Source organism: Muntiacus reevesi, chromosome 9 (genome assembly GCF_963930625.1).
Source record: "Muntiacus reevesi chromosome 9, mMunRee1.1, whole genome shotgun sequence".
Taxonomy (NCBI): domain Eukaryota; kingdom Metazoa; phylum Chordata; class Mammalia; order Artiodactyla; family Cervidae; genus Muntiacus; species Muntiacus reevesi.
In genome coordinates this window covers 90132668-90204756 of record NC_089257.1, presented here as the reverse complement: position 1 = coordinate 90204756, position 72089 = coordinate 90132668, and positions in this window count along the sequence as shown.

The following is a 72089-nucleotide window of genomic DNA, read 5'->3' as shown; positions in this document are numbered from 1 at the left end:
TTGACAGGTGATTCCCACGTGATTCCCATGTGATTCCCACGTGATTCCCACGTGAATGACACGTGATTCCCACGTGATTCCCAAGTGATTCCCACGTGATTCCCACATGATTCCCTCGTGATTGACACGTGATTCCCACATGATTCCCACGTTATTGACAGGTGATTCCCACGTGATTCACAAGTGATTTCCACGTGATTGTCATATGATTCCCATGTGATTCCCACGTGATACCCACGTAATTGACACGTGATTCCCACGTGATTCCGACGTGATTGACACGTGATTCCCACATGATTCCCAGGTGACTTCCAAGTGATTGACACGTGATTGACACGTGATTGACGCGTGAATCTCACGTGATTCCCACGTGATTACCACGTGATTCCCACGTGATTGACACGTGATTCTCACGTGATTCCCAAATGATTCCCACATGATGCCCACGTGATGCCCACGTGATTCACACGTGATTACCACGTGATTTCCACGTGAATGTCACGCGATTCCCACGTGATTAACACGTGATTTTCATGTGATTCCCACGTGATTCCCACGTGATTCCCACGTGAATGACACATTATTCCCACGTGATTTCCTCATGATTGACACGTGATTCCACATGATTCCCACGTGATTGATATGTGATTCCCACGTGATTCCCACTTGATTCCCACGTGATTCCCACGTGATTGTCACGTGATTCCCATGTGATTCCCACATGATTCCCACGTGATTCCCACGTGATTCCCAAGTGATTGACACGTGATTCCCACATGATTCCAACGTGATGCCCACGTGATGCCCACGTGATTCCCACGTGATTCCCACGAGATTGACACGTGATTCCCACGTGATACACACGTGACTCCCACGTGATTCCCACGTGATTGACACGTGATTCCCACGTGATTCCCACGTGATTCTCACGTGACTGACAGGTGATTCCCACGTGATTCCCGCGTGATACCCAAGTGATGGACACATGATTCCCACATGTTTCACACGTGATTGACACGTGATTCCCACGTGATTCCCACGTGATACCCTCGTAATTGACACGTGCTACCCACGTGATTCACAGCTGATTGACATGTGATTACCAAGTTCTTCCCACGTGATTCCCACGTGATTGACAAGTGATTCCCACGTAATTGTCACGTGATTCCCACGTGATTCCCACATGACTCCCCCGGGCTCCGCCGTGATTGACAAGTGATTCGCACGTGATTCCCACGTGATTCCCAAGTGATTCCCATGTGATTCCCACGTGATACCCGCATGATTGACACGTGATTACCACGTGTTTCCCACGTGATTTCCACGTGATTACCACGTGATTCCCACGTGATTACCTCGTGATTCCCAAGTGATTGACACGTGATTTCCACATGATTGCCATGTGATGCCCACGTGATACCCACGTGATTCCCATGTGATTCCCACTTGATTGACACGTGATTCACACGTGATTCCCACGTGTTTCCCACGTGATACCCACGTGATTGACTCGTGATTCTCACGTGAGGGCTACGTGATGCCCACTTGATGCCCACGTGATTGACAGGTGATTCCCACGTGATTCCAAAGTGACTCCCACGTGATTCCCACATGATTGACACGTGATTCCCACGTGATTCCCACATGATTCCCACGTGATTCCCTCCTGATTCCCACGTTATTGACACGTGATTCCCAGGTGATACCTGGGAATCACAGACTCCCACGTGATTCCCAAGTGATTTCCACGTGATTGACAGGTGATTCCCACGTGATTCCCATGTGATTTCCACGTGATTCCCACGTGAATGACACGTGATTCCCACGTGATTCCCAATTGATTCCCACGTGATTCGCACGTGAATGACACGTGATTCCCACGTGATTCCCAAGTGATTCCCACGTGATTCCCAAGTGATTGACACGTGATTCCCACATGATTGCCACGTGATGCCCACGTGATGCCCACGTGATTCCCACGTGATTCCCACGTGATTTACACATGATTCCAACGTGATGTCTCCGTGATGCCCACGTGATTGACAGGTGATTCCCACGTGATTCCCACGTGATTGAAATCACAGACTCCCACGTGATTCCCAAGTGATTTCCACGTGATTGACAGGTGATTCCCACGTGATTCCCACATGATTGACAGGTGATTCCCACGTGATTCCCATGTGATTTCCACGTGATTCCCACGTGAATGACACGTGATTCACACGTGATTCCCAATTGATTCCCACGTGATTCGCACGTGAATGACACGTGATTCCCACGTGATTCCCAAGTGATTCCCACGTGATTCCCAAGTGATTGACACGTGATTCCCACATGATTGCCACGTGATGCCCACGTGATGCCCACGTGATTCCCACGTGATTCCCACGTGATTTACACATGATTCCAACGTGATGTCTCCGTGATGCCCACGTGATTGACAGGTGATTCCCACGTGATTCCCACGTGATTGACACGTGATTCCCACGTGATTCCCACGTGATTCCCACGTGTTTTCCACGTGACGACTACGTTATGCCCACGTGATTGATACATGATTCCCACGTGATTCCCACGTGATACCCACGTGATTGACACGTGATTCCCACCTGATGGCTCCGTGATGCCCACGTGATTGAAAGGTGATTCCCACGTGATTCCCACGTGATTGCCACGTGATTCCCACGTGTTTCCCACCTGATTCCCACGTTATTGACACATGATTCCCACATGATACCCACGTGACTCCCAAGTGATTCCCAAGTGATTCCCATGTGATTGACAGGTGATTCCAACGTGATTCCCACGTGATTCCCACATGATTGCCACGTGATTCCCACGTGATTCCCAAGTGATTGACACGTGATTCCCACATGATTGCCACGTGATGCCCACGTGATACCCACGTGATTCCCATGTGATTCCCACTTGATTGACACGTGATTCACACGTGATTCCCACGTGATTCCCACGTGATTGACACATGATTCCCACGTGATTCCCACGTGATACCCACGTGATTGACTCGTGATTCTCACGTGAGGGCTACGTGATGCCCACGTGATGCCCACGTGATTGACAGGTGATTCCCACGTGATTCCCACGTGACTCCCACGTGATTCCCACGTGATTGACACGTGATTCCCACGTGATTCCCACGTGATTCACACGTGACTCCCACGTGATTCCCACGTGATTGACACGTGATTCCCACGTGATTCCCACGTGATTCCCACGTGATTCCCTCCTGATTCCCACGTTATTGACACGTGATTCCCAGGTGATACCCACGTGACTCCCACGTGATTCCCAAGTGATTTCCACGTGATTGACAGGTGATTCCCACGTGATTCCCACGTGATTGACAGGTGATTCCCACCTGATTCCCATGTGATTCCCACGTGATTCCCACGTGAATGACACGTGATTCCCACGTGATTCCCAAGTGACTCCGACGTGATTCCCACGTGAATGACACGTGATTCCCACGTGATTCCCAAGTGATTCCCACGTGATTCCCAAGTGATTGACACGTGATTCCCACATGATTGCCACGTGATGCCCACGTGATGCCCACGTGATTCCCAAGTGATTCCCACTTGATTGACACATGTTTCACACGTAATTCCCACGTGATTCCCACATGACTCCCACGGGATTCCACGTGATTGACAAGTGATTCCCACGTGATTCCCATGTGATTCTCACGTGACTGACACGTGATTCCCACGTGATTCCCACGTGATTCCCACGTGATTGTCACGTGATTCCCTTGTGATTCCCACATGATTCCCACGTGATTCCCACGTTTTTCCCAAGTGATTGACACGTGATTCCCACATGATTCCCACGTGATGCCCACGTGATGCCCATGTGATTCCCACGTGATTCCCACGAGATTGACACTTGATTCTCACGTAATACACACGTGACTCCCACGTGATTCCCACGTGATTGACACGTGATTCCCACGTGATTCCCACGTGATTCCCACGTGATAGATACATGATTTCCACCTGATTCCCACGTTATTGACACGTGATTCCCACGTGATTCCCATGTGATTCTCACGTGACTGACACGTGATTCCCATGTGATACTCACTTGATTGACTCGTGATTCCCACGTGATTCCCACGTGATTCCCACGTGATAGATACATGATTTCCACCTGATTCCCATGTTATTGACACGTGATTCCCACGTGATTCCCATGTGATTCTCACGTGACTGACACGTGATTCCCATGTGATTCCGACGTGATACCCACGTTATTGACACGTGATTCCCACGTGATTCCCACGTGATTGACATTGGATTACCACGTTCTTCCCAAGTGATTCCCACGTGATTGACAAGTGATTCCCACGTGATTGACACGTGATTCCCACGTGATTCCCACGTGACTCCAAAGTGATTCCTACGTGATTCCCACGTGATTCCCACGTGATTGACATTTGATTACCACGTTCTTCCCACGTGATTCTCACGTGATTGACAAGTGATTCCCACGTGATTGACACGTGATTCCCACGTGATTCCCATGTGATTCTCACGTGACTGACACGTGATTTCCACGTGATTGACACGTGATTCCCACGTGATTCCCACGTGTTTCCCACCTGATGACTACGTGATGCCCACGTGATTGACAGGTGATTCCCACGTGATTCCCACGTGACTCCCACGTGATTCCCACGTGATTGACACGTGATTCCCACGTGATTCCCACCTGATTCACACGTGACTCCCACGTGATTCCCACGTGATTGACACGTGACTCCCACGTGATTCCCACGTGATTGACACGTGATTCTCACGTGATTCCCAAATGATTCCCACATGATGCCCACGTGATGCCCACGTGATTCACACGTGATTACCACGTGATTTCCACGTGAATGTCACGCGATTCCCACGTGATTAACACGTGATTGTCATGTGATTCCCACGTGATTCCCACGTGAATGACACGTTATTCCCACGTGATTTCCTCATGATTGACACGTGATTCCACATGATTCCCATGTGATTGATATGTGATTCCCACGTGATTCCCACTTGATTCCCACGTGATTCCCACGTGATTGTCACGTGATTCCCATGTGATTCCCACATGATTCCCACGTGATTCCCACGTGATTCCCAAGTGATTGACACGTGATTCCCACATGATTCCAACGTGATGCCCACGTGATGCCCACGTGATTCCCACGTGATTCCCACGAGATTGACACGTGATTCCCACGTGATACACACGTGACTCCCACGTGATTCCCACGTGATTGACACGTGATTCCCACGTGATTCCCAGCTGATTGACATGTGATTACCAAGTTCTTCCCACGTGATTCCCACGTGATTGACAAGTTATTCCCACGTAATTGTCACGTGATTCCCACATGACTCCCCTGGGCTCCGCCGTGAATGACAAGTGATTCGCACGTGATTCCCACGTGATTCCCAAGTGATTCCCACGTGATTCCCACGTGATACCCGCATGATTGACACGTGATTACCACGTGTTTCCCACGTGATTTCCACGTGATTACCACGTGATTCCCACGTGATTACCTCGTGATTCCCAAGTGATTGACACGTGATTCCCACATGATTGCCACGTGATGCCCACGTGATACCCACGTGATTCCCATGTGATTCCCACTTGATTGACACGTGATTCACACGTGATTCCCACGTGATTCCCAAGTGATTTCCACGTGATTGACAGGTGATTCCCACGTGATTCCCACGTGATTGACAGGTGATTCCCACCTGATTCCCATGTGATTCCCACGTGATTCCCACGTGAATGACACGTGATTCCCACGTGATTCCCAAGTGACTCCGACGTGATTCCCACGTGAATGACACGTGATTCCCACGTGATTCCCAAGTGATTCCCACGTGATTCCCAAGTGATTGACACGTGATTCCCACATGATTGCCACGTGATGCCCACGTGATGCCCACGTGATTCCCAAGTGATTCCCACTTGATTGACACATGTTTCACACGTAATTCCCACGTGATTCCCACATGACTCCCACGGGATTCCACGTGATTGACAAGTGATTCCCACGTGATTCCCATGTGATTCTCACGTGACTGACACGTGATTCCCACGTGATTCCCACGTGATTCCCACGTGATTGTCACGTGATTCCCACGTGATTCCCACGTTTTTCCCAAGTGATTGACACGTGATTCCCACATGATTCCCACGTGATGCCCACGTGATGCCCATGTGATTCCCACGTGATTCCCACGAGATTGACACTTGATTCTCACGTAATACACACGTGACTCCCACGTGATTCCCACGTGATTGACACGTGATTCCCACGTGATTCCCACGTGATTCCCACGTGATAGATACATGATTTCCACCTGATTCCCACGTTATTGACACGTGATTCCCACGTGATTCCCATGTGATTCTCACGTGACTGACACGTGATTCCCATGTGATACTCACTTGATTGACTCGTGATTCCCACGTGATTCCCACGTGATTCCCACGTGATAGATACATGATTTCCACCTGATTCCCATGTTATTGACACGTGATTCCCACGTGATTCCCATGTGATTCTCACGTGACTGACACGTGATTCCCATGTGATTCCGACGTGATACCCACGTTATTGACACGTGATTCCCACGTGATTCCCACGTGATTGACATTGGATTACCACGTTCTTCCCACGTGATTCCCACGTGATTGACAAGTGATTCCCACGTGATTGACACGTGATTCCCACGTGATTCCCACGTGACTCCAAAGTGATTCCTACGTGATTCCCACGTGATTCCCACGTGATTGACATTTGATTACCACGTTCTTCCCACGTGATTCTCACGTGATTGACAAGTGATTCCCACGTGATTGACACGTGATTCCCACGTGATTCCCATGTGATTCTCACTTGACTGACACGTGATTTCCACGTGATTGACACGTGATTCCCACGTGATTCCCACGTGTTTCCCACCTGATGACTACGTGATGCCCACGTGATTGACAGGTGATTCCCACGTGATTCCCACGTGACTCCCACGTGATTCCCACGTGATTGACACGTGATTCCCACGTGATTCCCACCTGATTTACACGTGACTCCCACGTGATTCCCACGTGATTGACACGTGACTCCCACGTGATTCCCACGTGATTGACACGTGATTCTCACGTGATTCCCAAATGATTCCCACATGATGCCCACGTGATGCCCACGTGATTCACACGTGATTACCACGTGATTTCCACGTGAATGTCACGCGATTCCCACGTGATTAACACGTGATTGTCATGTGATTCCCACGTGATTCCCACGTGAATGACACGTTATTCCCACGTGATTTCCTCATGATTGACACGTGATTCCACATGATTCCCATGTGATTGATATGTGATTCCCACGTGATTCCCACTTGATTCCCACGTGATTCCCACGTGATTGTCACGTGATTCCCATGTGATTCCCACATGATTCCCACGTGATTCCCACGTGATTCCCAAGTGATTGACACGTGATTCCCACATGATTCCAACGTGATGCCCACGTGATGCCCACGTGATTCCCACGTGATTCCCACGAGATTGACACGTGATTCCCACGTGATACACACGTGACTCCCACGTGATTCCCACGTGATTGACACGTGATTCCCACGTGATTCCCAGCTGATTGACATGTGATTACCAAGTTCTTCCCACGTGATTCCCACGTGATTGACAAATTATTCCCACGTAATTGTCACGTGATTCCCACATGACTCCCCTGGGCTCCGCCGTGAATGACAAGTGATTCGCACGTGATTCCCACGTGATTCCCAAGTGATTCCCACGTGATTCCCACGTGATACCCGCATGATTGACACGTGATTACCACGTGTTTCCCACGTGATTTCCACGTGATTACCACGTGATTCCCACGTGATTACCTCGTGATTCCCAAGTGATTGACACGTGATTCCCACATGATTGCCACGTGATGCCCACGTGATACCCACGTGATTCCCATGTGATTCCCACTTGATTGACACGTGATTCACACGTGATTCCCACGTGATTCCCACGTGATACCCACGTGATTGACTCGTGATTCTCACGTGAGGGCTACGTGATGCCCACTTGATGCCCACGTGATTGACAGGTGATTCCCACGTGATTCCAACGTGACTCCCACGTGATTCCCACATGATTGACACGTGATTCCCACGTGATTCCCACATGATTCCCACGTGATTCCCTCCTGATTCCCACGTTATTGACACGTGATTCCCAGGTGATACCCACAGACTCCCACGTGATTCCCAAGTGATTTCCACGTGATTGACAGGTGATTCCCACGTGATTCCCACGTGATTGACAGGTGATTCCCACGTGATTCCCATGTGATTCCCACGTGATTCCCATGTGAAGGACACGTGATTCCCACGTGATTCCCAAGTGATTCCCACGTGATTCCCAAGTGATTGACACGTTATTCCCACATGATTGCCACGTGATGCCCACGTGATGCCCACGTGATTCCCACGTGATTCCCACGTGATTTACACATGATTCCCACGTGATGTCTCCGTGATGCCCACGTGATTGACAGGTGATTCCCACGTGATTCCCACGTGATTGACACGTGATTCCCACGTGATTCCCACGTGATTCCCACGTGTTTTCCACGTGACGACTACGTTATGCCCACGTGATTGATACATGATTCCCACGTGATTCCCACTTGATACCCACGTGATTGACACGTGATTCCCACCTGATGGCTCCGTGATGCCCACGTGATTGAAAGGTGATTCCCACGTGATTCCCACGTGATTGACACGTGATTCCCAAGTGAATCCCACGTGATTCCCACGTGTTTTCCACGTGACGACTACGTTATGCCCACGTGATTGATACATGATTCCCACGTGATTGCCACGTGATTCCCACGTGTTTCCCACCTGATTCCGACGTTATTGACACGTGATTCCCACATGATACCCACGTGACTCCCAAGTGATTCCCAAGTGATTCCCACGTGATTGACAGGTGATTCCAACGTGATTCCCACATGATTCCCACATGATTGGCAGGTGACTCCCACGTCGTGATTCCCACGGGATTGACACGGGATTCCCACGTGATGCCCACGCGATTGACACGTGATTCCCACGTGATTCCCACGTGACTCCCAAGTGATTCCCACGTGATTCCCACCTGATGGCTATGTGATGCCCACGTGATTGTCACGGGATTCCCACGTGATTCCCACATGATTCCCACGTGATTCCCACGTGATTCCCACGTGATTCCCACGTGAATGACACGTGATTCCCACGTGATTCCCAAGTGATTCCCACGTGATTCCCAAGAGATTCCCTGGTGATTGACACGTGATTCCCACATGATTCCCACTTGATTGAGATGTGATTCCCACATGATTCCCACGTGATTCCCACGTGATTCCCATGTGATTCCCACGTGATTCCAACTTGAATGACACGTGATTCCCACGTGATTCCCAAGTGATTCCCACGTGATTCCCACGAGATTCCCTCGTGATGGACACGTGATTCCCACGTGATTCCCACGTTTTTCAGATGTGATTCGCACGTGATTCTCACGTGATTCCCACGTGATTCACACGTGATTCCCATGTGATTCCCACGTGATTTCCACGTGAATGACACGTGATTCCCACGTGATTCCCAAGTGATTCCAACGTGATTCCCACGAGATTCCCTCGTGATTGACACGTGATTCCCACATGATTCCCACGTGATTGACACGTGATTCCCACGTGATTCCCATGTGATTCCCACGTGACTCCCACGGGACTGACACGTGACTCCCACGTGATTCCCTGGTGATTGACACGTGATTCCAACATGATTCCCACGTGATTGAATCGTGATTCCCACGTGATTCCCACATGATTACCACGTGATTCCCATGTGATTCTCACGTAACTCCCACGTGATTCCCACATGATTGACGAATGATTCCCACGTGATTGACACGTGATTCCCAAGTGATTCACACAAGATTCTCACATGATTTCCATGTGAGTCACACGTGATTCCCACGTAATTCCTACCTAATTGACATGTGATTACCACGTGATTCCCATGAGATTCCCACGTGATTCACACTTGATTCCTACGTGATTCCATGTGATTCCCACGTGATTGACATGTGATTCCCACGTGATTCCCAAGTTATTCCCTCGTGATTCCCACGTGATGGACAGGTGATTACCACGTGCTTGACACATGATTCCCTCGTGATTCCAACGTGATTGACATGTGATTCCCACGTGATTCCCACGTGATTCCCACGTGAATCCCACGCGATGGACACGTGATTCCCACGTGATTCCCACGTGAATGACACGTGATTCCCACGTGATTCCCCCACATAATTCCCATGGGAATCCCACGTGATTCCCACATGATTCCCACATGATTTACGCATGATTCCCACGTGATTCCCACATGATTGACACGTGATTCCCATGTGATTCCCACGTGATTCCCACGTGATTGACACGTGATTGACACATGATTTCCACGTGATTCCCACGTGATTGACACTTGATTCCCACGTGATTCCCACGTGAATCTCACGTGACTGACACGTGATTCCTACGTGATTACCATGTGATACCCACGTGATTGACAAGTGATTCCCACGTGTTTCACACGTGATTGACACGTGATTCCCACGTGATTCCCACGTGATACCCACGTGATTCACACATGATTCCCACGTGATTGACAAGTGATTCCCACGTGATTCCAACATGATTCCCACGTGATTGACACGTGATTCCCACGGGATTCTCAAGTGATTCTCACGTGACTGACACGTGATTCCTACGTGATTCCCATGTGATTCCGAAGTGATTCCCACGTTATTGACACGTGATTCCCTCGGGATTCTCAAGTGATTCTCACGTGACTGACACGTGATTCCTACGTGATTCCCATGTGATTCCGACGTGATTCCCACGTGATTGACACGCGATTCCCACGTGATTAACACGTGATTCCCACGTGTTTCCCACGTGATCCCGACGTGATTCCCACGTGATTGATATTTGATTACCACGTTCTTCCCACGTGATTCTCACGTGATTAACAAGTGATTCCCACGTGATTGACACGTGATTCCCACGTGATTCCCATGTGATTCTCACGTGACTGACACGTGATTCCCACGTGATTGACACGTGATTCCCACGTGATTGACAGGTGATTCCCACGTGATTCCCACGTGACTCCCACGTGATTCCCACGTGATTGACACGTGATTCCCACCTGATTCCCACGTGTTTCCCACGTGATGGCTACGTGATGCCCACGTGATTGACAGGTGATTCCCACGTGATTCCCACGTGACTCCCATGTGATTCCCACGTGATTGACACGTGATTCCCACGTGATTCCCACGTGATTTCCACGTGTTTCCCACGTGATGACTACGTGATGCCCACATGATTGACGCATGATTCCCACGTGATTCGCACGTGATTCCCACGTGATTCCCACGTTATTCCCTCCTGATTCCCACGTTATTGACGCCTGATTCCCAGGTGATACCCACGTGACTCCCACGTGATTCCCAAGTGATTCCACGTGATTGACAGGTGATTCCCACGTGATTCCCACGAGATTCCCACGTGATTGACAGGTGATTCCCACGTGACTCCCATGTGATTCCCACGTGATTCCCACGTGAATGACACGTGATTCCCACGTGATTCCCAAGTGATTCCCACGTGATTCCCACGTGATTCCCTCGTGATTGATATGTGATTCCCACATGATTCCCACGTGATTGACAGGTGATTCCCACGTGATTCCCAAGTGATTTCCATGTGATTGTCATATGATTCCCACGTGATTCCCACCTTATACCCACGTAATTGACACGTGATTCCCACGTGATTCCGACGTGATTGACATGTGATTACGACGTGATTCTCACGTGATTGACAATTGATTCCCACGTGATTCCCACGTGATTGACCCGTGATTCCCACGTGATTCCCACATGACTCCCCCGGGCTCCGCCGTGATGGACAAGAGATTCCCACGTGATTCCCACGAGATTCACACGTGATTGACAGGTGATTCCCACATGATTCCCACGTGATTATCAAGTGATTCCCACGTGATTCCCACGTGATTCCCAAGTGATTGACACGTGATTCCCACATGATTGCCACGTGATGCCAACTTGATGCCCACGTGATTCCCAAGTGATTTCCACGTGATTGTCATATGATTCCCACGTGATTCCCACATGATACCCACGTGATTGACACGGGATTGACACGTGATGGCTCCGTGATGCCCACGTGATTGACAGGTGATTCCCACGTGATTCCGACGTGACTCCCACGGGATTCCCACGTGATTGACACGTGATTCCCACGTGATTCCCACGTGATTCCCACGTGTTTCCCACGTGATGACTACGTGATGCCCACGTGATTGATACATGATTCCCACGTGATTCCCACGTGATTCCCAAATGATTCTCACATGATGCCCACGTGATGCCCACGTGATTCACACGTGATTACCACGTGATTTCCACGCGAATCTCACGCGATTCCCACGTGATTAACACATGATTGTTATGTGATTCCCACGTGATTCCCACGTGATTCCCACGTGAATGACACGTTATTCCCACGTGATTTCCTCATGATTGACACGTGATTCCACATGATTCCCACGTGATTGATACGTGATTCCCACGTGATTCCCACTTGATTCCCACGTGATTCCCACGTGATTGTCACGTGATTCCCATGTGATTCCCACATGATTCCCACGTGATTCCCACGTGATTCCCAAGTGATTGACACGTGATTCCCACATGATTCCAACGTGATGCCCACGTGATGCCCACGTGATTCCCACGTGATTCCCACGAGATTGACACGTGATTCCCATGTGATTGACACGTGATTCACACGTGATTCCCACGTGATTGACACGTGATTCACACGTGATTCCCACGTGATTCTCACGTGACTGACACGTGATTCCCACGTGATACTCACTTGATTGACACGTGATTCCCACGTGTTTCACACGTGAATAACACGTGATTCCCACGTGATTCCCACATGATTGACACGTGATTCCCACGTGATTCCCACATGACTCCCCCGGGCTCCGCTCTGATTGACAAGAGATTCCCACGTGATTCCCACGTGATTGTCACATGACTGACACGTGATTATCAAGTGATTCCCACGTGATTCCCACGTGATACCCACGTGATTGACACGTGATTACCACGTATTTCCCACGTGATTCCCACATGATTCCCAAGTGATTGACATGTGATTCCCACATGATTGCCACGTGATGCCAACTTGATGCCCAGGTGATTCCCAAGTGATTCCCACGTGATTGACACATGATTCCCACGTGATTCCCACATGATACCCACGTGATTGACACGTGATTGACACGTGATGGCTCCGTGATGCCCACGTGATTGACAGGTGATTCCCACGTGATTCCCACGTGACTCCCACGTGATTCCCACGTGATTGACACGTGATTCCCACGTGATTCCCACGTGATTCCCACGTGTTTCCCACGTGATGACTACGTGATGCCCACGTGATTGATACATGATTCCCACGTGATTCCCACGTGATTCCCACGTGATTCCCACCTGATTCCCACGTTATTGACACGTGATTCCCACGTGATACCCACGTGACTCCCACGTGATTCCAAAGTGTTTCCCACAAGATTGACAGGTGATTCCCACGTGATTCCCACGTGATTCCCACATGATTGACAGGTGATTCTCACGTGATTCCCATGTGATTCCCACGTGATTCCCACGTGAATGACACGTGATTCCCACGTGATTCCCACGTCACTCCCACGTGGTTCCCACGTGATTGACACGTGATTCCCACATGATTGACAGGTGATTCCCACGTGATTCCCAAGTGTTTCCCACAAGATTGACAGGTGATTCCCACGTGATTCCCACGTGATTCCCACATGATTGACAGGTGATTCTCACGTGATTCCCATGTGATTCCCACGTGATTCCCACGTGAATGTCACGTGATTCCCACGTGATTCCCAAGTGATTCCCACGTGATTCGCACGTGATTCCCTCTTGATTGACACGTGATTCCCACATGATTCCCACGTGATTGACAGGTGATTCCCACGTGATTCCCAAGTGATTCCCATGTGATTCCCACTTGATTCCCTCGTGATTGACACGTGATTCCCACATGATTCCCACGTGATCGACACGTGATTCCCACGTGATTCCCCCACATGATTCCCATGTGATTCCCACGTGATTCCCACATGATTTACGCATGATTCCCACGTGATTCCCACATGATTGACACGTGATTCCCATGTGATTCCCACGTGATTCCCACGTGATTGACACGTGATTGACACATGATTTCCACGTGATTCCCACGTGATTGACACTTGATTCCCACGTGATTCCCACGTGAATCTCACGTGACTGACACGTGATTCCTACGTGATTACCACGTGATACCCACGTGATTGACACGTGATTCCCACGTGTTTCACACATGATTGACACGTGATTCTCACGTTATTCCCAAATGATTCCCACATGATGCCCACGTGATGCCCACGTGATTCACACGTGATTACCACTTGATTTCCACGTGAATCTCATGCGATTCCCACGTGATTTACACGTGATTGTTATGTGATTCCCACGTGATTCCCACGTGATTCCCACGTGAATGACATGTTATTCCCACGTGATTTCCTCATGATTGACACGTGATTCCACATGATTCCCACGTGATTGACACGTGATTCCCACGTGATTCCCACGTGATTCTCACGTGACTGACACGTGATTCCCACGTGATTCCCACGTGATACTCACTTCATTGACACGTGATTCCCACGTGTTTCACACGTGAATAACACGTGATTCCCACGTGATTCCCACGTGATTGACATTTTATTACCACGTTCTTCCCACGTGATTCCCACGTGATTGACAAGTGATTCCCACGTGATTGACAAGTGATTCCCACGTGATTGACACGTGATTCCCACGTGATTCACACATGACTGACACGTGATTCCCAAGTGATTCCCAACTGATTCCCACGTGATACCCACGTGATTGACACGTGATTACTACGTGTTTCCCACGTGATTTCCACGTGATTACCACGTGATTCCCATGTGATTCCCACGTGATTCCCAAGTTATTGACACTTGATTCCCACATGATTGCCACGTGATTCCCACGTGATTCCCACGTGATTCCCAAGTGATTCCCAAGTGATTCCCACGTGATTCCCAAGTTATTGACACTTGATTCCCAAGTTATTGACACTTGATTCCCACATGATTGCCACGTGATTCCCACGTGATTCCCACGTGATTCCCAAGTGATTGACACGTGATTCCCACATGATTGCCACGTGATGCCAACTTGATGCCCACGTGATTCCTAAGTGATTCCCTGGTGATTGACACATGATTCCCACGTGATTCCCACATGATACCCACGTGATTGACACGTGATTGACACGTGATGTCTCCGTGATGCCCACGTGATTGACAGGTGATTCCCACGTGATTCCCACGTGACTCCCACGTGATTCCCACGTGATTGACACGTGATTCCCACGTGATTCCCACGTGATTCCCACGTGTTTCCCACGTGATGACTACGTGATGCCCACGTGATTGATACATGATTCCCACGTGATTCCCACCTGATTCCCACGTTATTGACACGTGATTCCCACGTGATTCCCACGTGATACTCACTTGATTGACACGTGATTCCCACGTGTTTCACACGTGAATAACACGTGATTCCCACGTGATTCCCACGTGATACCCACGTTATTGACACGTGATTCCCACGTGATTCCCACGTGATTGACATTTGATTACCACGTTCTTCCCACGTGATTCCCTCGTGATTGACAAGTGATTCCCACGTGTTTGCCAAGTGATTCCCACGTGATTGACACGTGATTCCCACGTGATTGCCACGTGATTCCCACGTGTTTCCCACCTGATGACTACGTGTTGCCCACGTGATTGACAGGTGATTCCCACGTGATTCCCACGTGACACCCACGTGATTCCCACGTGATTGACACGTGATTCCCACCTGATTCCCACGTGTTTCCCACGTGATGGCTACGTGATGCCCACGTGATTGACAGGTGATTCCCACGTGATTCCCACGTCACTCCCACGTGATTCCCACGTGATTGACACGTGATTCCCACATGATTGACAGGTGATTCCCACGTGATTCCCAAGTGTTTCCCACAAGATTGACAGGTGATTCCCACGTGATTCCCACGTGATTCCCACATGATTGACAGGTGATTCTCACGTGATTCCCATGTGATTCCCACGTGATTCCCACGTGAATGTCACGTGATTCCCACGTGATTCCCAAGTGATTCCCACGTGATTCCCACGTGATTCCCTCTTGATTGACACGTGATTCCCACATGATTCCCACGTGATTGACAGGTGATTCCCACGTGATTCCCAAGTGATTCCCATGTGATTCCCACTTGATTCCCTCGTGATTGACACGTGATTCCCACATGATTCCCACGTGATCGACACGTGATTCCCACGTGATTCCCCCACATGATTCCCATGTGATTCCCACGTGATTCCCACATGATTCCCACATGATTTACGCATGATTCCCACGTGATTCCCACATGATTGACACGTGATTCCCATGTGATTCCCACGTGATTCCCACGTGATTGACACGTGATTGACACATGATTTCCACGTTTTTCCCACGTGATTGACACTTGATTCCCACGTGATTCCCACGTGAATCTCACGTGACTGACACGTGATTCCTACGTGATTACCACGTGATACCCACGTGATTGACACGTGATTCCCACGTGTTTCACACATGATTGACACGTGATTCCCACGTGATTCCCACGTGATACCCACGTGATTCAAGCATGATTCCCACGTGATTGACAAGTGATTCCCACGTGATTCCAACGTGATTCCCACGTGATTGACACGTGATTCCCACGGGATTCTCAAGTGACTCTCACGTGACTGACACGTGATTCCAACGTGATTCCCATGTGATTCCGACGTGATTCCCACGTGATTGACACGCGATTCTCACGAGATTAACACGTGATTCCCACGTGTTTCCCACGTGATGCCGACGTGATTCCCACGTGTTTGACACGTGATTCCCAGGTGATTCCCACGTGATTCCTACGTGATACCAATGTGATTCCCACATGATTCCCACGTTATTGACACGTGATTCCCACGTGATTCCCAGGTGACTTCCAAGTGATTGACACGTGATTGACACGTGATTGACACGTGAATCTCACGTGATTCCCACGTGATTTCCACGTGATTCCCACATGATTGACACGTGATTCGCACGTTATTCCCAAATGATTCCCACATGATGCCCACGTGATGCCCACGTGATTCACACGTGATTACCACGTGATTTCCACGTGAATCTCATGCGATTCCCACGTGATTAACACGTGATTGTTATGTGATTCCCACGTGATTCCCACGTGATTCCCACGTGAATGACATGTTATTCCCACGTGATTTCCTCATGATTGACACGTGATTCCACATGATTCCCACGTGATTGACACGTGATTCCCACGTGATTCTCACGTGACTGACACGTGATTCCCACGTGATTCCCACGTGATACTCACTTCATTGACACGTGATTCCCACGTGTTTCACACGTGAATAACACGTGATTCCCACGTGATTCCCACGTGATTGACATTTGATTACCACGTTCTTCCCACGTGATTCCCACGTGATTGACAAGTGATTCCCACGTGATTGACACGTGATTCCCACGTGATTGACACGTGATTCCCACGTGATTCACACGTGACTGACACGTGATTCCCAAGTGATTCCCAACTGATTCCCACGTGATACCCAAGAGATTCCCTGGTGATTGACACGTGATTACTACGTGTTTCCCACGTGATTTCCACGTGATTACCACGTGATTCCCGGTGATTCCCACGTGATTCCCAAGTTATTGACACTTGATTCCCACATGATTGCCACGTGATTCCCACGTGATTCCCACATGATTCCCAAGTGATTGACACGTGATTCCCACATGATTGCCACGTGATGCCAACTTGATGCCCACGTGATTCCCAAGTGATTCCCTGGTGATTGACACATGATTCCCACGTGATTCCCACATGATACCCACGTGATTGACACGTGATTGACACGTGATGTCTCCGTGATGCCCACGTGATTGACAGGTGATTCCCACGTGATTCCCACGTGACTCCCACGTGATTCCCACGTGATTGACACGTGATTCCCACGTGATTCCCACGTGATTCCCACGTGTTTCCCACGTGATGACTACGTGATGCACACGTGATTGATACATGATTCCCACGTGATTCCCACCTGATTCCCACGTTATTGACACGTGATTCCCACGTGATTCCCACGTGATACTCACTTGATTGACACGTGATTCCCACGTGTTTCACACGTGAATAACACGTGATTCCCACGTGATTCCCACGTGATACCCACGTTATTGACACGTGATTCCCACGTGATTCTCACGTGATTGACATTTGATTACCACGTTCTTCCCACGTGATTCCCTCGTGATTGACAAGTGATTCCCACGTGATTGCCAAGTGATTCCCACGTGATTGACACGTGATTCCCACGTGTTTCCCACCTGATGACTACGTGTTGCCCACGTGATTGACAGGTGATTCCCACGTGATTCCCACGTGACACCCACGTGATTCCCACGTGATTGACACGTGATTCCCACCTGATTCCAACGTGTTTCCAACGTGATGGCTACGTGATGCCCACGTGATTGACAGGTGATTCCCACGTGATTCCCACGTGACTCCCACGTGATTCCCACGTGATTGACACGTTATTCCCACGTGATTCCCACGTGATTCCCACGTGTTTCCCACGTGATGACTACGTGATGCCCACGTGATTGATACATGATTCCCACGTGATTCGCACGTGATTCCCACGTGATTCCCACGTGATTCCCTCCTGATTCCCACGTTATTGACACGTGATTCCCAGGTGATACCCACGTGACTCCCACGTGATTCCCAAGTGATTCCCACGTGATTGACAGGTGATTCCCACGTGATTCCCACGAGATTCCCACGTGATTGACAGGTGATTCCCATGTGATTCCCATGTGATTCCCACGTGATTCCCACGTGAATGACACGTGATTCCCACGTGATTCCCAAGTGATTCCCACGTGATACCCACGTGATTCCCTCGTGATTGACACGTGATTCCCACATGATTCCCACGTGATTGACAGGTGATTCTCACGTGATTCCCAAGTGATTTCCACGTGATTGTCATATGATTCCCACGTGATTCCCACGTGATACCCACGTAATTGACACGTGATTCCCACGTGATTCCGACGTGATTGACATGTGATTACCACTTGATTCTCACGTGATTGACAATTGATTCCCACGAGATTCCCACGTGATTGACACGTGATTCCCACGTGATTCCCACATGACTCCCCCGGGCTCCAGCGTGATTGACAAGAGATTCCCACGTGATTCCCACGTGACTCTCACATGACTGACTCGTGATTATCAAGTGATTCCCACGTGATTCCCACGTGATACCCACGTGATTGACACGTGATTACCACGGGTTTCCCACGTGATTCCCAGGTGATTCCCAAGTGATTCCACGTGATTCCCAATTGATTCCCACGTGATTCCCACGTGATTCCCCACGAGATTCCCTCGTGATTGACACATGATTCCCACATGATTCCCACGTGATTGAGATGTGACTCTCACGTGATTCCCACATAATTCCCACGTGATTCCACGTGATTCCCAAGTGATTCCCACGTGATTCCCCCGTGAATGACACGTGATTCCCACGTGATTCCCAAGTGATTCCCACGTGATTCCCACGAGATTCCCTCGTGATTGACACGTGATTCCCACATGATTCCCACGTGATTTACATGTGATTCCCACTTGATTGCCACGTGATTCCCACGTGATTCCCACGTGACTCCCAGGTGACTGACATGTGATTCCCACATGATTCTCACGTGAATTCCACGTGATTCCCACGTGATTGACACGTGATTCCCACGTGATTCCCACGTGATTGACAGGTGATTCACACGTGAATCCCCCGTGATTGACTTGAGATTCCCAGGTGATTCCCACGTGATTGACACTTGATTTCCACGTGTTTACCACTTCATTCCCACGTGATTGACATGTGATTCCCACGTGATTGACACGTGATTCCCATGTGATTCCCTCGTGAATGACACGTGATTCCCACGTGATTCCCACATGATTCCCACCTGATTGACATGTGATTCCCACGTGATTCCCACGTGATTCCCACGTGATTCCCAGGTGATTCCCACGTGATTCCCACGTGATTGACACGTGATTCTCACGTGATTCTCACGTGATTCCCACGTGATTCTCATGTGATTCCACGTGATTGACACGTGATTACCACGTGATTCCCACGTGATTAACACGTGACTCCCACGTGATTGACACGTGGTTCCCACATGATTCCCACGTGACTGACACATGATTCCCAAGTGATTCCCACGTGTTTCCCACGTGATTCCCACGTGATTGACACCTGATTCCCACGTGATTCACACGTAGTTGACAAGTGATTCCCACGTGATTCCCCCTTGATTCCCACGTGATTGACCCGTGATTCCGACGTGATTCCCACATGATTCCCACTTGATTCCCACGTGATTCCCAAATAAGACCCACGTGATGCCCACGTGATGCCCACGTGATTGACACGTGATTCCACGTGATTTCCACGTGGTTCCCACGTGATGCCCACGTGATTCCCACGTGATTTACACGTGATTCCGACCTGATTTCCACATGATTCACACGTGATTGACTCGTGATTCCCACGTGATTCCTATGTGATTGACACGTGATTCCCACGTGACTCCCACGTGATTCCCTCGTGATTGACACGTGATTCCAACATGATTCCCACGTGATTGAATCGTGATTCCCACGTGATTCCCACATGATTACCACGTGATTCCCATGTGATTCCCTCGTAACTCCCACGTGATTCCCACGTGATTGACGAATGATTCCCACGTGATTGACACGTGATTCCCAAGTGATTCACACAAGATTCTCACATGATTTCCATGTGAGTCACACGTGATTCCCACGTAATTCCTACCTATTTGACATGTGATTACCACGTGATTCCCATGAGATTCCCACGTGATTCACACTTGATTCGCACGTGATTCCATGTGATTCCCACGTGATTGACATGTGATTCCCACGTGATTCCCAAGTTATTCCCTCGTGATTCCCACGTGATGGACAGGTGATGACCACGTGCTTGACACGTGATTCCCTCGTGATTCCAACGTGATTGACATGTGATTCCCACGTGATTCCCAGGTTATTCCCACGTGAATCCCACGCGATGGACACGTGATTCCCACGTGATTACCACGTGATTCACTGTGATTCCCACGTGATTGACACGTGATTCCCACGTGATTCCCACGTGATTCCCATGTGATTGACATGTGATTCCCACGTGATTCAAACGTGATTCCCACGGGATTGACACGGGATTCCCACGTGATGCCCACGCGATTGACACGTGATTCCCACGTGATTCCCACGTGACTCCCAAGTGATTCCCACGTGATTCCCACCTGATGGCTATGTGATGCCCACGTGATTGTCACGGGATTCCCACGTGATTCCCACATGATTCCCACGTGATTCCCACGTGATTCCCACGTGATTCCCACGTGAATGACACGTGATTCCCACGTGATTCCCAAGTGATTCCCACGTGATTCCCAAGAGATTCCCTGGTGATTGACACGTGATTCCCACATGATTCCCACTTGATTGAGATGTGATTCCCACATGATTCCCACGTGATTCCCACGTGATTCCCATGTGATTCCCACGTGATTCCAACTTGAATGACACGTGATTCCCACGTGATTCCCAAGTGATTCCCACGTGATTCCCACGAGATTCCCTCGTGATGGACACGTGATTCCCACGTGATTCCCACGTTTTTCAGATGTGATTCGCACGTGATTCTCACGTGATTCCCACGTGATTCACACGTGATTCCCATGTGATTCCCACGTGATTTCCACGTGAATGACACGTGATTCCCACGTGATTCCCAAGTGATTCCAACGTGATTCCCACGAGATTCCCTCGTGATTGACACGTGATTCCCACATGATTCCCACGTGATTGACACGTGATTCCCACGTGATTCCCATGTGATTCCCACGTGACTCCCACGGGACTGACACGTGATTCCCACGTGATTCCCATGTGATTCCCTCGTGATTGGCACGTGATTCCCACGTGATTGACACGTGATTTCCACATTATTCCCACGTGACTCCCACGTGATTGACACGTGATTCCGACGTGATTCCCGCGTGATTTACACGTGATTCCCAGGTGATTCCCACGTCATTCCCATGTGATTCAAACGTGATTGACACGTCATTCCCACGTGATTCCCACGTGATTGACTCGTGATTCCCACCTGATACGCATGTGATTCCCACGTTATTGACACGTGATTCTCATGTGATTCCCACGTGAATGACACGTGATTCCAACGTGATTCCCAAATGATTCCCACGTAATTCCCACGAGATTCCCTCGTGATTGACACGTGATTCCCACATGATTCCCACGTGATTTACATGTGATTCCCACTTGATTGCCACGTGATTCCCACGTGATTCCCACGTGACTCCCAGGTGACTGACACGTGATTCCCACGTGATTCCCACGTGAATCCCACGTGATTCCCACGTGATTGACACGTGATTCCGACGTGACTCTCACGTGATTGACAGGTGATTCCCACGTGAATCCCCCGTGATTGACTTGAGATTCCCAGGTGATTCCCACGTGATTGACACGTGATTTCCAGGTGTTTACCACTTGATTCCCACGTGATTGACATGTGATTCCCACGTGATTGACACGTGGTTCCCACATGATTCCCCCGTGACTGACACATGATTCCCAAGTGATTCCCACGTGTTTCCCACGTGATTCCCACGTGATTGACACCTGATTCCCACGTGATTCACACGTAGTTGACAAGTGATTCCCACGTGATTCCCCCTTGATTCCCACGTGATTGACCCGTGATTCCGACGTGATTCCCACATGATTCCCACGTGATTCCCACGTGATTCCCAAATGAGACCCACGTGATGCCCACGTGATGCCCACGTGATTGACACGTGATTCCACGTGATTTCCAAATGATTCCCACCTGATGCCCACGTGATTCCCACGTGATTTACACGTGATTCCGACCTGATTTCCACATGATTCCCACGTGATTGACTCGTGATTCCCACGTGATTCCCATGTGATTGACACGTGATTCCCACGTGACTCCCACGTGATTCCCTCGTGATTGACACGTAATTCCAACATGATTCCCACGTGATTGAATCGTGATTCCCACGTGATTCCCACATGATTACCACGTGATTCCCATGTGATTCCCACGTAACTCCCACGTGATTCCCACGTGATTGACGAATGATTCCCACGTGATTGACACGTGATTCCCACGTGATTCTCACGTGATTGACAGGTGATTCCCACGTGAATCCCCCGTGATTGACTTGAGATTCCCAGGTGATTCCCACGTGATTGACACGTGATTTCCACGTGTTTAACACTTGATTCCCACGTGATTGACATGTGATTCCCACGTGATTCCCACGTGATTGACACGAGATTTCCAGGTGATTCCCACGTGATTGACATGTGATTCCCATGTGATTCCCTCGTGAATGACACGTGATTCCCACGTGATTCCCACATGATTCCCACCTGATTGACACGTGATTTCCACGTGATTCCCACGTGATTCCCAGGTGATTCCCAGGTGATTCCCACGTGATTGACACGTGATTCTCACGTGATTCTCACGTGATTCCCACGTGATTCTCATGTGATTCCACGTGATTGACATGTGAATACCACGTGATTCCCACGTGATTACCACGTGATTCCCACGTGATTGACACGTGGTTCCCACATGATTCCCACGTGATTGACACCTGATTCCCACGTGATTCACACGTAGTTGACAAGTGATTCCCACGTGATTCCCCCTTGATTCCCTCGTGATTGACACGTGATTCCGACGTGATTCCCACATGATTCCCACGTGATAGACACGTGATTTCCACGTGATACCCACGTGATTCCCACGTGATGAAACGTGATTCCCACGTGATACCCACGTGATTCCCACGTGATTCCCAAATGATGCCCACGTGAATCACACGTGATTGACATGTGATTCCACGTGATTTCCAAATGATTCCCACGTGATGCCCACGTGATTCCCACGTGATATACACGTGATTACGACCTGATTTCCACATGATTCCCACGTGATTGACTTGTGATTCCCACGTGATTCCCATGTGATTGACACGTGATTCCCACGTTACTCCCACGTGACTCCCTCGTGATTGACACGAGATTCCAAAATGATTCCCACGTGATTGAATCGTGATTCCCACATGATTACCACGTGATTCCCATGTGATTCCCAAGTGACTCCCACGTGATTCCCACGTGATTGATGAATGATTCCCACGTGATTGACACGTGATTCCCACGTGATAGACACGTGATTCCCAAGTGATTCACACATGATTCTCATATGATTTCCATGTGAGTCACACGTGATTCCCACGTGATTCTTACATGATTGACATGTGATTACCACGTGAGTCCCATGAGATTCCCACGTGATTGAGACGTGATTCGCACGTGACTCCCACGTGATTCCCACATGATTGACACGTGATTCCCTTGTGATTCCCACATGATTCACACGTGATGCCCACGTGTTTCCTACGTGATTGACACTTGATTCCCACGTGATTCCATGTGCTTCCCACGTGATTGACATGTGATTCCCACGTGATTCCCACGTCATTCCCACGTTATTCCCACGTGATGGACAAGTGATTACCACTTGATTACCACGTGATTGACACGTGATTCCCACGTGATTCCAACGTGATTGACATGTTATTCCCACGTGATTCCCACGTTATTCCCACATGATTCCCACGCGATGGACACGTGATTCCCATGTGATTACCACGTGATTCCCACGTGATTCCCACATGATTGACACGTGATTCCCAAGTGATTCCCACTTGATTCCCACGTGATTGACACGTGATTCCCACTTGATTCCCACTTGATTCCCACGTGAATCCCACGTGAATCCCACGTGATTGACACGTGATTCCCACGTGATTACCACGTGATTGACAGCTGATTACCACGTGATTGACACGTGATTCCCACATTTTTCGCAAATACTTGTCACGTGATTCCCACGTGATTCCCACGTGATTCCCACGTGATTGACATGTGATTCCCACTTGATTGCCACGTGATTCCCACGTGATTCCCACGTGACTCCCAGGTGACTGACACGTGATTCCCACGTGATTTCCAAGTGATTCCCACGTGATTCCCAAGAGATTCCCTCGTGATTGACGCGTGATTCCCACATGATTCCCACGTGATTTACATGTGATTCCCACTTGATTGCCACGTGATGCCCACGTGATTCCCACGTGACTCCCAGGTGACTGACATGTGATTCCCACGTGATTCCCACGTGAATTCCACGTGATTCCCACGTGATTGACACGTGATTCCCACGTGATTCCCACGTGATTGACAGGTGATTCCCACGTGAATGACACGTGATTCCCACGTGATTCCCACATGATTCCCACTTGATTGACACATGATTCCCACGTGATTCCCACGTGATTCCCAAGTGATTCCCACGTGATTCCCACATGATTGACACGTGATTGTCACATGATTCTTACGTGAATACACGTGATTGACACGTGATTACCACGTGATTCCCATGTGATTACCACGTGATTCCCACGTGATTGACACGTGGTTCCCACATGATTCCCACGTGACTGACACGTGATTCCCAAGTGATTCCCACGTGTTTCCCACGTGATTCCCACGTGATTGACACCTGATTCCCACTTGATTCACACGTAGTTGACAAGTGATTCCCACGTGATTCACCCTTGATTCCCACGTGATTGACACGTGATTCCGACGTGATTCCCACATGATTCCCACGTGATTGACACGTGATACCCACATGATTCCCACGTGAAACCCACGATATTCCCACGTGATTGACAAGTGATTCCCACGTGAATCCCACGTGATACCCACGTGATTCCCACGTGATACCCAAATGATACCCACGTGATGCCCACGTGATGCCCACGTGATTGACACGTGATTCCACGTGATTTCCAAATGATTGCCACGTGATGCCCAAGTGATTCCCACGTGATTTACACGTGATTCCGACCTAATTTCCACATGATTCCCACGTGATTGACTCGTGATTCCCACGTGATTCCCATGTGATTGACACGTGATTCCCACGTGACTCACACGTGATTCCCTCGTGATTGACACGCGATTCCAACATGATTCCCACGTGATTGAATCGTGATTCCCACGTGATTCCCAAATGATTACCACGTGATTCCCATGTGATTCCCACGTGACTCCCACGTGATTCCCACGTGATTGACGAATGATTCCCACGTGATTGACACGTGATTCCCACGTGATTGACACGTGATTCCCAAGTGATTCACACATGATTCTCAAATGATTTCCATGTGAGTCACACGTGATTCCCACGTGATTCCTACCTGATTGACATGTGTTTACCACGTGATTCCCATGAGATTCCCACGTGATTCTCACTTGATTCCCACGTGATTCCATGTGATTCCCACGTGATTGACATGTGATTCCCACGTGATTCCCACGTTATTCCCTCTTGATTCCCACGTGATGGACAAGTGATTACCACGTGATTGACACGTGTTTCCCACGTGATTCCAATGTGATTGACATGTGATTCCCACGTGATTCCCACGTTATTCCCACGTGATTCACACGCGATGGACACGTGATTCCCACGTGATTACCACGTGATTCCCTGTGATTCCCACGTGATTGACACGTGATTCCCACGTGATTCAAACGTGATTCCCCGCGGGATTGACACGTGATTCCCACGTGATTCAAACGTGATTCCCACGGGATTGACACGTGATTCCCACGTGATGCACACGCGATTGACACTTGATTCCCACGTGATTCCCACGTGACTCCCAAGTGATTCCCACGTGATTCCCACCTGATGGCTATGTGATGCCCACCTGATTGTCACGTGATTCCCACATGATTCCCACGTGATTCCCACGTGAATGACACGTGATTCCCACGTGATTCCAAAGTGATTCCCACGTGATTCCCACGCTTTTCAGATGTGATTCCCACGTGCTTCCCACGTGATTCCCACGTGATTCTTTTGTGATTCCCATGTGATTCCCACGTGAATGACACGTGATTCCCACGTGATTCCCAAGTGATTCCCACATGATTCCCACGAGATTCCCTAGTGATTGACACGTGATTCCCACATGATTCCCATGTGATTGACACGTGATTCCCACGTGATTCCCATGTGATTCCCACGTGACTCCCACGGGACTGACAAGTGATTCCCACGTGATTCCCACGTGATTCCCTCGTGATTGGCACGTGATTCCCATGTGATTCCCACGTGATTGACACGTGATTTCCACATGATTTCCACGTGATTCCCACGTGATTGACACGTGATTCCGACGTGATTCCCACGTGATTTACACGAGATTCCCAGGTGATTCCAACGACATTCCCATGTGATTCAAATGTGATTGACACGTCATTCCCACGTGATTCCCACGTGATTGACTCGTGATTCCCACCTGATTCCCAGTGATTCCCACGTGATTGACACGTGATTCCCATGTGATTCCCACGTGAATGACACGTGATTCCGACGTGATTCCCAAGTGATTCCCACGTAATTCCCACGAGATTCCCTCGTGATTGACACGTGATACCCACATGATTCCCACGTGATTTACATGTGATTCCCAGTTGATTGCCACGTGATTCCCACGTGATTCCCACGTGACTCCCAATTGACTGACACGTGATTCCCACGTGATTCCCACATGAATCCCACGTGATTCCCACGTGATTGACACGTGATTCCCACGTGATTCCCACGTGATTGACAGGTGATTTCCACGTGAATCCCCCGTGATTGACTTGAGATTCCCAGGTGATTCCCACGTGATTGACACGTGATTTCCACGTGTTTAACACTTGATTCCTACGTGATTGACATGTGATTCCCACGTGATTCCCACGTGATTGACACGAGATTTCCAGGTGATTCCCACGTGATTGACACGTGATTCCCATGTGATTCCCTCGTGAATGACACGTGATTCCCATGTGATTCCCACATGATTCCCACCTGATTGACACGTGATTCCCACGTGATTCCCACGTTATTCCCTCGTGATTCCCAGGTGATTCACACGTGATTCCCATGTGATTGACACGTGATTCTCACGTGATTCTCACGTGATTCCCACGTGATTCTCACGTGATTCCACGTAATTGACACGTGATTACCACGTGATTCCCACGTGATTACCATGTGATTCCCACGTGATTGACACGTGGTTCCCACATGATTCCCACGTGACTGACACGTGATTCCCAAGTGATTCCCACGTGTTTCCCACGTGATTCCCACGTGATTGACACGTGATTCCCACGTGATTCACACGTAGTAGACAAGTGATTCCCACGTGATTCCCCTTGATTCCCACGTGATTGACACGTGATTCCGACGTGATTCCCACATGATTCCCATGTGATTGACACGTGATTCCCACGTGATTCCCACGTGATACCCACGTGATTCCGACGTGATTGACACGTGATTCCCACGTGATTCCCACGTGATACCCACGTGATTCCCATGTGATTCCCAAATGATGCCCACGTGATGCCCATGTGATTGACACGTGATTCCACGTGATTTCCAAATGATTCCCACGTGATGCCCACGTGATTCTCACGTGATTTACACGTGATTCCGACCTGATTTCCACATAATTCCCACGTGATTGACTCGTGATTCCCTCATGATTCCCATGTGATTGACACGTGATTCCCACATGACTCCCACGTGATTGCCTCGTGATTGACACGTGATTCCCACGTGACTCCCACGTGATTCCCACGTGAATGACACGTGATTCCCACGTGATTCCAAAGGGATTCCCACGTGATTCCCACGATATTCCCTCATGATTGACACGTGATTCCCACATGATTCCCACTTGATTGAGATGTGATTTCCACGTGATTCCAACATGATTCCCACGTGATTCCCACGTGATTCCCATGTGATTCCCACGTGATTCCAACTTGAATTACACGTGATTCCCACGTGATTCCCAAGTGATTCCCACGTGATTCCCACGAGATTCCCTCGTGATGGACACGTGATTCCCACGTGATTCCCACGTTTTTCAGATGTGATTCCCACGTGCTTCCCACGTGATTCCCACGTGATTCACACGTGATTCCCATGTGATTCCCATGTGATTCCCATGTGAATGACACGTGATTCCCACGTGATTCCCAAGTGATTCCCACGTGATTCCCACGAGATTCCCTAGTGATTGACACGTGATTCCCACATGATTCCCACGTGATTGACACGTGATTCCCACGTGATTCCCATGTGATTCCCACGTGACTCCCACGGGACTGACACGTGATTCCCACGTGATTCCCACGTGATTCCCTCGTGATTGGCACGTGATTCCCATGTGAATCCCACATGATTGACACGTGATTTCCACATGATTCCCATGTGATTCCCACGTGATTGACACGTGATTCTGACGTGATTCCCACGTGATTTACACGAGATTCCCAGGTGATTCCAACGTCATTCCCATGTGATTCAAACGTGATTGACACGTCATTCCCGCGTGATTCCCACGTGATTGACTCGTGATTCCCACCTGATTCCCATGTGATTCCCACGTGATTGACACGTGATTCCCATGTGATTCCCACGTGAATGACACGTGATTCCGACATGATTCCCAAGTGATTCCCACGTAAATCCCACGAGATTTCCTCGTGATTGACACGTGATTCCCACATGATTCCCACGTGATTTACATGTGATTCCCAGTTGATTGCCACGTGATTCCCACGTGATTCCCACGTGACTCCCAATTGACTGACACGTGATTCCCACGTGATTCCCAAGTGAATCCCACGTGATTCACACGTGATTGACACGTGATTCCCACGTGATTCCCACGTGATTGACAGGTGATTTCCACGTGAATCCCCCGTGATTGACTTGAGATTCCCACCTGAATCCCACGTGATTGACACGTGATTTCCACGTGTTTACCACTTGATTCCCACGTGATTGACATGTGATTCCCACGTGATTCCCACGTGATTGACACGAGATTTCCAGGTGATTCCCACGTGATTGACACGTGATTCCCATGTGATTCCCTCGTGAATGACACGTGATTCCCATGTGATTCCCACATGATTCCCACCTGATTGACACGTGATTCCCACGTGATTCCCACGTTATTCCTACGTGATTCCCAGGTGATTCACACGTGATTCCCACGTGATTGACACGTGATTCTCACGTGATTCTCACGTGATTCCCACGTGATTCTTACGTGATTCCACGTGATTGACACGTGATTACCACGTGATTCCCACGTGATTACCATGTGATTCCCACGTGATTGACACGTGGTTCCCACATGATTCCCACGTGACTGACACGTGAATCCCAAGTGATTCCCACGTGTTTCCCACGTGATTCCCACGTGATTGACACGTGATTCCCACGTGATTCACACGTAGTAGACAAGTGATTCCCACATGATTCCCCTTGATTCCCACGTGATTGACACTTGATTCCGACGTGATTCCCACATGATTCCCATGTGATTGACACGTGATTCCCACGTGATTCCCACGTGATACCCACGTGATTCCGACGTGATTGACACGTGATTCCCACGTGATACCCACGTGATTCCCACGTGATTCCCAAATGATGCCCACGTGATGCCCACGTGATTGACACGTGATTCCACGTGATTTCCAAATGATTCCCACGTGATGCCCACGTGATTCCCACGTGATTTACACGTGATTCCGACCTGATTTCCACATGATTGCCACGTGATTGACTCGTGATTCCCACGTGATTCCCCTGTGATTGACACGTGATTCCCACGTGACTCCCACGTGATTCCCTCGTGATTGACACGCGATTCCAACATGATTCCCATGTGATTGAATCGTGATTCCCACGGTATTCCCACATGATTACCACGTGATTCCCAAGTGATTCCCACGTGACTCCCACGTGATTCCCACGTGATTGACGAATGATTCCCTCGTGATTGACACGTGATTCCCACGTGATTGACACGTGATTCCCAAGTGATTCACACATGATTCTCACATGATGTCCATTTGAGTCACACGTGATTCCCACGTGATTCCTAGTTGATTGACATGTGATTACCACGTGATTCCCATGAGATTCCCACGTGATTGAGACGAGATTCGCACGTGACTCCCACGTGATTCCCACGTGATTCACACGTGATTCTTTTGTGATTCCCATGTGATTCCCACGTGAATGACACGTGATTCCCACGTGATTCCCAAGTGATTCCCACGTGATTCCCACGAGATTCCCTAGTGATTGACACGTGATTCCCACATGATTCCCACGTGACTGACACGTGATTCCCACGTGATTCCCATGTGATTCCCACGTGACTCCCACGTGACTGACAAGTGATTCCCACGTGATTCCCACGTGATTCCCTCGTGATTGGCACGTGATTCCCATGTGATTCCCACGTGATTGACACGTGATTTCCACATGATTTCCACGTGATTCCCACGTGATTGACACGTGATTCCGACGTGATTCCCACGTGATTTACACGAGATTCCCAGGTGATTCCAACGACATTCCCATGTGATTCAAATGTGATTGACACGTCATTCCCACGTGATTCCCACGTGATTGACTCGTGATTCCCACCTGATTCCCAGTGATTCCCACGTGATTGACACGTGATTCCCATGTGATTCTCACATGAATGACACGTGATTCCGACGTGATTCCCAAGTGATTCCCACGTAATTCCAACGAGATTCCCTCGTGATTGACACGTGATACCCACATGATTCCCACGTGATTTACATGTGATTCCCAGTTGATTGCCACGTGATTCCCACGTGATTCTCACGTGACTCCCAATTGACTGACACGTGATTCCCACGTGATTCCCACGTGACTCCCACGTGATTCCCACGTGATTGACACGTGATTCCCACGTGATTCCCACGTGATTCCCACGTGTTTCCCACGTGATGACTACGTGATGCCCACGTGATTGATACATGAATCCCACGTGATTCCCACGTGATTCCCACGTGATTCCCACGTGATTCCCTCCTGATTCCCACGTTATTGACACGTGATTCCCAGGTGATACCCACGTGATTCCCACATGATTCCCCACGTGATTACCATGTGATTCACACGTGATTCAAACGAGATTCCCAAGTGATTCCCACGTGATTCCCACGTGATTGACACCTGATTCACACATGATTCCCACGTGATTCCCAAGTGATTCCCAAGTGATTGACACGTGATTCCCAAGTGATTTTGACGTGATTCCCACGTGATTCCCACGTGATTGACATGTCATTCCCACGTGATTACCACGTGATTCCCACGTGTTTCCCACGTGATTCCCACGTGATTGACACGTGATTCCCAGGTGATTCCCACGTGATTCCCACGTGATACCAATGTGATTCCCACATGATTCCCACGCGATTGACACTTGATTCCCCCGTGATTCCCACGTGATTGACACATGATTGCCATGTGATTCCCACGTGACTTCCAAGTGATTGACACTTGATTGACACGTGATTGACATGTGAATGTCACGTGATTCCCACGTGATTACCACGTGATTCCCACGTGATTGACACGTGATTCTCACGTGATTCCCAAATGATTCCCACATGATGCCCACGTGATGCCCACGTGATTCACACGTGATTACCACGTGATTTCCACATGAATGACATGCGATTCCCACATGATTAACACGTGATTGTCATGTGATTCCCACATGATTCCCACGTGATTCCCACGTGAATGACACGTTATTCCCACGTGATTTCGCATGATTGACACATGATTCCACATGATTCCCACGTGATTGATACGTGATTCCCATGTGATTCCCACATGATATCCACATGATTCCCATGTGATGCCCACGTGATGCCCACGTGACTCCCACGTGATTCCCACGAGATTGACACGTGATTCCCACGTGATTCCCACGTGATTCCCACGTGATAGATACATGATTTCCAAGTGATTCCCACGTGATTGACACGTGATTCCCACGTGATTCCCACGTGATTCTCACGTGACTGACACGTGATTCCCACGTGATTCCCACGTGATACCCACGTGATTGACACGTGATTCCCACGTGTTTCACACGTGATTGAAACGTGATTCCCACGTGATTCCCATGTGATACCCACGTAATTGACACGTGATTCCCACGTGATTCCCACGTGATTGACATGTGATTACAAACTTCTTCTCACTTGATTCCCACGTGATTGACAAGTGATTCCCAAGTGATTGACACGTGATTCCCACATGATTCCCACGTGATGACCACGTGATGACAACGTGATTCCCACGTGATTCCCACGAAATTGACACGTGATTCCCACGTGATACACACGTGACTCCCACGTGATTCCCACGTGATTCCCACGTGATTCCCATGTGATTCCCATGTGATAGATACATGATTTCCATGTGATTCCCACGTGATTTACACGTATTTCCCACGTGATTCCCACGTGATTCTCACGTGACTGACACGTGATTCCCACGTGATTCCCACGTGATATCCACGTGATTGACACGTGATTCCCACGTGATTCCCACATGACTCCCCCGGGCTCCGCCGAAACTGACAAGTGATTCCCACGTGATTCCCACGTGATTCTCACATGACTGACACGTGATTCCCAAGTGATTCCCACGTGATTCCCACGTGATACCCACGTGATTGACACGTGATTACCACGTGTTTACCACGTGATTTCCACGTGATTCCCACGTGATTGACACGTGATTACCACGTGATTCCCACGTGATACCCACGTGATTGACACGTGATTCTCACGTGATGGCTACATGATGCCCACGTGATTGACAGTTGATTCCCACGTGATTCCCACGTGACTCCCACGTGATTCCCACGTGATTGACACGTGATTCCCACGTGATTCCCACGTGATTCCCACGTGTTTCCCACGTGATGACTACGTGATGCCCACGTGATTGATACATGAATCCCACGTGATTCCCACGTGATTCCCACGTGATTCCCACGTGATTCCCTCCTGATTCCCACGTTATTGAAACGTGATTCCCAGGTGATACCCACGTGACTCCCACGTGATTCCCAAGTGATTCCCACGTGATTGCCAGGTGATTCCCACGTGAGTCCCACGTGATTCCCACGTGATTGACAGGTGTTTCCCACGTGATTCCCATGTGATTCCCACGTGATTCCCACGTGAATGACACGTGATTTCCACGTGATTCCCAAGTGATTCCCACGTGATTCCCACGTGATTCCCTCTTGATTGACACGTGATTCCCACATAATTCCCACGTGATTGACAGGTGATTCCCACGTCATTCCCAAGAGATTCCCACGTGATTGCCACTTGATTCCCTCGTGATTGACACGTGATTCCCACATGAATCCCACGTGATCGACACGTGATTCCCACGTCATTCCCTCACATGATTCCCATGGGTTTCCCACGTGATTCCCACGTGATTCCCACATGATTTACGCATGATTCCCACGTGATTCCCACATGATTGACATGTGATTCCCACGTGATTCCCACGTGATTCCCACGTGATTGACACAAGATTTCCACGTGATTTCTACATGATTCCCACGTGATTGATACATGATTTCCACGTGATTCCCACGTGATTGACACATGATTCCCACGTGATTCCCACGTGATTCTCATGTGACTGACACGTGATTCCTACGTTATTGCCACGTGATATCCACGTGATTGACACGTGATTCCCACGTGTTTCACACGTGATTGGCACGTGATTCCACGTGATTCCCACGTGATACCCACGTGATTGACAAGTGATTCCCACGTGATTCCAACGTGATTCCCACGTGATTCCCATGTGATACCCACGTGATTCACACGTGATTCCCACGTGATTAACACGTGATTCCCACGTGATTCCCACGTGATTCCCACGTGATTGACACATGATTCCCAGGTGATTCCCCCGTGATTCCCACGTGATAGCAATGTGATTCTCACATGATTCCAACGCGATTGACACTTGATTCCCACGTGATTCCCACGTAATTGACATGTGATTCCCACGTGATTCCCACGTGACTTCCAAGTGATTGACACGTGATTGAAAGGTGATTCCCACGTGATTCCCACGTGATTGACAGGTGATTCCCACGTGATTCCCACGTGATTCCCAAGTGATTTCCACGTGATTGACAGGTGATTCCCACGTGATTCCCACGTGATTGACAGGTGATTCCCACGTGATTCCCATGTGATTCCCACGTGATTCCCACGTGAATGACACGTGATTCCCACGTGATTCCCAAGTGATTTCCACGTGATTCCCACGTGAATGACACGTGATTCCCACGTGATTCCCAAGTGATTCCCACGTGATTCTCAAGTGATTGACACGTGATTCCCACATGATTGCCACGTGATGCCCACGTGATGCCCACGTGATTCCCACGTGATTCCCACGTGATTTACACATGATTCCCACGTGATGTCTCCGTGATGCACACGTGATTGACAGGTGATTCCCACGTGATTCCCACGTGATTGACACGTGATTCCCACGTGAATCCCACGTGATTCCCACGTGTTTTCCACGTGACGACTACGTTATGCCCACGTGATTGATACATGATTCCCACGTGATTGCCACGTGATTCTCACGTGTTTTCCACCTGATTCCCACGTTATTGACACGTGATTCCCACATGATACCCACGTGACTCCCAAGTGATTCCCAAGTGATTCCCACATGATTGACAGGTGATTCCAACGTCATTCCCACGTGATTCCCACATGATTGACAGATGATTCCCACGTGATTCAAATGTGATTCCCACGTGATTCCCAAGTGAATGACACGTTATTTCCACGTGATTCCCACGTGATTCCCACGTGATTCCCACATGATTCCCTCTTTATTGACACGTGATTCCCACATGATTCCCACGTGATTGACAGGTGATTCCCAAGTGATTCCCACGTTATTCCCAATTGATTCCCTCGTGATTGACACGTGATTCCCACATGATTCCCACCTGATTGACACGTGATTCCCACGTGATTCCCACACATGATTCCCAAGGGATTACCACGTGATTCCCACGATTACCACATGATTTACGCATGATTCCCATGTGATTCCCACATGATTGATACGTGATTCCCACGTGATTCCCACGTGATTCCCACGTGATTCCCACGTGATTGACATTGGATTACCACGTTCTTCCCACGTGATTCCCACGTGATTAACAAGTGATTCCCACGTGATTGACACGTGATTCCCACGTGATTCCCACGTGACTCCAAAGTGATTCCTACGTGATTCCCACGTGATTCCCACGTGATTGACATTTGATTACCACGTTCTTCCCACGTGATTCTCACGTGATTGACAAGTGATTCCCATGTGATTGACACGTGATTCCCACGTGATTCCCATGTGATTCTCACGTGACTGACACGTGATTTCCACGTGATTGACACGTGGTTCCCACATGATTCCCACGTGACTGACACGTGATTCCCAAGTGATTCCCACGTGTTTCCCACGTGATTCCCACGTGATTGACACGTGATTCCCACGTGATTCACACGTAGTAGACAAGTGATTCCCACGTGATTCCCCTTGATTCCCACGTGATTGACACGTGATTCCGACGTGATTCCCACATGATTCCCATGTGATTGACACGTGATTCCCACGTGATTCCCACGTGATACCCACGTGATTCCGACGTGATTGACACGTGATTCCCACGTGATTCCCACGTGATACCCACGTGATTCCCATGTGATTCCCAAATGATGCCCACGTGATGCCCATGTGATTGACACGTGATTCCACGTGATTTCCAAATGATTCCCACGTGATGCCCACGTGATTCTCACGTGATTTACACGTGATTCCGACCTGATTTCCACATAATTCCCACGTGATTGACTCGTGATTCCCTCATGATTCCCATGTGATTGACACGTGATTCCCACATGACTCCCACGTGATTGCCTCGTGATTGACACGTGATTCCCACGTGACTCCCACGTGATTCCCACGTGAATGACACGTGATTCCCACGTGATTCCAAAGGGATTCCCACGTGATTCCCAAGATATTCCCTCATGATTGACACGTGATTCCCACATGATTCCCACTTGATTGAGATGTGATTTCCACGTGATTCCAACATGATTCCCACGTGATTCCCACGTGATTCCCATGTGATTCCCACGTGATTCCAACTTGAATTACACGTGATTCCCACGTGATTCCCAAGTGATTCCCACGTGATTCCCACGAGATTCCCTCGTGATGGACACGTGATTCCCACGTGATTCCCACGTTTTTCAGATGTGATTCCCACGTGCTTCCCACGTGATTCCCACGTGATTCACACGTGATTCCCATGTGATTCCCATGTGATTCCCATGTGAATGACACGTGATTCCCACGTGATTCCCAAGTGATTCCCACGTGATTCCCACGAGATTCCCTAGTGATTGACACGTGATTCCCACATGATTCCCACGTGATTGACACGTGATTCCCACGTGATTCCCATGTGATTCCCACGTGACTCCCACGGGACTGACACGTGATTCCCACGTGATTCCCACGTGATTCCCTCGTGATTGGCACGTGATTCCCATGTGAATCCCACATGATTGACACGTGATTTCCACATGATTCCCATGTGATTCCCACGTGATTGACACGTGATTCTGACGTGATTCCCACGTGATTTACACGAGATTCCCAGGTGATTCCAACGTCATTCCCATGTGATTCAAACGTGATTGACACGTCATTCCCGCGTGATTCCCACGTGATTGACTCGTGATTCCCACCTGATTCCCATGTGATTCCCACGTGATTGACACGTGATTCCCATGTGATTCCCACGTGAATGACACGTGATTCCGACATGATTCCCAAGTGATTCCCACGTAAATCCCACGAGATTTCCTCGTGATTGACACGTGATTCCCACATAATTCCCACGTGATTTACATGTGATTCCCAGTTGATTGCCACGTGATTCCCACGTGATTCCCACGTGACTCCCAATTGACTGACACGTGATTCCCACGTGATTCCCAAGTGAATCCCACGTGATTCACACGTGATTGACACGTGATTCCCACGTGATTCCCACGTGATTGACAGGTGATTTCCACGTGAATCCCCCGTGATTGACTTGAGATTCCCACGTGAATCCCACGTGATTGACACGTGATTTCCACGTGTTTACCACTTGATTCCCACGTGATTGACATGTGATTCCCACGTGATTCCCACGTGATTGACACGAGATTTCCAGGTGATTCCCACGTGATTGACACGTGATTCCCATGTGATTCCCTCGTGAATGACACGTGATTCCCATGTGATTCCCACATGATTCCCACCTGATTGACACGTGATTCCCACGTGATTCCCACGTTATTCCTACGTGATTCCCAGGTGATTCACACGTGATTCCCACGTGATTGACACGTGATTCTCACGTGATTCTCACGTGATTCCCACGTGATTCTTACGTGATTCCACGTGATTGACACGTGATTACCACGTGATTCCCACGTGATTACCATGTGATTCCCACGTGATTGACACGTGGTTCCCACATGATTCCCACGTGACTGACACGTGAATCCCAAGTGATTCCCACGTGTTTCCCACGTGATTCCCACGTGATTGACACGTGATTCCCACGTGATTCACACGTAGTAGACAAGTGATTCCCACATGATTCCCCTTGATTCCCACGTGATTGACACTTGATTCCGACGTGATTCCCACATGATTCCCATGTGATTGACACGTGATTCCCACGTGATTCCCACGTGATACCCACGTGATTCCGACGTGATTGACACGTGATTCCCACGTGATACCCACGTGATTCCCACGTGATTCCCAAATGATGCCCACGTGATGCCCACGTGATTGACACGTGATTCCACGTGATTTCCAAATGATTCCCACGTGATGCCCACGTGATTCCCACGTGATTTACACGTGATTCCGACCTGATTTCCACATGATTGCCACGTGATTGACTCGTGATTCCCACGTGATTCCCCTGTGATTGACACGTGATTCCCACGTGACTCCCACGTGATTCCCTCGTGATTGACACGCGATTCCAACATGATTCCCATGTGATTGAATCGTGATTCCCACGGTATTCCCACATGATTACCACGTGATTCCCAAGTGATTCCCACGTGACTCCCACGTGATTCCCACGTGATTGACGAATGATTCCCTCGTGATTGACACGTGATTCCCACGTGATTGACACGTGATTCCCAAGTGATTCACACATGATTCTCACATGATGTCCATTTGAGTCACACGTGATTCCCACGTGATTCCTACCTGATTGACATGTGATTACCACGTGATTCCCATGAGATTCCCACGTGATTGAGACGAGATTCGCACGTGACTCCCACGTGATTCCCACGTGATTCACACGTGATTCTTTTGTGATTCCCATGTGATTCCCACGTGAATGACACGTGATTCCCACGTGATTCCCAAGTGATTCCCACGTGATTCCCACGAGATTCCCTAGTGATTGACACGTGATTCCCACATGATTCCCACGTGACTGACACGTGATTCCCACGTGATTCCCATGTGATTCCCACGTGACTCCCACGTGACTGACAAGTGATTCCCACGTGATTCCCACGTGATTCCCTCGTGATTGGCACGTGATTCCCATGTGATTCCCACGTGATTGACACGTGATTTCCACATGATTTCCACGTGATTCCCACGTGATTGACACGTGATTCCGACGTGATTCCCACGTGATTTACACGAGATTCCCAGGTGATTCCAACGACATTCCCATGTGATTCAAATGTGATTGACACGTCATTCCCACGTGATTCCCACGTGATTGACTCGTGATTCCCACCTGATTCCCAGTGATTCCCACGTGATTGACACGTGATTCCCATGTGATTCTCACATGAATGACACGTGATTCCGACGTGATTCCCAAGTGATTCCCACGTAATTCCAACGATTCCCTCGTGATTGACACGTGATACCCACATGATTCCCACGTGATTTACATGTGATTCCCAGTTGATTGCCACGTGATTCCCACGTGATTCTCACGTGACTCCCAATTGACTGACACGTGATTCCCACGTGATTCCCACGTGACTCCCACGTGATTCCCACGTGATTGACACGTGATTCCCACGTGATTCCCACGTGATTCCCACGTGTTTCCCACGTGATGACTACGTGATGCCCACGTGATTGATACATGAATCCCACGTGATTCCCACGTGATTCCCACGTGATTCCCACGTGATTCCCTCCTGATTCCCACGTTATTGACACGTGATTCCCAGGTGATACCCACGTGATTCCCACATGATTCCCCACGTGATTACCATGTGATTCACACGTGATTCAAACGAGATTCCCAAGTGATTCCCACGTGATTCCCACGTGATTGACACCTGATTCACACATGATTCCCACGTGATTCCCAAGTGATTCCCAAGTGATTGACACGTGATTCCCAAGTGATTTTGACGTGATTCCCACGTGATTCCCACGTGATTGACATGTCATTCCCACGTGATTACCACGTGATTCCCACGTGTTTCCCACGTGATTCCCACGTGATTGACACGTGATTCCCAGGTGATTCCCACGTGATTCCCACGTGATACCAATGTGATTCCCACATGATTCCCACGCGATTGACACTTGATTCCCCCGTGATTCCCACGTGATTGACACATGATTGCCATGTGATTCCCACGTGACTTCCAAGTGATTGACACTTGATTGACACGTGATTGACATGTGAATGTCACGTGATTCCCACGTGATTACCACGTGATTCCCACGTGATTGACACGTGATTCTCACGTGATTCCCAAATGATTCCCACATGATGCCCACGTGATGCCCACGTGATTCACACGTGATTACCACGTGATTTCCACATGAATGACATGCGATTCCCACATGATTAACACGTGATTGTCATGTGATTCCCACATGATTCCCACCTGATTCCCACGTAATTGACACGTGATTCCCACATGATACCCACGTGACTCCCAAGTGATTCCCAAGTGATTCCCACATGATTGACAGGTGATTCCAACGTCATTCCCACGTGATTCCCACATGATTGACAGATGATTCCCACGTGATTCAAATGTGATTCCCACGTGATTCCCAAGTGAATGACGCGTTATTTCCACGTGATTCCCACGTGATTCCCACGTGATTCCCACATGATTCCCTCTTTATTGACACGTGATTCCCACATGATTCCCACGTGATTGACAGGTGATTCCCAAGTGATTCCCACGTGATTCCCAATTGATTCCCTCGTGATTGACACGTGATTCCCACATGATTCCCACCTGATTGACACGTGATTCCCACGTGATTCCCACACATGATTCCCAAGGGATTACCACGTGATTCCCACGATTACCACATGATTTACGCATGATTCCCATGTGATTCCCACATGATTGATACGTGATTCCCACGTGATTCCCACGTGATTCCCACGTGATTCCCACGTGATTGACATTGGATTACCACGTTCTTCCCACGTGATTCCCACGTGATTAACAAGTGATTCCCACGTGATTGACACGTGATTCCCACGTGATTCCCACGTGACTCCAAAGTGATTCCTACGTGATTCCCACGTGATTCCCACGTGATTGACATTTGATTACCACGTTCTTCCCACGTGATTCTCACGTGATTGACAAGTGATTCCCATGTGATTGACACGTGATTCCCACGTGATTCCCATGTGATTCTCACGTGACTGACACGTGATTTCCACGTGATTGACACGTGGTTCCCACATGATTCCCACGTGACTGACACGTGATTCCCAAGTGATTCCCACGTGTTTCCCACGTGATTCCCACGTGATTGACACGTGATTCCCACGTGATTCACACGTAGTAGACAAGTGATTCCCACGTGATTCCCCTTGATTCCCACGTGATTGACACGTGATTCCGACGTGATTCCCACATGATTCCCATGTGATTGACACGTGATTCCCACGTGATTCCCACGTGATACCCACGTGATTCCGACGTGATTGACACGTGATTCCCACGTGATTCCCACGTGATACCCACGTGATTCCCATGTGATTCCCAAATGATGCCCACGTGATGCCCATGTGATTGACACGTGATTCCACGTGATTTCCAAATGATTCCCACGTGATGCCCACGTGATTCTCACGTGATTTACACGTGATTCCGACCTGATTTCCACATAATTCCCACGTGATTGACTCGTGATTCCCTCATGATTCCCATGTGATTGACACGTGATTCCCACATGACTCCCACGTGATTGCCTCGTGATTGACACGTGATTCCCACGTGACTCCCACGTGATTCCCACGTGAATGACACGTGATTCCCACGTGATTCCAAAGGGATTCCCACGTGATTCCCACGATATTCCCTCATGATTGACACGTGATTCCCACATGATTCCCACTTGATTGAGATGTGATTTCCACGTGATTCCAACATGATTCCCACGTGATTCCCACGTGATTCCCATGTGATTCCCACGTGATTCCAACTTGAATTACACGTGATTCCCACGTGATTCCCAAGTGATTCCCACGTGATTCCCACGAGATTCCCTCGTGATGGACACGTGATTCCCACGTGATTCCCACGTTTTTCAGATGTGATTCCCACGTGCTTCCCACGTGATTCCCACGTGATTCACACGTGATTCCCATGTGATTCCCATGTGATTCCCATGTGAATGACACGTGATTCCCACGTGATTCCCAAGTGATTCCCACGTGATTCCCACGAGATTCCCTAGTGATTGACACGTGATTCCCACATGATTCCCACGTGATTGACACGTGATTCCCACGTGATTCCCATGTGATTCTCACGTGACTGACACGTGATTTCCACGTGATTGACACGTGGTTCCCACATGATTCCCACGTGACTGACACGTGATTCCCAAGTGATTCCCACGTGTTTCCCACGTGATTCCCTCGTGATTGGCACGTGATTCCCATGTGAATCCCACATGATTGACACGTGATTTCCACATGATTCCCATGTGATTCCCACGTGATTGACACGTGATTCTGACGTGATTCCCACGTGATTTACACGAGATTCCCAGGTGATTCCAACGTCATTCCCATGTGATTCAAACGTGATTGACACGTCATTCCCGCGTGATTCCCACGTGATTGACTCGTGATTCCCACCTGATTCCCATGTGATTCCCACGTGATTGACACGTGATTCCCATGTGATTCCCACGTGAATGACACGTGATTCCGACATGATTCCCAAGTGATTCCCACGTAAATCCCACGAGATTTCCTCGTGATTGACACGTGATTCCCACATGATTCCCACGTGATTTACATGTGATTCCCAGTTGATTGCCACGTGATTCCCACGTGATTCCCACGTGACTCCCAATTGACTGACACGTGATTCCCACGTGATTCCCAAGTGAATCCCACGTGATTCACACGTGATTGACACGTGATTCCCACGTGATTCCCACGTGATTGACAGGTGATTTCCACGTGAATCCCCCGTGATTGACTTGAGATTCCCACGTGAATCCCACGTGATTGACACGTGATTTCCACGTGTTTACCACTTGATTCCCACGTGATTGACATGTGATTCCCACGTGATTCCCACGTGATTGACACGAGATTTCCAGGTGATTCCCACGTGATTGACACGTGATTCCCATGTGATTCCCTCGTGAATGACACGTGATTCCCATGTGATTCCCACATGATTCCCACCTGATTGACACGTGATTCCCACGTGATTCCCACGTTATTCCTACGTGATTCCCAGGTGATTCACACGTGATTCCCACGTGATTGACACGTGATTCTCACGTGATTCTCACGTGATTCCCACGTGATTCTTACGTGATTCCACGTGATTGACACGTGATTACCACGTGATTCCCACGTGATTACCATGTGATTCCCACGTGATTGACACGTGGTTCCCACATGATTCCCACGTGACTGACACGTGAATCCCAAGTGATTCCCACGTGTTTCCCACGTGATTCCCACGTGATTGACACGTGATTCCCACGTGATTCACACGTAGTAGACAAGTGATTCCCACATGATTCCCCTTGATTCCCACGTGATTGACACTTGATTCCGACGTGATTCCCACATGATTCCCATGTGATTGACACGTGATTCCCACGTGATTCCCACGTGATACCCACGTGATTCCGACGTGATTGACACGTGATTCCCACGTGATACCCACGTGATTCCCACGTGATTCCCAAATGATGCCCACGTGATGCCCACGTGATTGACACGTGATTCCACGTGATTTCCAAATGATTCCCACGTGATGCCCACGTGATTCCCACGTGATTTACACGTGATTCCGACCTGATTTCCACATGATTGCCACGTGATTGACTCGTGATTCCCACGTGATTCCCCTGTGATTGACACGTGATTCCCACGTGACTCCCACGTGATTCCCTCGTGATTGACACGCGATTCCAACATGATTCCCATGTGATTGAATCGTGATTCCCACGGTATTCCCACATGATTACCACGTGATTCCCAAGTGATTCCCACGTGACTCCCACGTGATTCCCACGTGATTGACGAATGATTCCCTCGTGATTGACACGTGATTCCCACGTGATTGACACGTGATTCCCAAGTGATTCACACATGATTCTCACATGATGTCCATTTGAGTCACACGTGATTCCCACGTGATTCCTACCTGATTGACATGTGATTACCACGTGATTCCCATGAGATTCCCACGTGATTGAGACGAGATTCGCACGTGACTCCCACGTGATTCCCACGTGATTCACACGTGATTCTTTTGTGATTCCCATGTGATTCCCACGTGAATGACACGTGATTCCCACGTGATTCCCAAGTGATTCCCACGTGATTCCCACGAGATTCCCTAGTGATTGACACGTGATTCCCACATGATTCCCACGTGACTGACACGTGATTCCCACGTGATTCCCATGTGATTCCCACGTGACTCCCACGTGACTGACAAGTGATTCCCACGTGATTCCCACGTGATTCCCTCGTGATTGGCACGTGATTCCCATGTGATTCCCACGTGATTGACACGTGATTTCCACATGATTTCCACGTGATTCCCACGTGATTGACACGTGATTCCGACGTGATTCCCACGTGATTTACACGAGATTCCCAGGTGATTCCAACGACATTCCCATGTGATTCAAATGTGATTGACACGTCATTCCCACGTGATTCCCACGTGATTGACTCGTGATTCCCACCTGATTCCCAGTGATTCCCACGTGATTGACACGTGATTCCCATGTGATTCTCACATGAATGACACGTGATTCCGACGTGATTCCCAAGTGATTCCCACGTAATTCCAACGAGATTCCCTCGTGATTGACACGTGATACCCACATGATTCCCACGTGATTTACATGTGATTCCCAGTTGATTGCCACGTGATTCCCACGTGATTCTCACGTGACTCCCAATTGACTGACACGTGATTCCCACGTGATTCCCACGTGACTCCCACGTGATTCCCACGTGATTGACACGTGATTCCCACGTGATTCCCACGTGATTCCCACGTGTTTCCCACGTGATGACTACGTGATGCCCACGTGATTGATACATGAATCCCACGTGATTCCCACGTGATTCCCACGTGATTCCCACGTGATTCCCTCCTGATTCCCACGTTATTGACACGTGATTCCCAGGTGATACCCACGTGATTCCCACATGATTCCCCACGTGATTACCATGTGATTCACACGTGATTCAAACGAGATTCCCAAGTGATTCCCACGTGATTCCCACGTGATTGACACCTGATTCACACATGATTCCCACGTGATTCCCAAGTGATTCCCAAGTGATTGACACGTGATTCCCAAGTGATTTTGACGTGATTCCCACGTGATTCCCACGTGATTGACATGTCATTCCCACGTGATTACCACGTGATTCCCACGTGTTTCCCACGTGATTCCCACGTGATTGACACGTGATTCCCAGGTGATTCCCACGTGATTCCCACGTGATACCAATGTGATTCCCACATGATTCCCACGCGATTGACACTTGATTCCCCCGTGATTCCCACGTGATTGACACATGATTGCCATGTGATTCCCACGTGACTTCCAAGTGATTGACACTTGATTGACACGTGATTGACATGTGAATGTCACGTGATTCCCACGTGATTACCACGTGATTCCCACGTGATTGACACGTGATTCTCACGTGATTCCCAAATGATTCCCACATGATGCCCACGTGATGCCCACGTGATTCACACGTGATTACCACGTGATTTCCACATGAATGACATGCGATTCCCACATGATTAACACGTGATTGTCATGTGATTCCCACATGATTCCCACGTGATTCCCACGTGAATGACACGTTATTCCCACGTGATTTCGCATGATTGACACATGATTCCACATGATTCCCACGTGATTGATACGTGATTCCCATGTGATTCCCACATGATATCCACATGATTCCCATGTGATGCCCACGTGATGCCCACGTGACTCCCACGTGATTCCCACGAGATTGACACGTGATTCCCACGTGATTCCCACGTGATTCCCACGTGATAGATACATGATTTCCAAGTGATTCCCACGTGATTGACACGTGATTCCCACGTGATTCCCACGTGATTCTCACGTGACTGACACGTGATTCCCACGTGATTCCCACGTGATACCCACGTGATTGACACGTGATTCCCACGTGTTTCACACGTGATTGAAACGTGATTCCCACGTGATTCCCATGTGATACCCACGTAATTGACACGTGATTCCCACGTGATTCCCACGTGATTGACATGTGATTACAAACTTCTTCTCACTTGATTCCCACGTGATTGACAAGTGATTCCCAAGTGATTGACACGTGATTCCCACATGATTCCCACGTGATGACCACGTGATGACAACGTGATTCCCACGTGATTCCCACGAAATTGACACGTGATTCCCACGTGATACACACGTGACTCCCACGTGATTCCCACGTGATTCCCACGTGATTCCCATGTGATTCCCATGTGATAGATACATGATTTCCATGTGATTCCCACGTGATTTACACGTATTTCCCACGTGATTCCCACGTGATTCTCACGTGACTGACACGTGATTCCCACGTGATTCCCACGTGATATCCACGTGATTGACACGTGATTCCCACGTGATTCCCACATGACTCCCCCGGGCTCCGCCGAAACTGACAAGTGATTCCCACGTGATTCCCACGTGATTCTCACATGACTGACACGTGATTCCCAAGTGATTCCCACGTGATTCCCACGTGATACCCACGTGATTGACACGTGATTACCACGTGTTTACCACGTGATTTCCACGTGATTCCCACGTGATTGACACGTGATTACCACGTGATTCCCACGTGATACCCACGTGATTGACACGTGATTCTCACGTGATGGCTACATGATGCCCACGTGATTGACAGTTGATTCCCACGTGATTCCCACGTGACTCCCACGTGATTCCCACGTGATTGACACGTGATTCCCACGTGATTCCCACGTGATTCCCACGTGTTTCCCACGTGATGACTACGTGATGCCCACGTGATTGATACATGAATCCCACGTGATTCCCACGTGATTCCCACGTGATTCCCACGTGATTCCCTCCTGATTCCCACGTTATTGAAACGTGATTCCCAGGTGATACCCACGTGACTCCCACGTGATTCCCAAGTGATTCCCACGTGATTGCCAGGTGATTCCCACGTGAGTCCCACGTGATTCCCACGTGATTGACAGGTGTTTCCCACGTGATTCCCATGTGATTCCCACGTGATTCCCACGTGAATGACACGTGATTTCCACGTGATTCCCAAGTGATTCCCACGTGATTCCCACGTGATTCCCTCTTGATTGACACGTGATTCCCACATAATTCCCACGTGATTGACAGGTGATTCCCACGTCATTCCCAAGAGATTCCCACGTGATTGCCACTTGATTCCCTCGTGATTGACACGTGATTCCCACATGAATCCCACGTGATCGACACGTGATTCCCACGTCATTCCCTCACATGATTCCCATGGGTTTCCCACGTGATTCCCACGTGATTCCCACATGATTTACGCATGATTCCCACGTGATTCCCACATGATTGACATGTGATTCCCACGTGATTCCCACGTGATTCCCACGTGATTGACACAAGATTTCCACGTGATTTCTACATGATTCCCACGTGATTGATACATGATTTCCACGTGATTCCCACGTGATTGACACATGATTCCCACGTGATTCCCACGTGATTCTCATGTGACTGACACGTGATTCCTACGTTATTGCCACGTGATATCCACGTGATTGACACGTGATTCCCACGTGTTTCACACGTGATTGGCACGTGATTCCACGTGATTCCCACGTGATACCCACGTGATTGACAAGTGATTCCCACGTGATTCCAACGTGATTCCCACGTGATTCCCATGTGATACCCACGTGATTCACACGTGATTCCCACGTGATTAACACGTGATTCCCACGTGATTCCCACGTGATTCCCACGTGATTGACACATGATTCCCAGGTGATTCCCCCGTGATTCCCACGTGATAGCAATGTGATTCTCACATGATTCCAACGCGATTGACACTTGATTCCCACGTGATTCCCACGTAATTGACATGTGATTCCCACGTGATTCCCACGTGACTTCCAAGTGATTGACACGTGATTGAAAGGTGATTCCCACGTGATTCCCACGTGATTGACAGGTGATTCCCACGTGATTCCCACGTGATTCCCAAGTGATTTCCACGTGATTGACAGGTGATTCCCACGTGATTCCCACGTGATTGACAGGTGATTCCCACGTGATTCCCATGTGATTCCCACGTGATTCCCACGTGAATGACACGTGATTCCCACGTGATTCCCAAGTGATTTCCACGTGATTCCCACGTGAATGACACGTGATTCCCACGTGATTCCCAAGTGATTCCCACGTGATTCTCAAGTGATTGACACGTGATTCCCACATGATTGCCACGTGATGCCCACGTGATGCCCACGTGATTCCCACGTGATTCCCACGTGATTTACACATGATTCCCACGTGATGTCTCCGTGATGCACACGTGATTGACAGGTGATTCCCACGTGATTCCCACGTGATTGACACGTGATTCCCACGTGAATCCCACGTGATTCCCACGTGTTTTCCACGTGACGACTACGTTATGCCCACGTGATTGATACATGATTCCCACGTGATTGCCACGAGATTCTCACGTGTTTTCCACCTGATTCCCACGTTATTGACACGTGATTCCCACATGATACCCACGTGACTCCCAAGTGATTCCCAAGTGATTCCCACATGATTGACAGGTGATTCCAACGTCATTCCCACGTGATTCCCACATGATTGACAGATGATTCCCACGTGATTCAAATGTGATTCCCACGTGATTCCCAAGTGAATGACACGTTATTTCCACGTGATTCCCACGTGATTCCCACGTGATTCGCACATGATTCCCTCTTTATTGACACGTGATTCCCACATGATTCCCACGTGATTGACAGGTGATTCCCAAGTGATTCCCACGTGATTCCCAATTGATTCCCTCGTGATTGACACGTGATTCCCACATGATTCCCACCTGATTGACACGTGATTCCCACGTGATTCCCACACATGATTCCCAAGGGATTACCACGTGATTCCCACGATTACCACATGATTTACGCATGATTCCCATGTGATTCCCACATGATTGATACGTGATTCCCACGTGATTCCCACGTGATTCCCACGTGATTCCCACGTGATTGACATTGGATTACCACGTTCTTCCCACGTGATTCCCACGTGATTAACAAGTGATTCCCACGTGATTGACACGTGATTCCCACGTGATTCCCACGTGACTCCAAAGTGATTCCTACATGATTCCCACGTGATTCCCACGTGATTGACATTTGATTACCACGTTCTTCCCACGTGATTCTCACGTGATTGACAAGTGATTCCCATGTGATTGACACGTGATTCCCACGTGATTCCCATGTGATTCTCACGTGACTGACACGTGATTTCCACGTGATTGACACGTGATTGACACGTGATTCCCACGTGTTTCCCACCTGATGACTACGTGATGCCCACGTGATTGACAGGTGATTCCCACGTGATTCCCACGTGACTCCCACGTGATTCCCACGTGATTGACACGTGATTCCCACGTGATTCCCACCTGATTCACACGTGACTCCCACGTGATTCCCACGTGATTGACACGTGACTCCCACGTGATTCCCACGTGATTGACACGTGATTCTCACGTGATTCCCAAATGATTCCCACATGATGCCCACGTGATGCCCACGTGATTCACACGTGATTACCACGTGATTTCCACGTGAATGTCACGCAATTCCCATGTGATTAACACGTGATTGTCATGTGATTCCCACGTGATTCCCACGTGAATGACACGTTATTCCCACGTGATTTCCTCATGATTGACACGTGATTCCACATGATTCCCATGTGATTGATATGTGATTCCCACGTGATTCCCACTTGATTCCCACGTGATTCTCACGTGATTGTCACGTGATTCCCATGTGATTCCCACATGATTCCCACGTGATTCCCACGTGATTCCCAAGTGATTGACACGTGATTCCCACATGATTCCAACGTGATGCCCACGTGATGCCCACGTGATTCCCACGTGATTCCCACGAGATTGACACGTGATTCCCACGTGATACACACGTGACTCCCACGTGATTCCCACGTGATTGACACGTGATTCCCACGTGATTCCCAGCTGATTGACATGTGATTACCAAGTTCTTCCCACGTGATTCCCACGTGATTGACAAGTGATTCCCACGTAATTGTCACGTGATTCCCACATGACTCCCCTGGGCTCCGACGTGAATGACAAGTGATTCGCACGTGATTCCCACGTGATTCCCAAGTGATTCCCACGTGATTCCCACGTGATACCCGCATGATTGACACGTGATTACCACGTGTTTCCCACGTGATTTCCACGTGATTACCACGTGATTCCCACGTGATTGACACGTGATTCCCACATGATTGCCACGTGATGCCCACGTGATACCCACGTGATTCCCATGTGATTCCCACTTGATTGACACGTGATTCACACGTGATTCACACGTGATTCCCACGTGATACCCACGTGATTGACTCGTGATTCTCACGTGAGGGCTACGTGATGCCCACTTGATGCCCACGTGATTGACAGGTGATTCCCACGTGATTCCAACGTGACTCCCACGTGATTCCCACATGATTGACACGTGATTCCCACGTGATTCCCACATGATTCCCACGTGATTCCCTCCTGATTCCCACGTTATTGACACGTGATTCCCAGGTGATACCCACAGACTCCCACGTGATTCCCAAGTGATTTCCACGTGATTGACAGGTGATTCCCACGTGATTCCCACGTGATTGACAGGTGATTCCCACGTGATTCCCATGTGATTCCCACGTGATTCCCATGTGAAGGACACGTGATTCCCACGTGATTCCCAATTGATTCCCACGTGATTCGCACGTGAATGACACGTGATTCCCACGTGATTCCCAAGTGATTCCCACGTGATTCCCAAGTGATTGACACGTGATTCCCACATGATTGCCACGTGATGCCCACGTGATGCCCACGTGATTCCCACGTGATTCCCACGTGATTTACACATGATTCCCACGTGATGTCTCCGTGATGCCCACGTGATTGACAGGTGATTCCCACGTGATTCCCACGTGATTGACACGTGATTCCCACGTGATTCCCACGTGATTCCCACGTGTTTTCCACGTGACGACTACGTTATGCCCACGTGATTGATACATGATTCCCACGTGATTCCCACTTGATACCCACGTGATTGACACGTGATTCCCACCTGATGGCTCCGTGATGCCCACGTGATTGAAAGGTGATTCCCACGTGATTCCCACGTGATTGACACGTGATTCCCAAGTGAATCCCACGTGATTCCCACGTGTTTTCCACGTGATGACTACGTTATGCCCACGTGATTGATACATGATTCCCACGTGATTGCCACGTGATTCCCACGTGTTTCCCACCTGATTCCGACGTTATTGACACGTGATTCCCACATGATACCCACGTGACTCCCAAGTGATTCCCAAGTGATTCCCACGTGATTGACAGGTGATTCCAACGTGATTCCCACGTGATTCCCACATGATTGGCAGGTGATTCCCACGTGATTCAAATGTGACTCCCACGTAATTCCCACGTGAATGACACGTGATTTCCACGTGATTCCCACGTGATTCCCACGTGATTCCCAAGTGATTGACACGTGATTCCCACATGATTGCCACGTGATGCCCACGTGATACCCACGTGATTCCCATGTGATTCCCACTTGATTGACACGTGATTCACACGTGATTCCCACGTGATTCCCACGTGATTGACACATGATTCCCACGTGATTCCCACGTGATACCCACGTGATTGACACGTGATTCTCACGTGAGGGCTACGTGATGCCCACGTGATGCCCACGTGATTGCCACGTGATTCCCACGTGTTTTCCACGTGACGACTACGTTATGCCCACGTGATTGATACATGATTCCCACGTGATTCCCACGTGATACCCAGGTGATTGACTCGTGATTCCCACCTGATGGCTCCGTGATGCCCAGGTGATTGACAGGTGATTCCCACGTGATTCCCAAGTGATTCCGTCGTGATTCCCACGTGAATGACACGTGATTCCCACGTGTTTCCCACCTGATTCCCACATTATTGACACGTGATTCCCACGTGATACCCACGTGACTCCCAAGTGATTCCCAAGTGATTGCCACGTGATTGACAGGTGATTGACACGTGATTCCCACATGATTGCCACGTGATGCCCACGTGATACCCACGTGATTCCCATGTGATTCCCACTTGATTGACACGTGATTCACACATGATTCCCACGTGATTCCCACGTGATTCCCACGTGATTGACACATGATTCCCACGTGATTCCCACGTGATACCCACGTGATTGACTCGTGATTCTCACGTGAGGGCTACGTGATGCCCACGTGATGCCCACGTGATTGACAGGTGATTCCCACGTGATTCCCACGTGACTCCCACGTGATTCCCACGTGATTGACACGTGATTCCCACGTGATTCCCACGTGATTCACACGTGACTCCCACGTGATTCCCACGTGATTGACACGTGATTCCCACGTGATTCCCACGTGATTCCCACGTGATTCCCTCCTGATTCCCACGTTATTGACACGTGATTCCCAGGTGATACCCACGTGACTCCCACGTGATTCCGAAGTGATTTCCACGTGATTGACAGGTGATTCCCACGTGATTCCCACGTGATTGACAGGTGATTCCCACCTGATTCCCATGTGATTCCCACGTGATTCCCACGTGAATGACACGTGATTCCCACGTGATTCCCAAGTGTTTCCGACGTGATTCCCACGTGAATGACACGTGATTCCCACGTGATTCCCAAGTGATTCCCACGTGATTCCCAAGTGATTGACACGTGATTCCCACATGATTGCCACGTGATGCCCACGTGATGCCCACGTGATTCCCAAGTGATTCCCACTTGATTGACACATGTTTCACACGTGATTCCCACGTGATTCCCACGTGATTCCCATGTGATTTACACATGATTCCCACGTGATGTCTCCGTGATGCCCACGTGATTGACAGGTGATTCCCACGTGATTCCCACGTGATTGACACGTGATTCCCACGTGATTCCCACGTGATTCCCACGTGTTTTCCACGTGACGACTACCTTATGCCCACGTGATTGATACATGATTCCCACGTGATTCCCACGTGATACCCAGGTGATTCACACGTGATTCCCACCTGATGGCTCCGTGATGCCCACGTGATTGACAGGTGATTCCCACGTGATTCCCACGTGATTGACACGTGATTCCCACGTGAATCCCACGTGATTCCCACGTGTTTTCCACGTGACGACTACGTTATGCCCACGTGATTTATACATGATTCCCACGTGATTGCCACATGATTCCCACGTGTTTCCCACCTGATTCCCACATTATTGACACGTGATTCCCACGTGATACCCACGTGACTCCCAAGTGATTCCCAAGTGATTCCCACGTGATTGACAGGTGATTCCAACGTGATTCCCACATGATTGACTGATGATTCCCACGTGATTCAAATGTGATTCCCACGTGATTCCCACGTGAATGACACGTGATTTCCACGTGATTCCCACGTGATTCCCACGTGATTCCCACATGATTCCCTCTTGATTGACACGTGATTCCCACATGATTCCCACGTGATTGACAGGTGATTCCCAAGTGATTCCCACGTGATTCCCAATTGATTCCCTCGTGATTGACACGTGATTCCCGTATGATTCCCACCTGATTGACACGTGATTCCCACGTGATTCCCCCACATGATTCCCATGGAATTACCACGTGATTCCCACGATTACCACATGATTTACGCATGATTCCCACGTGATTCCCACATGATTGATACGTGATTCCCACGTGATTCCCACGTGATTCCCACGTGACTGACCCGTGATTGACACGTGATTTCCACGTGATTTCTACATGATTCCCACGTGATTGATACGTGATTCCCACGTGATTTCCACGTGATTCCCACGTGATTCCCACGTGATTCCCACGTGATTGTCACGTGATTCCGATGTGATTCCCACATGATTCCCCACGTGATTACCATGTGATTCACACGTGATTCAAACGAGATTCCCAAGTGATTCCCACGTGATTCCCACGTGATTGACACCTGATTCACACATGATTCCCACGTGATTCCCAAGTGATTCCCAAGTGATTGACACGTGATTCCCAAGTGATTTTGACGTGATTCCCACGTGATTCCCACGTGATTGACATGTCATTCCCACGTGATTACCACGTGATTCCCACGTGTTTCCCACGTGATTCCCACGTGATTGACACGTGATTCCCAGGTGATTCCCACGTGATTCCCACGTGATACCAATGTGATTCCCACATGATTCCCACGCGATTGACACTTGATTCCCCCGTGATTCCCACGTGATTGACACATGATTGCCATGTGATTCCCACGTGACTTCCAAGTGATTGACACTTGATTGACACGTGATTGACATGTGAATGTCACGTGATTCCCACGTGATTACCACGTGATTCCCACGTGATTGACACGTGATTCTCACGTGATTCCCAAATGATTCCCACATGATGCCCACGTGATGCCCACGTGATTCACACGTGATTACCACGTGATTTCCACATGAATGACATGCGATTCCCACATGATTAACACGTGATTGTCATGTGATTCCCACATGATTCCCACGTGATTCCCACGTGAATGACACGTTATTCCCACGTGATTTCGCATGATTGACACATGATTCCACATGATTCCCACGTGATTGATACGTGATTCCAACGTGATTTCCACGTGATTCACACGTGATTCAAACGAGATTCCCAAGTGATTCCCACGTGATTCCCACGTGATTGACACCTGATTCACACATGATTCCCACGTGATTCCCAAGTGATTCCCAAGTGATTGACACGTGATTCCCAAGTGATTTTGACGTGATTCCCACGTGATTCCCACGTGATTGACATGTCATTCCCACGTGATTACCACGTGATTCCCACGTGTTTCCCACGTGATTCCCACGTGATTGACACGTGATTCCCAGGTGATTCCCACGTGATTCCCACGTGATACCAATGTGATTCCCACATGATTCCCACGCGATTGACACTTGATTCCCCCGTGATTCCCACGTGATTGACACATGATTCCCATGTGATTCCCACGTGACTTCCAAGTGATTGACACTTGATTGACACGTGATTGACATGTGAATGTCACGTGATTACCACGTGATTCCCACGTGATTGACACGTGATTCTCACGTGATTCCCAAATGATTCCCACATGATGCCCACGTGATGCCCACGTGATTCACACGTGATTACCACGTGATTTCCACATGAATGACATGCGATTCCCACATGATTAACACGTGATTGTCATGTGATTCCCACATGATTCCCACGTGATTCCCACGTGAATGACACGTTATTCCCACATGATTTCGCATGATTGACACATGATTCCACATGATTCCCACGTGATTGATACGTGATTCCCATGTGATTCCCACATGATATCCACATGATTCCCATGTGATGCCCACGTGATGCCCACGTGACTCCCACGTGATTCCCACGAGATTGACACGTGATTCCCACGTGATTCCCACGTGATTCCCACGTGATAGATACATGATTTCCAAGTGATTCCCACGTGATTGACACGTGATTCCCACGTGATTCCCACGTGATTCTCACGTGACTGACACGTGATTCCCACGTGATTCCCACGTGATACCCACGTGATTGACACATGATTCCCACGTGTTTCACACGTGATTGAAACGTGATTCCCACGTGATTCCCACGTGATACCCACGTAATTGACACGTGATTCCCACGTGATTCCCACGTGATTGACATGTGATTACAAACTTCTTCTCACTTGATTCCCACGTGATTGACAAGTGATTCCCAAGTGATTGACACGTGATTCCCACATGATTCCCACGTGATGCCCACGTGATGACAACGTGATTCCCACGTGATTCCCACGAGATTGACACGTGATTCCCACGTGATACACACGTGACTCCCACGTGATTCCCACGTGATTCCCACGTGATTCCCATGTGATTCCCATGTGATAGATACATGATTTCCATGTGATTCCCACGTGATTTACACGTATTTCCCACGTGATTCCCACGTGATTCTCACGTGACTGACACGTGATTCCCACGTGATTCCCACGTGATATCCACGTGATTGACACGTGATTCCCACGTGATTCCCACATGACTCCCCCGGGCTCCGCCGAAACTGACAAGTGATTCCCACGTGATTCCCACGTGATTCTCACATGACTGACACGTGATTCCCAAGTGATTCCCACGTGATTCCCACGTGATACCCACGTGATTGACACGTGATTACCACGTGTTTACCACGTGATTTCCACGTGATTCCCACGTGATTGACACGTGATTACCACGTGATTCCCACGTGATACCCACGTGATTAACACGTGATTCTCACGTGATGGCTACATGATGCCCACGTGATTGACAGTTGATTCCCACGTGATTCCCACGTGACTCCCACGTGATTCCCACGTGATTGACACGTGATTCCCACGTGATTCCCACGTGATTCCCACGTGTTTCCCACGTGATGACTACGTGATGCCCACGTGATTGATACATGAATCCCACGTGATTCCCACGTGATTCCCACGTGATTCCCTCCTGATTCCCACGTTATTGACACGTGATTCCCAGGTGATACCCACGTGATTCCCACATGATTCCCCACGTGATTACCATGTGATTCACACGTGATTCAAACGAGATTCCCAAGTGATTCCCACGTGATTCCCACGTGATTGACACCTGATTCACACATGATTCCCACGTGATTCCCAAGTGATTCCCAAGTGATTGACACGTGATTCCCAAGTGATTTTGACGTGATTCCCACTGATTCCCACGTGATTGACATGTCATTCCCACGTGATTACCACGTGATTCCCACGTGTTTCCCACGTGATTCCCACGTGATTGACACGTGATTCCCAGGTGATTCCCACGTGATTCCCACGTGATACCAATGTGATTCCCACATGATTCCCACGCGATTGACACTTGATTCCCCCGTGATTCCCACGTGATTGACACATGATTCCCATGTGATTCCCACGTGACTTCCAAGTGATTGACACTTGATTGACACGTGATTGACATGTGAATGTCACGTGATTCCCACGTGATTACCACGTGATTCCCACGTGATTGACACGTGATTCTCACGTGATTCCCAAATGATTCCCACATGATGCCCACGTGATGCCCACGTGATTCACACGTGATTACCACGTGATTTCCACATGAATGACATGCGATTCCCACATGATTAACACGTGATTGTCATGTGATTCCCACATGATTCCCACGTGATTCCCACGTGAATGACACGTTATTCCCACGTGATTTCGCATGATTGACACATGATTCCACATGATTCCCACGTGATTGATACGTGATTCCCATGTGATTCCCACATGATATCCACATGATTCCCATGTGATGCCCACGTGATGCCCACGTGACTCCCACGTGATTCCCACGAGATTGACACGTGATTCCCACGTGATTCCCACGTGATTCCCACGTGATAGATACATGATTTCCAAGTGATTCCCACGTGATTGACACGTGATTCCCACGTGATTCCCACGTGATTCTCACGTGACTGACACGTGATTCCCACGTGATTCCCACGTGATACCCACGTGATTGACACGTGATTCCCACGTGTTTCACACGTGATTGAAACGTGATTCCCACGTGATTCCCATGTGATACCCACGTAATTGACACGTGATTCCCACGTGATTCCCACGTGATTGACATGTGATTACAAACTTCTTCTCACTTGATTCCCACGTGATTGACAAGTGATTCCCAAGTGATTGACACGTGATTCCCACATGATTCCCACGTGATGCCCACGTGATGACAACGTGATTCCCACGTGATTCCCACGAGATTGACACGTGATTCCCACGTGATACACACGTGACTCCCACGTGATTCCCACGTGATTCCCATGTGATTCCCATGTGATAGATACATGATTTCCATGTGATTCCCACGTGATTTACACGTATTTCCCACGTGATTCCCACGTGATTCTCACGTGACTGACACGTGATTCCCACGTGATTCCCACGTGATATCCACGTGATTCCCACGTGATTCCCACATGACTCCCCCGGGCTCCGCCGAAACTGACAAGTGATTCCCACGTGATTCCCACGTGATTCTCACATGACTGACACGTGATTCCCAAGTGATTCCCACGTGATTCCCACGTGATACCCACGTGATTGACACGTGATTACCACGTGTTTACCACGTGATTTCCACGTGATTCCCACGTGATTGACACGTGATTCCCACGTGACTCCCACGTGATTCCCACGTGATTGACACGTGATTCCCACGTGATTCCCACGTGATTCCCACGTGTTTCCCACGTGATGACTACGTGATGCCCACGTGATTGATACATGAATCCCACGTGATTCCCACGTGATTCCCACGTGATTTGCACGTGATTCCCTCCTGATTCCCACGTTATTGAAACGTGATTCCCAGGTGATACCCACGTGACTCCCACGTGATTCCCAAGTGATTCCCACGTGATTGCCAGGTGATTCCCACGTGAGTCCCACGTGATACCCACGTGATTGACAGGTGTTTCCCACGTGATTCCCATGTGATTCCCACGTGATTCCCACGTGAATGACACGTGATTTCCACGTGATTCCCAAGTGATTCCCACGTGATTCCCACGTGATTCCCTCTTGATTGACACGTGATTCCCACATGATTCCCACGTGATTGACAGGTGATTCCCACGTCATTCCCAAGTGATTCCCACGTGATTGCCACTTGATTCCCTCGTGATTGACACGTGATTCCCACATGAATCCCACGTGATCGACACGTGATTCCCACGTCATTCCCTCACATGATTCCCATGGGTTTCCCACGTGATTCCCACATGATTTACGCATGATTCCCACGTGATTCCCACATGATTGACACGTGATTCCCACGTGATTCCCACGTGATTCCCACGTGATTGACACAAGATTTCCACGTGATTTCTACATGATTCCCACGTGATTGATACATGATTTCCACGTGATTCCCACGTGATTGACACATGATTCCCACGTGATTCCCACGTGATTCTCATGTGACTGACACGTGATTCCTACGTTATTGCCACGTGATATCCACGTGATTGACACGTGATTCCCACGTGTTTCACACGTGATTGGCACGTGATTCCACGTGATTCCCACGTGATACCCACGTGATTGACAAGTGATTCCCACGTGATTCCAACGTGATTCCCACGTGATTCCCATGTGATACCCACGTGATTCACACGTGATTCCCACGTGATTAACACGTGATTCCCACGTGATTCCCACGTGATTCCCACGTGATTGACACATGATTCCCAGGTGATTCCCCCGTGATTCCCACGTGATACCAATGTGATTCTCACATGATTCCCACGCGATTGACACTTGATTCCCACGTGATTCCCACGTAATTGACATGTGATTCCCACGTGATTCCCACGTGACTTCCAAGTGATTGACACGTGATTGAAAGGTGATTCCCACGTGATTCCCACGTGATTGACAGGTGATTCCCACGTGATTCCCACGTGATTCCCAAGTGATTTCCACGTGATTGACAGGTGATTCCCACGTGATTCCCACGTGATTGACAGGTGATTCCCACGTGATTCCCATGTGATTCCCACGTGATTCCCACGTGAATGACACGTGATTCCCACGTGATTCCCAAGTGATTTCCACGTGATTCCCACGTGAGTGACACGTGATTCCCACGTGATTCCCAAGTGATTCCCACGTGATTCTCAAGTGATTGACACGTGATTCCCACATGATTGCCACGTGATGCCCACGTGATGCCCACGTGATTCCCACGTGATTCCCACGTGATTTACACATGATTCCCACGTGATGTCTCCGTGATGCACACGTGATTGACAGGTGATTCCCACGTGATTCCCACGTGATTGACACGTGATTCCCACGTGAATCCCACGTGATTCCCATGTGTTTTCCACGTGACGACTACGTTATGCCCACGTGATTGATACATGATTCCCACGTGATTGCCACGTGATTCTCACGTGTTTTCCACCTGATTCCCACGTTATTGACACATGATTCCCACGTGATACCCACGTGACTCCCAAGTGATTCCCAAGTGATTCCCACATGATTGACAGGTGATTCCAACGTCATTCCCACGTGATTCCCACAATATTGACAGATGATTCCCACGTGATTCAAATGTGATTCCCACGTGATTCCCAAGTGAATGACACGTTATTTCCACGTGATTCCCACGTGATTCCCACGTGATTCCCACATGATTCCCTCTTTATTGACACGTGATTCCCACATGATTCCCACGTGATTGACAGGTGATTCCCAAGTGATTCCCACGTGATTCCCAATTGATTCCCTCGTGATTGACACGTGATTCCCACATGATTCCCACCTGATTGACACGTGATTCCCACGTGATTCCCACACATGATTCCCATGGGATTACCACGTGATTCCCACGATTACCACATGATTTACGCATGATTCCCATGTGATTCCCACATGATTGATACGTGATTCCCACGTGATTCCCACGTGATTCCCACGTGATTGACACGTGATTGGCACGTGATTTCCACGTGATTTCCACATGATTCCCACGTGATTGATACGTGATTCCCACGTGATTTCCACGTGATTCCCACGTGATTCCCACGTGATTCCCATGTGATTGTCACGTGATTCCGATGTGATTCCCACATGATTCCCACGTGATTCCCGCGTGATTCCCAAGTGATTGACACGTGATTCCCACATGATTCCCACGTGAATCCCACGTGATGACCACGTGATTCCCACGTGATTCCCACGAGACTGACACGTGATTCCCAGGTGATACACACGTGACTCCCACGTGATTCCCACGTGATTGACACGTGATTACCACGTGATTCCCACGTGATTCCCACGTGATAGATACATGATTTCCACATGATTCCCACGTGACTGACACGTGATTCCCACGTGATTCCCACGTGATACCCACGTGATTGACACGTGATTCCCACGTGTTTCACACGTGATTGACACGTGATTCTCACGTGATACCCACGTAATTGACATGTGATTCCCACCTGATTCCCACGTGATTGACATGTGATTACCACGTTCTTCCCACGTGATTCCCACGTGATTTCCACGTAATTGACATGTGATTCCCACCTGATTCCCACGTGATTGACATGTGATTACCACGTTCTTCCCACCTGATTCACACATGATTCCCACGTGAATGACACGTTATTCCCACGTGATTTCGCATGATTGACACATGATTCCACATGATTCCCACGTGATTGATACGTGATTCCCATGTGATTCCCACATGATATCCATATGATTCCCATGTGATGCCCACGTGATGCCCACGTGACTCCCACGTGATTCCCACGAGATTGACACGTGATTCCCACGTGATTCCCACGTGATTCCCACGTGATAGATACATGATTTCCAAGTGATTCCCACGTGATTGACACGTGATTCCCACGTGATTCCCACGTGATTCTCACGTGACTGACACGTGATTCCCACGTGATTCCCACGTGATACCCACGTGATTGACACATGATTCCCACGTGTTTCACACGTGATTGAAACGTGATTCCCACGTGATTCCCACGTGATACCCACGTAATTGACACGTGATTCCCACGTGATTCCCACGTGATTGACATGTGATTACAAACTTCTTCTCACTTGATTCCCACGTGATTGACAAGTGATTCCCAAGTGATTGACACGTGATTCCCACATGATTCCCACGTGATGCCCACGTGATGACAACGTGATTCCCACGTGATTCCCACGAGATTGACACGTGATTCCCACGTGATACACACGTGACTCCCACGTGATTCCCACGTGATTCCCACGTGATTCCCATGTGATTCCCATGTGATAGATACATGATTTCCATGTGATTCCCACGTGATTTACACGTATTTCCCACGTGATTCCCACGTGATTCTCACGTGACTGACACGTGATTCCCAAGTGATTCCCACGTGATATCCACGTGATTGACACGTGATTCCCACGTGATTCCCACATGACTCCCCCGGGCTCCGCCGAAACTGACAAGTGATTCCCACGTGATTCCCACGTGATTCTCACATGACTGACACGTGATTCCCAAGTGATTCCCACGTGATTCCCACGTGATACCCACGTGATTGACACGTGATTACCACGTGTTTACCACGTGATTTCCACGTGATTCCCACGTGATTGACACGTGATTACCACGTGATTCCCACGTGATACCCACGTGATTAACACGTGATTCTCACGTGATGGCTACATGATGCCCACGTGATTGACAGTTGATTCCCACGTGATTCCCACGTGACTCCCACGTGATTCCCACGTGATTGACACGTGATTCCCACGTGATTCCCACGTGATTCCCACGTGTTTCCCACGTGATGACTACGTGATGCCCACGTGATTGATACATGAATCCCACGTGATTCCCACGTGATTCCCACGTGATTCCCTCCTGATTCCCACGTTATTGACACGTGATTCCCAGGTGATACCCACGTGATTCCCACATGATTCCCCACGTGATTACCATGTGATTCACACGTGATTCAAACGAGATTCCCAAGTGATTCCCACGTGATTCCCACGTGATTGACACCTGATTCACACATGATTCCCACGTGATTCCCAAGTGATTCCCAAGTGATTGACACGTGATTCCCAAGTGATTTTGACGTGATTCCCACGTGATTCCCACGTGATTGACATGTCATTCCCACGTGATTACCACGTGTTTCCCACGTGTTTCCCACGTGATTCCCACGTGATTGACACGTGATTCCCAGGTGATTCCCACGTGATTCCCACGTGATACCAATGTGATTCCCACATGATTCCCACGCGATTGACACTTGATTCCCCCGTGATTCCCACGTGATTGACACATGATTCCCATGTGATTCCCACGTGACTTCCAAGTGATTGACACTTGATTGACACGTGATTGACATGTGAATGTCACGTGATTCCCACGTGATTACCACGTGATTCCCACGTGATTGACACGTGATTCTCACGTGATTCCCAAATGATTCCCACATGATGCCCACGTGATGCCCACGTGATTCACACGTGATTACCACGTGATTTCCACATGAATGACATGCGATTCCCACATGATTAACACGTGATTGTCATGTGATTCCCACATGATTCCCACGTGATTCCCACGTGAATGACACGTTATTCCCACGTGATTTCGCATGATTGACACATGATTAAACATGATTCCCACGTGATTGATACGTGATTCCCATGTGATTCCCACATGATATCCACATGATTCCCATGTGATGCCCACGTGATGCCCACGTGACTCCCACGTGATTCCCACGAGATTGACACGTGATTCCCACGTGATTCCCACGTGATTCCCACGTGATAGATACATGATTTCCAAGTGATTCCCACGTGATTGACACGTGATTCCCACGTGATTCCCACGTGATTCTCACGTGACTGACACGTGATTCCCACGTGATTCCCACGTGATACCCACGTGATTGACACGTGATTCCCACGTGTTTCACACGTGATTGAAACGTGATTCCCACGTGATTCCCATGTGATACCCACGTAATTGACACGTGATTCCCACGTGATTCCCACGTGATTGACATGTGATTACAAACTTCTTCTCACTTGATTCCCACGTGATTGACAAGTGATTCCCAAGTGATTGACACGTGATTCCCACATGATTCCCACGTGATGCCCACGTGATGACAACGTGATTCCCACGTGATTCCCACGAGATTGACACGTGATTCCCACGTGATACACACGTGACTCCCACGTGATTCCCACGTGATTCCCATGTGATTCCCATGTGATAGATACATGATTTCCATGTGATTCCCACGTGATTTACACGTATTTCCCACGTGATTCCCACGTGATTCTCACGTGACTGACACGTGATTCCCACGTGATTCCCACGTGATATCCACGTGATTCCCACGTGATTCCCACATGACTCCCCCGGGCTCCGCCGAAACTGACAAGTGATTCCCACGTGATTCCCACGTGATTCTCACATGACTGACACGTGATTCCCAAGTGATTCCCACGTGATTCCCACGTGATACCCACGTGATTGACACGTGATTACCACGTGTTTACCACGTGATTTCCACGTGATTCCCACGTGATTGACACGTGATTCCCACGTGACTCCCACGTGATTCCCACGTGATTGACACGTGATTCCCACGTGATTCCCACGTGATTCCCACGTGTTTCCCACGTGATGACTACGTGATGCCCACGTGATTGATACATGAATCCCACGTGATTCCCACGTGATTCCCACATGATTCGCACGTGATTCCCTCCTGATTCCCACGTTATTGAAACGTGATTCCCAGGTGATACCCACGTGACTCCCACGTGATTCCCAAGTGATTCCCACGTGATTGCCAGGTGATTCCCACGTGAGTCCCACGTGATTCCCACGTGATTGACAGGTGTTTCCCACGTGATTCCCATGTGATTCCCACGTGATTCCCACGTGAATGACACGTGATTTCCACGTGATTCCCAAGTGATTCCCACGTGATTCCCACGTGATTCCCTCTTGATTGACACGTGATTCCCACATGATTCCCACGTGATTGACAGGTGATTCCCACGTCATTCCCAAGTGATTCCCACGTGATTGCCACTTGATTCCCTCGTGATTGACACGTGATTCCCACATGAATCCCACGTGATCGACACGTGATTCCCACGTCATTCCCTCACATGATTCCCATGGGTTTCCCACGTGATTCCCACATGATTTACGCATGATTCCCACGTGATTCCCACATGATTGACACGTGATTCCCACGTGATTCCCACGTGATTCCCACGTGATTGACACAAGATTTCCACGTGATTTCTACATGATTCCCACGTGATTGATACATGATTTCCACGTGATTCCCACGTGATTGACACATGATTCCCACGTGATTCCCACGTGATTCTCATGTGACTGACACGTGATTCCTACGTTATTGCCACGTGATATCCACGTGATTGACACGTGATTCCCACGTGTTTCACACGTGATTGGCACGTGATTCCACGTGATTCCCACGTGATACCCACGTGATTGACAAGTGATTCCCACGTGATTCCAACGTGATTCCCACGTGATTCCCATGTGATACCCACGTGATTCACACGTGATTCCCACGTGATTAACACGTGATTCCCACGTGATTCCCACGTGATTCCCACGTGATTGACACATGATTCCCAGGTGATTCCCCCGTGATTCCCACGTGATACCAATGTGATTCTCACATGATTCCCACGCGATTGACACTTGATTCCCACGTGATTCCCACGTAATTGACATGTGATTCCCACGTGATTCCCACGTGACTTCCAAGTGATTGACACGTGATTGAAAGGTGATTCCCACGTGATTCCCACGTGATTGACAGGTGATTCCCACGTGATTCCCACGTGATTCCCAAGTGATTTCCACGTGATTGACAGGTGATTCCCACGTGATTCCCACGTGATTGACAGGTGATTCCCACGTGATTCCCATGTGATTCCCACGTGATTCCCACGTGAATGACACGTGATTCCCACGTGATTCCCAAGTGATTTCCACGTGATTCCCACGTGAGTGACACGTGATTCCCACGTGATTCCCAAGTGATTCCCACGTGATTCTCAAGTGATTGACACGTGATTCCCACATGATTGCCACGTGATGCCCACGTGATGCCCACGTGATTCCCACGTGATTCCCACGTGATTTACACATGATTCCCACGTGATGTCTCCGTGATGCACACGTGATTGACAGGTGATTCCCACGTGATTCCCACGTGATTGACACGTGATTCCCACGTGAATCCCACGTGATTCCCATGTGTTTTCCACGTGACGACTACGTTATGCCCACGTGATTGATACATGATTCCCACGTGATTGCCACGTGATTCTCACGTGTTTTCCACCTGATTCCCACGTTATTGACACATGATTCCCACGTGATACCCACGTGACTCCCAAGTGATTCCCAAGTGATTCCCACATGATTGACAGGTGATTCCAACGTCATTCCCACGTGATTCCCACAATATTGACAGGTGATTCCCACGTGATTCAAATGTGATTCCCACGTGATTCCCAAGTGAATGACACGTTATTTCCACGTGATTCCCACGTGATTCCCACGTGATTCCCACATGATTCCCTCTTTATTGACACGTGATTCCCACATGATTCCCACGTGATTGACAGGTGATTCCCAAGTGATTCCCACGTGATTCCCAATTGATTCCCTCGTGATTGACACGTGATTCCCACATGATTCCCACCTGATTGACACGTGATTCCCACGTGATTCCCACACATGATTCCCATGGGATTACCACGTGATTCCCACGATTACCACATGATTTACGCATGATTCCCATGTGATTCCCACATGATTGATACGTGATTCCCACGTGATTCCCACGTGATTCCCACGTGATTGACACGTGATTGGCACGTGATTTCCACGTGATTTCCACATGATTCCCACGTGATTGATACGTGATTCCCACGTGATTTCCACGTGATTCCCACGTGATTCCCACGTGATTCCCATGTGATTGTCACGTGATTCCGATGTGATTCCCACATGATTCCCACGTGATTCCCGCGTGATTCCCAAGTGATTGACACGTGATTCCCACATGATTCCCACGTGAATCCCACGTGATGACCACGTGATTCCCACGTGATTCCCACGAGACTGACACGTGATTCCCAGGTGATACACACGTGACTCCCACGTGATTCCCACGTGATTGACACGTGATTACCACGTGATTCCCACGTGATTCCCACGTGATAGATACATGATTTCCACATGATTCCCACGTGACTGACACGTGATTCCCACGTGATTCCCACGTGATACCCACGTGATTGACACGTGATTCCCACGTGTTTCACACGTGATTGACACGTGATTCTCACGTGATACCCACGTAATTGACATGTGATTCCCACCTGATTCCCACGTGATTGACATGTGATTACCACGTTCTTCCCACGTGATTCCCACGGGATTCCCACGTGATTGACACGTGATTCCCATGTCATTCTCACGTGATTGACACATGATTCCCACCTGATTCCAAACAGATTCCCACCTATTGACACGTGATGCCCACGTGATTCCCACGTGATTGACACATGATTCCCACGTGATTCCCACATGACTCCCACAGGATACCCACGTGATTGACACGTGATTGATATGTGATTTCCTCATGATTGACACGTGATTCCACATGATTCCCACGTGATTGATACGTGATTCCCACGTGATACCCACGTGATTTACACGTGATTCCCACGTGATTCTCACGTGATTTCCATGTGATTCCCACGTGATTGACACGTGATTCCCACTTGATTCCCACGTTTTTCCCAAGTGATTTACTCGTGAATCCCACGTGATTCCCATGTGATTCCCCCGTGATTGACACGAGATTCCCACATGATTCCCACGTGATTCCCACGTGATTCCCATGTGATTGACACGTGATTCCTACGTGATTCCCACGTGATTCCCACGACATTGACGGGTGATTCCCACGTGATTTCCACGTGAATGACACATGATTACCATGTGATTACCATGTGATTCACACGTGATTCAAACGTGATTCCCAAGTGATTCCCACGTGATTTCCACCTGATTGATACCTGATTCACACATGATTCCCATGTGATTCCCAAGTGACTCCCAATTGATTGACACGTGATTCCCAAGTGATTTTGACGTGATTCCCACGTGATTCCCACGTGATTGACATGGCATTCCCACGTGATTACCACGTGATTCCCACGTGTTTCCCACGTGATTCCCACGTGATTGACACGTGATTCCCAGGTGATTCCCACGTGATTCCCACGTGATACCAATGTGATTCCCACATGATTCCCACGCGATTGACACTTGATTCCCACGTGATTCCCACGTGATTGACAGATGATTCCCACGTGATTCCCACGTGACTTCCAAGTGATTGACACTTGATTGACACGTGATTGACATGTGAATGTCACGTGATTCCCACGTGATTACCACGTGATTCCCACGTGATTGACACGTGATTCTCACGTGATTCCCAAATGATTCCCACATGATGCCCTCGTGATGCCCACGTGATTCACACGTGATTACCACGTGATTTCCACATGAATGACATGCGATTCCCACATGATTAACACGTGATTGTCATGTGATTCCCACATGATTCCCACGTGATTCCCACGTGAATGACACGTTATTCCCACGTGATTTCGCATGATTGACACATGATTCCACATGATTCCCACGTGATTGATACGTGATTCCCACGTGATTTCCACGTGATTCACACGTGATTCCCACGTGATTGTCACGTGATTCCCATGTGATTCCCACATGATACCCACATGATTCCCATGTGATGCCAACGTGATGCCCACGAGATTCCCACGTGATTCCCACGAGATTGACACGTGATTCCCACGTGATTCCCACGTGATTCCCACGTGATAGATACATGATTTCCAAGTGATTCCCACGTGATTGACACGTGATTCCCACGTGATTCCCAGGTGATTCTCACGTGACTGACACGTGATTCCCACGTGATACCCACGTGATTGACACGTGATTCCCACGTGTTTCACACGTGATTGAAACGTGATTCCCACGTGATTCCCACGTGATACCCACGTAATTGACACGTGATTCCCACGTGATTGATATGTGATTACAATGTTCTTCTCACTTGATTCCCACGTGATTGACAAGTGATTCCCAAGTGATTGACACGTGATTCCCACATGATTCCCACGTGATGCCCACGTGATGACAACGTGACTCCAACGTGATTCCCACGTGATTCCCACGTGATTCCCACGTGATTCCCACGTGATTCCCACGTGATAGATACATGATTTCCACGTGATTCCCACGTGATTTACACGTATTTCCCACGTGATTCCCACGTGATTCTCACGTGACTAACACGTGATTCCCTCGTGATTCCCACGTGATACACACGTGATTGACACGTGATTCCCACGTGATTCCCACATGACTCCCCCGGGCTCCGCCGTGACTGACAAGTGATTCCCACGTGATTCCCACGTGATTCTCACATGACTGACACGTGATTCCCAAGTGAATCCCACGTGATTCCCACGTGATACCCACGTGATTGACACGTGATTACCACGTGTTTACCACGTGATTTCCACGTGATTCCAACGTGATTGACACGTGATTCCCACGTGATTCCCACGTGATACCCACGTGATTCTCACGTGATGGCTACATGATGCCCAAGTGATTGACAGGTGATTCCCACGTGATTCCCACGTGACTCCCAAGTGATTCCCAAGGGATTCCCACGTGATTGACAGGTGATTCCCACGTGATTCCCACGAGATTCCCACGTGATTGACAGGTGATTCCCACGTGATTCCCACGTGACTCCCAAGTGATTCCCACCTGATTGACACGTGATTCCCACGTGATTCCCACGTGTTTCCCACGTGATGACTACGTGATGCCCACGTGATTGATACATGATTCCCACGTGATTCCCACGTGATTCCCACCTGATTCCCACCTGATTCCCACGTTATTGACACGTGATTCCCACGTGATACCCACGTGACTCCCACGTGATTCCCAAGTGTTTCCCACAAGATTGACAGGTGATTCCCACGTGATTCCCACGTGATTCCCACATGATTGACAGGTGATTCTCAAGTGATTCCCATGTGATTCCCACGTGATTCCCATGTGAATGACACGTGATTCCCACGTGATTCCCAAGTGATTCCCACGTGATTCCCACGTGATTCCCTCTTGATTGACACGTGATTCCCACATGATTACCACGTGATTGACAGGTGATTCCCACGTGATTCTCCAAGTGATTCCAATGTGATTCCCGCTTGATTCCCTCGTGATTGACACGTGATTCCCACATGATTCCCACGTGATCGACACGTGATTCCCACGTGATTCCCCCACATGATTCCCATGGGATTCCCACGTGATTCCCACATGATTCCCACATGATTTACGCATGATTCCCACGTGATTCCCACATGATTGACACGTGATTCCCATGTGATTCCCACGTGATTCCCACGTGATTGACACGTGATTGACACATGATTTCCACGTGATTCCCACGTGATTGACACTTGATTCCCACGTGATTCCCACGTGAATCTCACGTGACTGACACGTGATTCCTACGTGATTACCATGTGATACCCACGTGATTGACACGTGATTCCCACGTGTTTCACACGTGATTGACACGTGATTC